This window comes from Vigna unguiculata, chromosome 11, assembly GCF_037176805.1.
Source record: "Vigna unguiculata cultivar grain cowpea cultivar isolate G323 ecotype 2 chromosome 11, ASM3717680v1, whole genome shotgun sequence".
Lineage (NCBI taxonomy): Eukaryota > Viridiplantae > Streptophyta > Magnoliopsida > Fabales > Fabaceae > Vigna > Vigna unguiculata.
Window position 1 is genome coordinate 33901954 of NC_140802.1, and position 59574 is coordinate 33961527.

Here is a 59574-nt window from a genome sequence, read left to right on the forward strand (position 1 = left end):
TAAACATTTCAAACTAACGTTTAACCTATTTACACCATTTGATATGTTCCAACTCAAATGCAATATTCCTAAAACGATGTTTGATGTTTCACACGTACAAAAAGAGTTAACGACATTGGGTTAAAATGACAAAATTCATTCATTTTTTAAATTTGAGGACAAAAATATATAAAAGTTTGAGATATGGGACAAATTATAATTTTCTGTTTAAGTTTAGAAACTAAAAACATATTTAACTCATAATAATATATTCCTATTTTTTCTGTCATGACAAATCATGTTGTATCAAAATATATAGGATTGCTCATCAAGGTAGAAGATGTGATTTGGTTTGATGGAGATGTCATGGTAATGATCTAGTGGCATGGTTGTGTTGTGGTGGTAGTCATATAAGCCACAATTACAATGGACACTTTTTTTTTTTTGCATTTGTATTTTGGCCTACGTTCATTTTGACCAACATTTGTAATATTTGCATTATTATTTCAATGACCTATGGATCCTCCCTTTAGAATTCCATGCAATTTCAATCTTACAATTTAATACATTCAAAACTCATCAAATTAATTTTTTACTTAAAATTTTGTAGAAACACTAAGTTTAACCAAACATGACAATTTGTTTTCTTTGAAATTTTTATAATTAAGAAAATAAATTATTTCAACTAAAAGTAAACACTACAACAAAAATCACTTTAGGCAACAACACAAAATTGTGAGTTAAACCACAAAAATTGTGGACTAAAGTTTATATAACAATTTTTTAGACATAATCTATGTGAGCGTAGCTGTAGGTAATATAGACCATGGTTTTCAGTATGACAACAATTTTAAAATCGTTGCTTAAAATCCTTATAAAAGGCAACAATTGTAATGTATGTGTTTTCCAAAACTTCACATTTTAACACTGTGAGCTCTTGGCGTTTTCAGTATAAAATCAAAGGGAGAAAAGAAATTCAAATTTTTGCATTTTTGGAACTAAGTTTTCCATTTTCAGTCAAGAAAGGAGGAATAAAATATTTCTAGTATAAAAACTTCAATTTTGAGTGTATTTTAGACCACATTTTTTTGGATTATTCACACTTTTTACAAGCAACATTTATATAATCCACGTCTAATAAATGTTGTATTTACTATGTTTAGACCACACTTTATACATGTGGTCTGTTTAGTGTTGTCTAAAGTCATTTTTATTGTAATGAAAATATATTTTTTATAGAGTTCGTTTGGATTAAACTAGCAATTTAAATGAATTAATTTAATTCTAAAAATAAAAGAAAAACAAATTCGTAACATCATTTTCAATTTAAATAAAGTAAATTAATTCTAAAAATCAAAGAAAATCGAATTTGTAACATCATTTTTTATTCATATGCAAAAAATTCCATGTATATTCTTTCAGAAAAAGAAAATTTTTGATTTTGAAATAAATGTAAATAAAAAGCTAATACATTGAATAAATAAATTCTTAAGAATTAAATTCGCGATGAAAATGACATGAGAATCAAATCGATTTGATGAATAAAGGAAATGATACTCTCTTTAATATGATTTCTTCAACGGAAACTCGCCATCAATAATAGTGTTACCTTTGCTTAGTTTAAGAACAATTGTAGTTTCACTCTTTAAGATAAACTAAATGATATTCTAAATTTTAATAAAATATGAAACTTTTTATATTTTATTTTTCCCAAAATGAATTTATGGTAAATTTATTTCTATAAATATAATATTTTATTGTTGTTTTCAAGAAGTATGAAAAAAAAAACTTATATTGCATTCTCTTGAAAGGGGAGAAAAAAAAATTATCTTGTGTAAAGGACTACTATTTATCATTTTAATTAATTGTAACTCTTGTTTAGAAAAAAAATGAAAAAAAAAAAAAAAAACATGTGGGTGGGTGGAGTTATAGAGAATTTTTATGCAATGGTGGTATATATTTAGAACCTTCTTAGCTGTGAAGAAGAAAAAAGAGTAAAAGGATGATTTTATGCTTCCCCATGTGAATTGTTTCCACTCACTATGCTTTCTTTGCTTTCCCCACAAACCATTCCCACATGTAGGGTATGTGCTTCTACCTTCCTTCATTCACCATCTTATCTTAAAACCAACTCATCTTTCTTTCTTTCCTAAAACAAATCATTCACACCCTCTTTTATATTACTTATAATTTATTCAAAAATTAATTTCTTTTTAATAATAAAAATGTGTTTCCCAACCTATTTTTTATGCTAAATTTTGAATTCTCTATTTTTTCTGTCGAGTCTTTAAAATACACTAATAAATACTGATTTTAATGTTTTAAAATATATTAATTACACGAAAAATAATATCATAAATTCAGAAGAAAATTTGAACTATTTTGTATGAGAAATTAGTCATCAACAAAAATTGGTGGATGATGAATATTGTGTTTCCAACTTTTGTCAAAAAATAAAAGAAGGAAGGTTTTGAATGATGATTAGGAAGGTGGAATTGGAATATAAAATTGCCACATTGTAGAAGAAGGAAGTGGTTGCCAATGGAGCATGTTGAGGAATGGATTTTGTAGTGATTATAGCATCCATGTGTGGGGTCTTGTCTTCTCCTCACACATTTAAAATAATATATTGTTTTGTTAGGATATAGTCATCATCATTGCAACTTGGCTCACTATTAGATCAAACTTTATCTATGTATAATTATTTAAACATTTTTTTTCATATTTTAATTCTTTGTTTCCTTTTTATCATTATACTCTCCCATGTTCGTGCAAAAATAATGCATGGATTTAATTGATTAACTATTTACATGTGATGTTGGTTTTTGTGTTCATATTTTTTAATATTTCGATTGTATTCGTTTATTATTTATTTTGATCAAATTGAATACCAAACATGACATATTTATTCAACACACGATCAGCAAATGATTTCAAAAGTAAACAATAACAAATAAAGGAAACAATTAACATGAGCAAAAATGAGATTAGATAAAGGAATACTACGGATTTTTATTTATTTATTTTTGAATAAAATTGAAACTAGAAAAGAAAAAGCAAGCAAGAAAACCAAAATAATGAATTAGGGTTGAATGGTTTTTCTAGTAAATCCATAATCAATTTATTATTGAAATAATTTTCCATGTTTTTTTCATCTCCAACATTTAATAAACATTTAAAGTTCGTTGGGAGAGTGACTTTTGAATTAGTAGTGTTAATATGTTAATTAATAGTAGTAATATGTCAATTTTAACATTTATAAGTGAAAATTTCCATAAATATTTGATTAGGATGATTATGCGTCTTTATTGTTATTTTAAAGCATTCAAAAGTAGCATATTCATAAAATGTTAAGATAAACAATAATAAGAAAATTTTGAATGTACCAATTTTAATATTAGACATGTTATTATAGATGATGACTTGGTAAAACTCACATCTTCAGTTCCAATTCAAATTTATTCTTTAAATTAAGCCCAAATATTCTATTCCTTCTTCCAAATATTCTTTACATTAGAACTAATAAGGTGGTGATTGCATTTCACAGACACTTGTTATTAGAGCACGATATATTTTGCCTCTGAAAAAAGAAGACTTTGATAGAATACTTTGTTTCTTAGATCTCCATGAATTAAACAAAAAGATACCAAGATAAATGCAAAAGTTGGTAATCGATCTTGGTGTATTTAAACATGTAGTCCAATTGGAGTCACTAAATCTTTGCAATACAAGAGTTTGGTTGGAAGTTTCAATACAAAAAGTTTAATGTATTATTCCTAGTTTGTCATAAAATTCTTTATTCAAACTCCTCTTCATTATTAGTTCTAATGATTTTAGCATTTTTGTTAAATTGAATTTGAGTGTATGTAATGAATATGCAAAAGAATTCGATTTTAATGCTTGGCTTTTACATAAATTCAAGTGTCTTATATAATAATCAATAGTAATACATAATGATGATAATGAAAAGAGGAAACACTAAAAAGGTCCATATAACAATCTAGTAGATATGTTATTATTCCAAGCTATGTTGTTTGACATGAGTGATGTTATCATTAAAATGCATGTTAAGAGTACTTCTTGATGGATGTTTGAGTCTTTATTGTCAAATGTTAAGGTTTTCAATATGACAAGTGGAAAAATTATTGATTCTTTTGTCATCACATGAATCATGATTAATGTTATTTGCTATAGTTTTCCTTATACTATCTTGACCAATCATTTTTAATGTATTAAGTTCTTGTATCTAGTTTATTTCATATGAGAAAAGAACTTGGAAATTTAAAAAATCTATGATTTTTTATACAAATATAAAATTAAGGGTATTGAAAATTGATACATCAAAGGAGAGGATCGAGGTTAGGAGATTGAAGGAAGTGATGATGTAAGTAAAACAGGAACGTATTGAGACACACAAGATTGAGGAGGAGGATCAAAATAAGGGTTGTAGAGAGCTCGCCAATTAGCGCATCATGAAAGATAGTGTCGAGATAAGTGTTCGATCAAGAAAGGGATAAAGCTAAATTGAGGGAGGAGGGGAGGAGTTACTTATAACAACTATTGTAAAGCATGAAAATAATGGCCACAATTGATGCAATATGGGCAGTTTTAAGACAATTATCACAATTAAAGTAATTTTCCTTTATTTTATTTTAGTTTAACTATTAGAAAAAAAGAGAAAAGTATAAATAGGACATTTGAATGTAAAATAAGTGTGACAATTTGTGGTTACAACTCAAAAACTCTAAGCACCACAAATAGGAGAAATGAAAAATCTAGTAATAAATGAGCAACTTGGATTACCGCTTTCGTAGATTTCTTGTACTAGTTTCTCTTTTATCCTTAGTAATTTAGTTTTATTGATATTTACATTCTAGCAAACCTTCTACTTCTTCTTCACCTTCATTTATTTCTTCTCCATTTTTTTTATCTTTTTGCTCTCTATCCACCATTCCATCTCTAAATACAAAAACACAAAAAATATGATTGTTAGAGAGAAATGCATGAATTCCTAATTAAAATAAACATTAAAAAAGAATTAATCCAAAACTTAAGCGGCTTACATATTAGTTTCATGTTAAATGGGGCATCATAAATATCAACACACTCTAATTTAGATTGAAAAATATTAGTTTGCTTGCCCAATTGATAAAAGAATCCATATCGAATTGATTTGATTCACTTCAAGTATTACATATGTATTGAATCAAAATCCTAAAAAAATAAAAATAAATTATTTGAAAATGTTATGGTTCATGCATAATTGTCATAATCATGTGTTATTTGACATATTAAAATAAACTAACATTTTATGCACCATAGCTCTTTATATTGCAAGACTAAGTAATTAAAATAAGTTTCTATACATTCTTTTGAGTGAAATATTGTAGTGAAACCAATATTGGAAAGGTTGCGTGATATTGGCACTGCAAAAATCTTGCCCTCTAATTGGCATGTTCTTCTTCCTCGGTTGTTTCCTTCAATCTCGGATGGTTTCTTAAAAGTTGCATACAAGCAGTTTTGCATTCTAGTATGGTCCTTTATTTAAGACAAATTTGTATATGCAATTGGTTGAACAATGGGTTTCCCCCATGGATCTATCTTCCTTTAAATAGAACACTTACTTTCCTCCGGAAAGGCACTTCACAATTTCATTCATTCATTCTTCTTTTCTCAAACTCTTTTTTTTTTATCATTCTATGATCCTAGATTTATTTTCTACTATATTAACAAGAGTAGTTCTAATTAATTCTAAAATCATTCGAGATTTACAAGAAGTTCTTATTGTATTCTAGAAAATTTGCATATACACCTCGGATAAATCCTACAGATTCTACAGCAAGTTCATATAATTTGTGTTATTGTTGGGTTTTATAATAAATATAAATCTACTAAATAAATTCCATCAAGTTTTCTTTTGGATGGTCTTCACTTAATACAAAATTATTTTGTTAAATGAAATTTCATTAGGGTTTTCATTGGTGGTGGATATTTTTGTTGAATAAAAATAATTAATGAACGAAAATCATTAAGAACTGATCTATTATTTTATATAACATATTGCTTAATAAAAAATGATTTTTTTAAGTTAATTATACATAGATTAAAACTTCTAAAATAGAATTGATCTCAACACAAATTAAAGTTGAGAGTCGACGTCTCCCCCGTAATACTTAAGCCCTTATACATAAAACATTAAATTCTAATATTGAATTGACTTTTTTAATCAAACTTTATTACGCATATGATAATTAAATGGAATAATTTAAAAAGAATGTGCTAGAAGGATTTGAGCGTATGCAAAAAATAGAAAAAGAAATATTCGTGGAAAATAAAATACTGAATGCTTGAAAAAAATGAAAATGTGACTTCAAAACTTTAATGACTAGAAATGTAGTCTTGAGGTAAGATAGGTAAGTTGGAAGGTAAATAAACACCTAATGTAAAAGTGATTAGAAGGGAAAATTGTAAAGAACAATTAATGGAAAGTGATTAATGCTATTTTCATACATGTTATGTGTGGTGTACATGGAAGAAGAGGAATGCTCATTGGTTTCAATAACCGATTATGATTACTTCTATAAAAAATCAAGCTGGTGATGGATAACACTAATAAAGATTTTATTGGTATGAATATTTTAATATCAATAATGTTGTTTTTTTTTTATCAAATAAGTGTATAAGATTTGCATCCACGTGTATATTATGAATTCTTCTTTTTTATAGTTTGATGTGAAATTTCTAACGTACTCCTTATTTATTATGAATGAATGTCTAATAACTATCATGATAGATCCAACATTCAATGACAAATCTTCAATAAATATTTTGGAAGTGTCAAAATAAATATGTAAAATTTTTGAAGTACCAAAACACAAAATGTATTAAAATTAAAATAAATTATTATATATATATATATATATATATATATATATATATATATATATATATAAAAGATTGGTTGGAAATTTTACATTGACCAATAATAAGCTGAATTCACAAATACGAACTTTATCTTTTAAGTTAATTTTGTAAAGTTGAATTTAAAGTTCACCTTTATGATTGTATTATAGTCATCCATACTGTGGATTGAATTGACAAAGGTTAAGGGTTACTTAATGATGATTCTATATTGGTGGTGCAAGCCTTTGCAAATCCTAGTATTTTGTCTTGGTGCTTAGGAGGAAGATCAAAATGTTTGTTCAGTTATGTCTAAAATTTAAATTTCCATGTTTACAACATCTTTAGAGAAGGAAATTGTTCCTGCAGAAGGACAAATAAGATAAGTTAGGCACGAGTGTCACCTTACCCTGTAGTCCGTTATCTCTTCAGTTGGCCTCTTCCCATTCGATACATGTCGGGCTTGAACCCAGGAGGGGTTACCTGCAGAAGAATCTCCGAAGCTCAAGTAAGTCCAAGCTCTCAAAGAGTTAAATCAGCAATTAATGAATGCGTACCTTTAAATGATGGGGTCCACGTGTATTTATAGAATATTAATGACGTTTGACCATTGCATGGGCTGGATTTTGACTTGGGCCCCAACTTGGGCCATGAGTGGACCTGGGCCCCAAAACAGGCCCTGGAGGCTTATTGAAGGCAGGGCATTGATGTTAGTTAACCTTCTAAACAAGTAGTCGGTTTCGACCGGCTGCCTGGCTAGATGGCTTTGTGCCGATGGTATCCGGGTACCAGATGCTAGGCGATTTTGATATGTATATTGTTTACTTGATTGAGTTCGGCTAGGTACGGTACAGGAATAAATGTCGAGATAGTTTTGCTAATTTAGGAGTGGAGTCTAACCAATATTTTAGATGGTTGAATGCTTTGGCTTCTTGTATTAATCAAGTTTTCTTTAGAAATCAGTTTGGACTTTAGGAGTATAGATTTTCTTAACAGGGTTTCGGTTCGATTTCCCATATATGTTGTTTATTATTATTTTTTTCTCATTTTAATATACACATATTCTAGAGAACATATGATTATTGAGATATGATATATATCAACACAACTGAAATATCATATTCTTATATTGATACTTTTCTAAGGGTTACCATAAAAGAATGGAAAAGAAGAAGTGTTGAGGATAGATGATGGAAAAGTAAATGAATGAAACATAAATAAAAGAAGAAAAACAATGACAAAAATGTTAGGATCTTAATAACAAGTGCTAACCACACATTTTTTTTTAACATACTTTTCTTAACAAATTATACGTATTAGTTGCAATTTATCAAAAGAAATGAAGAGGGATTTATTTTATAAGAAGTGAGACCACAAAATTTTTTCAATAATTTTTAATCAATAAAGTATTCACTAAATCTTTAGTTTGTTAATTAATGTTTAAAAAAAATAAGAAATAGAAATGTAATATATATTTGTCTTATTCAAACAATATAATATAAAAATTCAATATTTTAGACTTCTTAATTTTTTATTTTAATGTTTTATCTTTGATCCACCGGATTGAGAGGTTTACCAATTTAAGTAGCTTAAACAAATTGGTTTGTCCAGTTAACTTTATTTTTCATCATTACAACACTCCATTCATCTTATTAAAAAAAATTGAAGCTTAAACTTTATTAATTTTATGTTTAATTACTCTTTTTATTCTTGTTTTTGTCTAAAAATGTCAAATTAATTTTCTAATTTTTTTTAAGTTTTAATTTGGTCCCAAATTTTAAAAATTTACACAATTTAGTCTTTTTGTTACATTTCTTAAAGTAAATCAGTGATTTTTTTATTAAAATCGGTATTATAATTATGTTAATTACATAAATAAAATAAATCATCTTTATTAACAACTTCAATTTTGATGAAAAATATTTCAAGAAATTTAACGAAAAGAATCACATTGCATTAATTTTTCAAAAATTGAAATCAAATTGAAACAAAAAGAATTAGAAGACCAACTTAATATTTTTGAACAAAAACGAGGACCAAAAGAATAATTAAACCTTAATTTTATTATGATAGTTTGAGGTGAAATAATTAACAATATAAATAATCAACGTGACGTATAATCTTTTCTATGTGGCTATGTGAAACAAATAGTGCACGACAGTTTTTGAACCATAATACTGCTATTCAATCACTACATAGTATAATCTTCAAATCTAACAGCCAAAAATGTTCCCCAGAAATCAATAACCTCAACAACTTTCTCTATTCCTATTTGATTATGGTGCTGCCAACAATTTCACCAGTAATCCTTGTTTTGTACTGGATCCATGTTTCACCATTTTGCTTCATTCAATTTTCTGTCCTAGAAAGAACTGAATTTGCAAACTGCATTTTAACCCATGCTCTGCATCCACCAACTCACAATAACTTGGTAGTAGATAAACTACAAGTCATTTCATTGCACCTCAAGTAAAATTTTTCACAAAAAAAATGTCTGAGACAGGCATTGCTGCTTCAATCTTCCAACCAAGTAGATGAGAGGAGAACTTGGATTTGAGGAATCTGATGCAACCAGAACATTACATTGAGTCCTTTGTCAGATAGAACGAGTAAGAAATGGGGAAGGGACCTTTGGAGAGTGAAAGCAAGAACACATAAGACTTGAGAGGTCTGAGAATTATCAATAATTGCAGCTTTTCATCAATGGTTTGTATTCTTGATTTGCGATGAAATAAAGAAAAAAGAAAGGAGTCCAGATTTTCTACTGATTTTTTTTTCCTCTTCTGAGCATTAACAATACACTAATGTTGGCACTTTAAAAATCTTTTTAACATATTTTAAAACATCAAAATCAGTATGTGTTTTAAAGGAACAACACACAACAACCTAACAGAGAATCCAAATTCAGAAAGAAAAAATATCTGAAATTTGGCAGGATTTCAAGGAAATGAAAAAGTGAGGTGCTGTTGTTCTCATTGTTCTCCGCTATAGTTCTTATAAAATGACCATGGACTAATTGAAGGACATTGTTCCATGGAACTGCAGAAATGAAGATGAAATTTCTATGGCGCATTGTCGATCTAATCAAAGCCTTTCTAATTCAGTCTACACCAAGCAAAATTCACATCTTTTATTCACATTTCCATCTCAGCAATGCACCAACTCTCACACATCTCATAAAATACACATTGCCAATGATTGACAAACACCAAATATAATAGTAAAATCACATTAATGTAACAACTCATTTGGTAATCAGTAATAAAGGTCATCATATCTGCACAATGATGTATAGTGCAATAACAACATAGAACTACATTTAAACACTAGGATGTAAAACAGTATATGAGCAGAGCCAATATACTGAAGTAAACATTGAAATAACCAAATTGAATTAGTCATATATTCAAAGCAAATAGAAACCAAGCGTGTAGTGATATCAGTAGAAGGAAAAAAGGGTCCCCATTTTAACAAGTGAAATAGAAAAACATGTCAGCTATGCTTGCCTTATCACACAAAAATGATCTTTTAAGCCAAATCCACCATGTAAACAAAAACTAATATTCACGGCTTGAGTTATAGACCACACATAGAGAATCACTAATTATATGTTCCCACAAGTTTATTTTGTCAACATGTGAAAAGAATAAAAGGTGTTAAGCAACAACATATAGTTGTCATAGTCAAAGGGAAGCGTTATAATATAGAAAAGACTATTTATCTATACTCTTCAACTTAATCCTGCAGCCTCAGTGATACATCAAAGAAACTATCAATCAATTTAAACATATAACTAGAGAAAGTTTTAATGTCTTAAAGTTTTACAAGATGCAATGTATGGTTTCTTATATATCTTTCCTAAATGAAAACACAAACAAAAGGTGATATATTCCATGATGCTTTCTTCTTGTTCTCATTCTTTCTGCTTTTTTGTCAAATACTATGGAAAAGTTTTTTTATGAAATGAGCACTGGCACCAACTAGTTGAAAAGTACAAAATCATGATCAGGAAAACCTAAGAAAAAGAAAATGAAGAAAACATTTCAAAATATTACCTGTATAATGTCAGGTAAACAGCAAGGTCTCTTTTTAATTCAATGGGAAAGTCTCTTTCTAGATCTGGTGCGGCATCGAAGACTCCAGAGAAATACCAGAAAAATAAGCAGAACCATTTGTAGAATAAACACCAACTTCAAACCTAAACCAGGAAGGTTTCAATTTATTTTTACCTGAGTTTCTAAACACATGAAAATATTTTTGGAAAACAAGTTACCAGTAACGTTATGAACTGATTCCTCCGACTTCACTTCTTTTTTATTTGATTTGCAAAAGCTAATTTTCGACTCTGCATTTCCACCCATGACACATGTGTTTGGGCAACAAATGATTCCATCATGTTCATCACTTCCATCACAACAATCTGCAGCAATATTAAACGAACATTGGAACTCAAAGTTGAAGGCAGAAGCAGCCTTTTATATCTTGCATCAGGAAAAGTAACTTCATTGCTAATTTATGTTAAAGCAGATTGCTTATGTGAAATGTAAAACCAGATCAGTTGTGACACAATTTAAGATACTAATGAATTTCAATCTATAAATCATTTAATCTCAAATAGGCAATGAGCATAAAGAGACCAAGATAGGTAAGAGACAAAGCACCAAAAAACAATCAAAATTTTATTTATTTACAAAGGCCAGTGAAATCCATTTGCATTGGGAAATATGGAGATTTAGAAATGTGTTATGCAATTCATCATTTTCAGAACACAAAGCCTTTAAGCTTTAGGTAGTAAGTAACTACTAAGCTCTCTGGCCCATTCCTTTGCCTTGGCAAAATTCCAAAGACATGTACAAAGTGCTATAACAAACAGACCTTAACAGAACCTCACAAAGGCAAACAGGAAAAAGGAATACAAGATATAAAAACAGAGGATAAAATGCTTACCACAAAAATGATCATTAACATGAGAAGAAAATATGAACTGTGGTTTGCTACCAAGGTTTCTGCAGTAAAACTTTGCGGCAGGGCAAGCTGAAGTCCCTGTAGTCAAATGAACAACAACATTCTAACAAGTTATAAATGTAATGAAATTTCATCTCATGATATTGCAGAAGAGATGTACATGAAAAACTAAGAAAATTTATGACGTCAGAGAAGCAACCAAATTATCAACATATTTAATAAGATCAATACAAGCCAAAGATATTAAAAACTAGGGTTCAATATAAACAAATATTTTTCTCAATTTTCAATTTGGACAAAACTTAAAAACATTTCTTTAGATGTTTTTTGATGTTGTTCTCCCTTCAGAATTGGACTTTCACCTCTCCATAATCTATGTTGTCTTCTAACGAAGCCCTTTATTACGCAAATTACCGAAGAGAAACTCTAATTATAGTTCGAAAACAATACTAAAAAAACTTATGAAAATGCCTAAAAAGTTTTTATCCTTTCAAATTTTCCCTGAACCATAAAATCATCTAGAAGTAAGAAATCAAACAACCACAAAACTCATAATCTTGCATAAATACATACCAGGTTCATCAGTGCCATCAGGGCAGTCACAGAAATTGTCATTAAGACGGTCTCTGGTGAAGTATTTTGATCCATCCTTGCACTTGATCACCTCAGAGCTGTAATATTTCTCATCTGCACCCAAACACCAACTCACGATAATAAAAGAAAAAATACACAAATAAAAGAAAAATGGTTGGAGGATACTGCAACGTTTGACTTGGGTTGCACACCCACTTGAGAAAAGATTCAAGCTTTGGTGTTTTGAAGCAAAAGGGTTACACGGGTACCTACCTAATGGGTGTACGCCAAGGAGAGAAGGGTGTGAAAAACAAAATGGGGCGAAAGCGAAGAGAAGAAAACATGATAAAGGGAAACGTAAGAAGCAATGGGGATTCATGTCTCTGTGTGAATGAGTGAGTGAGTGAATGAACAAAATCGCGTTTGTGTTCTCTTTCTCGAGAGAAGCAAGTTTCATTCTCGATTTTCGAGGCTCAGATTTAGTTGACTTGACTTGACCTTAATTCTTGAGTGGAATTTATGTGCATGTTTGGTAAACTCACCCCCAATTTTTGTTTTTGAAGAAACAAAAACAAAAATATGTAAGACCCAATTAATTGATATTAAATATTTTTGTTAATTATAAGAGTATTATTAAATTTGTCAATATAATTGTTTTTCAATAATTTTTTTCCTAAATACTTTTACAGGACTTCTCCTAAAGATGTTATTTATTTATCATAATTAACATTTAATTACTTTTATGACATGAAAAGATGATACCATTGTGTAATAAACCTAATATTCGAAATATACTCATACGCAATAATTATTTCATCCTCCATTAGTGCAAAAGTATAATGGTGAATCTTTTTGTTAGTTTTTTTTATCAAGAATTATAACGTCACTTAAATCTCATATTAAATAGAACTAAAAAATTCAACAAAATATAATATATAATCAAGAAGACCTATAAAATTATTATTTTAAATTTTTGGATTAAAGTTAGTGTGAATTATTTAGATGGGTTTAATTTATATTTTTTAATTTTTTAATTTTTCTGATGAATTTTTTTCTTTACAGACTTATTGGTAATATCAAAATTGAGAATTTGTATTGATGATTAGATTAAACGACTCCACGGGTCCAATATAGTTTTTATATCGAAAGGTTTCTTCATAAATTCAAATAAATATGTCTTATTATAATAAATGATAGAATAAATAAAATTCACTAATTAAGTATTCGTGCTTAGAATTACTTTAAATTCAACTTAAATTCTAAACACATAAAGCTGAAAGATCAAATTTCCAACTCAATTTGCGTGTCCATTTGTTTCCATACATGTGGTCGTAGTATCTAGCATCAAAATCTTTACATTAATAAGAGGATTGTATTTAAGAATACAGAAAGCTTTTCAGCATCAAAGCATGACTCTTTTAATTAATGACTTATGAAATAAGTGTTTGAAATAAAAGAATTTTTAAATAAAATATACATAAATTTTAATAAGATTTTATGCTTTTTTTTTGTTTTATTTAGGTTTAATATATAACATTTCCCTTAGATACAAATGAGGAAGTATAACACATGACACCCCTTTATTAATTCACACAAAAAATTTAAAAAAGACATTTTCCAACATAACTAAAAGAATGAACCAACCTCACTACATGATAGTCGTAACATCTATTTTTCTTACACTTCATACAAGAACAATCACTTTTTACATTACACAACAAACATTATAGTATTACACTAGATATTACATAATTTAACAAAAAACTTAATAATTTCTGTATTTCAATCAATAATATAATAAATTGTCATACTATTTTTAATTTAATTTTAATAAAAAAATATATGATTGAGATATAAAGATGATTGATGATAAAGTAACTAAGTTTAGTAATTGATTTAGTATTATATATTTAGTCTAATATACTAATTTTCTGTTATAAATTTAAATTATGTGACTTGAGGCGATGAGAGTAAAATAATGTAAATGAATATTTTTAACCAAAAAAAAATAACTAATTAATATAATAAATTGTAATAATAGTTTTAATTTCATTTTGATTAAAACATATATGAAATGAGATATAAAGATGATCAATGATAAAATAACTAATTTTATAATTGACTTAATATTATACATTTAGTCTAAATTACTAATTTCCTGTTATAGATTTAAATTGTTTGACTTGAGGTGATGAGACTATAATGTAAATTAATATTTCCAATAAAAAATAATTAATTAACTAATATAATAAGTTGTAATAATAGTAGTAAGGTTAAATTACTCTTTTGGTCCCTCTATTTGTTAAGTATTATCAGTTTGGTCCTCAAGTTTTTCGTTGTCTCAATTTGTCTCAAGTTTTTACACGTGTCACTTCACAATTGTGTCACGTGTTATGTAACGTCCCATTTAATTTAATACGTAAAATTAAAGGGAACGTCACGTGATAATAGCATAACAGCGCAGTCCTGGGGTCCTTAATATCACCCCTACAAAACTAGGCACACCACGATGCCGATAAAGGTAGAATAGCTGTTTAACTAAAAGATTACAATCCAGTAACAATGAAACACAGGGGCCATAGCCCTAAAGAAAACATGAAGGAAAGGAGCGCGAGTTCGAGCCCAGATGGCTAAGCTGCTGGATCATCGTTCCCTTGCTGACCACGAGAGCCTCGCCCATCTGCTCCCATCAACCAAGTTGATGATCATCGCAAGAAAGAACAGCCACATACAATCACAACCATGCAACAAGACGGGTAAGCTAGAGCCAACAACATAAATCATGTAATCAAGCATATTTTCATCATCTCATCCACATAGCAACCAAACATGTTATGACTCTTCATTCAATACACTACGACTCGACTCGACTCATCCGGATACGTATAACTTGGTCGGATTCAGCGGATGCTTGCACTTGTGTGGTTACCCCTGCTCGAACCTGAGCTGCTCGATCCTGAGCCATGTATTACTAGTGTTGCAATAAATCAAAACTCTCCCACCACAAGGTTAGCCCTTAGTGAGTCTCAGGCCTCCTGCTACTCCCACCACAAGAGTCAGTCCGCTCTAAGTGAGACTAACTGACTCCTCGGAGCGTCAGGATGCAACCTTACCTTGAATCCTTACCTAGTTATACAGATGGGGCACCACCATGAACACCCACTAACAGGGGCCATGGAATTACGTCCCGACCACTGAAGCGCAACCCCGGAGGTCTCACCTAGAGACCCCAAGGAATTACACACTGACACGGACCAATATTCATAAATCAGCAATAAGAGAATATTAAATTATATTTTTCAATTCCATATCAACCCTTGAAGTCTAATCCTCATATCAATCACATCTCAAACCCATACCTCTGGTCATCACCACCCCAATGAGTCTGGGGCCTAGTCTCATATCAATATCATGTTCCTTTAGTTTCAAACCGCATACTCATTCATATGCTAAGTCTCATACCAACCCATTCATCCACAATTCATGAATCATGCCAAACATATACTTCATGCTCCATTACATACATGTTCATCATCATACAATCATATTCAACCAACATGGATCACTCGGGAAACATCAAACGTCCAAATTATAGCACAGCCTCGCCCAGCATCTCGCCCAGGCTGAGGGGTCTCGCTCAGGCGAGACATCTCGCTCAGGCGAGCCTCCCCTCGCCTAGGCGAGAGCACAAAAACAAGGGTGGGGGCATCACGGGATCTCGCTTAAGCGAGATTCCTCTCGCCTGGGCGAGTGGCCTGCTCGCTCAAAAGGTGAGCGAGTCGCCTGGGCGAGATTTCGTGCAGAGGTCTTCCTGTTTCATCTCGCCTAGGCGAGATTGACTCGCTTGGGCGAGATTAACAGGTCTCGCCACTGTTCTTCACTGTAACAGCCAAGAAAACGAACCAAACCACACATGCAAACCATTTTTACACATCAAGACAACAGATCTAACCATGCAATCAACAACCAACGCAGAAACAGCTCTAAAAAGACTCGAAACTAGAACCCTAGCTTCCCGTACCTGGAAAGGAGCTAACGGAACTTTGACGCGGAACCTTGGGGCACAGTAGCTCGAGTGATGGACCTAGAACTGGCAGAACAGCGGTGAACACGATTATTTTCGGATTTTAATCGGTGGAAACGAATGTAAAGCTCTAGGAGGTAAGCACGAGAGGTTTAAAGTTATTTACGTGAGAGTCGAACGGAGCCTTAGCGGAAAGGGATGACGGCTACAGCTCCAAGCAAGGACAAGGTGCCTCTGAAAAGTGTAGGGTACCCCTTAGGTTTAGGGCAGACCTAAGGGTATATGTGTTTGGGCTGGCCTTAGGCCCAACTACAAGGACGACCCACTGACATTAGGGCTGAATAAAGAAAATGGACCTTACATTCTCCCCAACAAAAAAAAAATTTCGACCTCGAAAATAAAGACTCACTAGGTAAACAGATGTGGATGTGATTTTTTCATGTCCTCCTCTAACTCCCAAGTCGAGTCACCTGTCCTCCGATCCCAAATGACTTTGACAAGACTAACGGTCTTTCCACGACGTTCCTCCACCTTGCTATCCTCAAGAGCGATGGGTGGTACCTCCACTGTGAGATCTTCCCTGATCTGTATATCTTCAGCTTCCAACACGTGAGCCGGATCGAACACGTACTTCCTCAGCTGTGATACATGGAACACTGGATGAAGGTTCGCCAACTGCGGGGGTAAAGCTATCTCATAAGCCACTGGTCCAATCCTCCTCGTGATCTGATACGGGCCAAGGAATTTGGGTGAAAGCTTCCTTGAGCGGAGAGCCCTTCCCACGCCCGTGGTTCGGGTCACCCTCAAGAACACATGATCTCCTGCTGCGAACTCCAAAGGCCTCCTCCTGCGATCCGCATAAGCCTTCTGCCTGCTTTGCGAAGCCAACATCCTATCCCTCACCATCCTCACCTTCTCGGTGGTCTGTGCTAACAACTCCGGTCCAACCAACACTGCCTCTCCATCCTGATACCAACAAAGTGGAGTCCTACACCTCCTGCCATAAAGAGCCTCGTATGGCGCCATGCCAATGCTCGCATGAAAGCTGTTGTTGTAGGTGAACTCTATCAAAGGCAATACTTCGTCCCAAGCACCCAGATGGTCCAATATGCAAGTTCTCAACAAATCTTCTAATGACTGGATCGTTCTCTCAGACTGACCGTCGGTCTGAGGGTGATAAGCTGAACTCATAGTCAACTTGGTTCCCAAAGCCTCCTGTAAGGTTTGCCAAAACCGGGATGTAAACCGTGGGTCTCTGTCGGAAACTATGCTCGAAGGTACTCCATGCAACCTCACAATCTCTTTGACGTACAGCTGGGCCAACTTGGCCATGGACATCCTCAAGTTCATTGCCAAAAAGTGTGCACTCTTGGTGAGCCGATCTACTATCACCCAGATGGTGTCATGTCCTCTAAAAGTCCGTGGAAGATGAGTCACGAAATCCATGGAGATGCTGTCCCATTTCCACACTGGTACCTCTAACGACTGTAGAACGCCACCGGGTCTCTGATGCTCCACCTTCGCCTTCTGACACGTCAGACAAGCGGATACAAACTGAGCCACATCCTTCTTCATTCCCTGCCACCAGAAAGTTTCCTTGAGATCCTGGTACATCTTAGTCATGCCAGGATGCAAGCTAAGACGACTCTTGTGTCCTTCCTCAAGGATCAACTTTCTCAACTCAGCATCATCCGGTATACATACTCTGCCTCGAAACCTCAGTATGCCATCATCACTCACAGCAAAGTCTCTAGCCTCATCTGATCCAAGCTGTTCTCTAACTCTGTTCAGACTAGCATCCAACGACTGCCTCTCTCTGATCGAGCCCAAGAAGTCACTAGATATAGTAAGGGTACTACACTTAATGGACTCGGACCCCAACTCCACCTGTATCCTCATATCTATGAACTTCTCTAGTAGCTCTGCCTCTTTTATCATGAGATGTGCTGTGTGTACCGTCTTCCTACTCAAAGCATCTGCCACTACATTTGCCTTCCCTGGATGATATAGAAGCTCGAAGTCATAGTCCTTTAGGAATTCCATCCACCTCCTCTGCCTCATGTTAAGCTCCTTCTGGTCAAACAAGTACTTTAAACTCTTGTGGTCGCTGAACACCCGAAACTGAGCACCATAAAGATAGTGCCTCCAGATCTTCAAAGCAAAAACTATAGCCGCCAATTCCAAGTCATGAGTGGGATAGTTACGCTCATGTATCTTAAGCTGCCTCGAAGCATACGCCACTGCCTTCTTTTCTTGCATCAAAACACAACCAAGTCCAAGGCGGGAGGCGTCACAGTAGACCTCAAACGGCTTTCCGACATCCGGAATCACAAGTATCGGTGCACTGGTCAGTCTCTCCTTCAGTTCCTGGAAACTCTCCTCACACTTATCCGTCCAGATGAAGGGTTGATCCTTCCGGGTAAGCAAAGTCAAAGGTGCCACGATCTTGGAGAATCCTTCTATGAACCTCCTGTAGTATCCTGCTAACCCCACAAAGCTCCTAATCTCTGTGGCTGACTTAGGATTTTCCCACTTTATCACTGCCTCTAGCTTTGTCGGATCCACTGCAATCCCCTGTGCTGATATCACATGCCCCAAAAACTGAACTTCGTCTAACCAGAACTCACACTTGGACAACTTGGCATACAACTGCTTCTCTCTCAAAACACCAAGCACCAACCTCAGGTGTTCTGCATGTTCATCCTGAGTCCTGGAATAGATAAGGATGTCGTCTATGAAGACCACGACAAACTTGTCTAGGAAAGGTCGGAAAATCCTGTTCATGTAGTCCATGAACACCGCTGGGGCGTTGGTCACGCCAAACGGCATAACCACATACTCGTAGTGGCCATACCTCGACCTGAAGGCTGTCTTCTGTACATCATCGGCCTTTACCAAAATCTGGTGGTACCCTGATCGCAGATCTATCTTCGAAAACACTGAAGACCCATGCAACTGATCCATCAAGTCGTCAATCCTCGGGAGTGGATACTTATTCTTGATCGTCATCTTGTTCAGTTGCCTGTAATCTACACACAGGCGTGAACTCCCGTCCTTCTTCTTCACCAACAACACTGGTGCTCCCCAAGGTGAAGTGCTGGGTCGGATGAACTGTTTCTCCATCAGGTCTTCTATCTGTTTCTTAAGCTCTACCAACTCTGCCGGAGCCATGCGATATGGGGCCATCGAGACCGGGCCTGTTCCTGGGACTAGATCGATAGAGAACTCCACCTCTCTACTGGGTGGCAACCCTGGTATCTCCTCCGGAAATACATCCACAAAGTCCTGGACGACTGGTATCACCGACGTCGTCTCTCCCCTCTCCACCTCCATATGTGTGAAGATCATGTAGCACTGTGCGTCGTCCTGTAGTTCCCTCTTAACACCCTAGGAAGACACTAACTCAGGTTCCTCTGAGTCGGGAAACAACAACTTCTTCTCCCGACAATCTATCAGAATGCGATTAGCAGAGAGCCAATCCATCCCTAAGATCACTTCCAAGTCTTGCAGAGGCAAGCAGATTAGATTCACCTTGTACCTGCGTCCCTCTACTTCCACTGAACACCGAGCACACAAAGACGACATCGTGACCAATCCCGACGCCGGAGAAGACACCGCGAGCTCGCACTGTAGCTCGCTTACCGGCAAACCCAGACGTTCCACACAAGCAAAAGACACAAAAGAGTGTGTCGCTCCAGAATCATATAGTACACAACAAGATGAACCAGCTATCATGTAACTACCCATAACCAAGTTACCTGAGCCTGATGCCTCAGCTCCTGACATGGTGTACGCTCTGCCCGTCGCCTGAGGCCTGTTGCCTCTGTCTCTACCCTGATGCTGATGGGGTGTCTGAATTGGAGGGCGCGTCGCTGCCCTAGCAAGGTTGGGACAATCTCTCCCAAAGTGGCCTTCCTTGCCACAATTGTTGCACCGACGATAACCCTCTCTACGTGGACACGCGTACCTCGGGTGGGGTCCTCCACATGAGTAACACCGAACTCGACCCTGTTGCGGAGGAAAACTCCTAGACTCCTGAGGCTGATGGTGTGGTTTATCATACGGTCTCCTCCTCTCCTCATGTCTGGGCCTGGACCCGGATGGTCCACCAATCCCCTGGGGCGGCTGTGACTGCGGTGGGCGTTGGCCTTCCACCTCGCGCTTCATCTTCTCCATTACCCTGGCCTTATCTACCAGAGCAGCAAAATCCTTGATGGACAAGAGTGCCACCATCAAGCGAATGTCTCCCCTGAGGCCGTTCTCAAACTTACGGCATCTCCACTCCTCGTCAAGCGGCAGTGTGTAGAAACGGCTGAGGTGTTTAAACCTCTCAGCATACTCTGTGACAGTCTTCCCTCCCTGAGTCAACTGGAGGAACTCCACCTCCTTAGCGTACCAGATGCTGTTAGGAAAGTACTCGGAGAGGAATTTCTCCCTGAAAGTCTCCCACGTCACTGGCTCATCCCTCTCCTCCAGGATGGATCTGGTACTGCTCCACCAATGCTCTGCCTCTCCAGTGAGCATATAGACCGAGAATGCCAATCTGTCCTCTGCAGGGCACATCTTGGCGTCGTAGATGCGCTCCAGGTCCTTCAGCCATTGGTCTGCGGCGTCAAGACTGGTCTTCCCATCAAACTTCGTCGGGTGGTGTTTCAGAAAGTCCTCCAAGCTCCACTCCCTGACCGTAGGTCGTGGCTCAGGACCAAACACAGGTGTCGTCGTCCTGCTCTCCTCCATCTGGCGGAGGGCCTCCATATGCTGCCGATGAGCATCCTCAGCAGCTACCCTTGCAGCCTCCATCTGCTGCATCACCGCCTGCTGCAGCTCAAGCGACGCCGCCTGTCGCTGCATAGATGCCTCGTGCTGCTGCATCATCGCAGCACTCTGCTGCGTCATAGCTGCTACCATCGCCTCTATAGCTCTGGCGATATCTGATGTGTCCCCCTGGGATGACTGAGAAGCTCGGCGAGGAGGTGCCATAATCCACTGGCACATAGAAAATCACTTGGTTAGACTCGATAAAGGCAAGAATTTAACTAAGAACACTCAGAAGACACACAGAGAAGCTAAGCGGACATCCAAGTCCACAGACCTAAGGAATAACCGCTCTGATACCATAAATGTAACGTCCCATTTAATTTAATACGTAAAATTAAAGGAAACGTCACGTGATAATAGCATAACAGCGCAATCCTGGGGTCCTTAATATCACCCCTACAAAACTAGGCACACCACGATGCCGATAAAGGTAGAATAGCTGTTTAACTAAAAGATTACAATCCAGTAACAATGAAACACAGGGGCCATAGCCCTAAAGAAAACATGAAGGAAAGGAGCGCGAGTTCGAGCCCAAATGGCTAAGCTACTAGATCATCGTTCCCTTGCTGACCACGAGAGTCTCGCCCATCTGCTCCCATCAACCAAGTTGATGATCATCGCAAGAAAGAACAGCCACATACAATCACAACCATGCAACAAGACGGGTAAGCTAGAGCCAACAACATAAATCATGTAATCAAGCATATTTTCATCATCTCATCCACATAGCAACCAAACATGTTATGACTCTTCATTCAATACACTACGACTCGACTCGACTCATCCGGATACGTATAACTTGGTCGGATTCAGCGGATGCTTGCACTTGTGTGGGTACCCCTGCTCGAACCTGAGCTGCTCGATCCTGAGCCATGTATTACCAGTGTTGCAATAAATCAAAACTCTCCCACCACAAGGTTAGCCCTTAGTGAGTCTCAGGCCTCCTGCTACTCCCACCACAAGAGTCAGTCCGCTCTAAGTGAGACTGACTGACTCCTCGGAGCGTCAGGATGCAACCTTACCTAGTTATACAGATGGGGCACCACCATGAACACCCACTAACAGGGGCCATGGAATTACGTCCCGACCACTGAAGCGCAACCCCGGAGGTCTCACCTAGAGACCCCAAGGAATTACACACTGACACGGACCAATATTCATAAATCAGCAATAAGAGAATATTAAATTATATTTTTCAATTCCATATCAACCCTTGAAGTCTAATCCTCATATCAATCACATCTCAAACCCATACCTCTGGTCATCACCACCCCAATGAGTCTGAGGCCTAGTCTCATATCAATATCATGTTCCTTTAGTTTCAAACCGCATACTCATTCATATGCTAAGTCTCATACCAACCCATTCATCCACAATTCATGAATCATGCCAAACATATACTTCATGCTCCATTACATACATGTTCATCATCATACAATCATATTCAACCAACATGGATCACTCGGGAAACATCAAACGTCCAAATTATAGCACAGCCTCGCCCAGCATCTCGCCCAGGCTGAGGGGTCTCGCTCAGGCGAGACATCTCGCTCAGGCGAGCCTCCCCTCGCCTAGGCGAGAGCACAAAAACAAGGGTGGGGGCATCACGGGATCTCGCTTAAGCGAGATTCCTCTCGCCTGGGCGAGTGGCCTGCTCGCTCAAAAGGTGAGCGAGTCGCCTGGGCGAGATTTCGTGCAGAGGTCTCCCTGTTTCATCTCGCCTAGGCGAGATTGACTCGCTTGGGCGAGATTAACAGGTCTCGCCACTGTTCTTCACTGTAACAGCCAAGAAAACGAACCAAACCACACATGCAAACCATTTTTACACATCAAGACAACAGATCTAACCATGCAATCAACAACCAACGCAGAAACAGCTCTAAAAAGACTCGAAACTAGAACCCTAGCTTCCCGTACCTGGAAAGGAGCTAACGGAACTTTGACGCGGAACCTTGGGGCACAGTAGCTCGAGTGGTGGACCTAGAACTGGCAGAACAGCGGTGAACACGATTATTTTCGGATTTTAATCGGTGGAAACGAATGTAAAGCTCTAGGAGGTAAGCACGAGAGGTTTAAAGTTATTTACGTGAGAGTCGAACGGAGCCTTAGCGGAAAGGGATGACGGCTGCAGCTCCAAGCAAGGACAAGGTGCCTCTGAAAAGTGTAGGGTACCCCTTAGGTTTAGGGCAGACCTAAGGGTATATGTGTTTGGGCTGGCCTTAGGCCCAACTACAAGGACGGCCCACTGACATTAGGGCTGAATAAAGAAAATGGACCTTACATGTTAAAATGACTCAATTTGGTCCTTATATTTATTTTTAGTTTCAATTTAGTCTCAATTTTTGTTAAAATGAAGCAATATTGTCCCTCCTTAAATTGATACTTAATTTAATTTTTTTACAAATCTTATGATGATATTCTTAATAAAATTGACATTTTTATTAAATATTTGTAGAAATATTTTTAAACAAGCTTTTTTTAGTTTTATTATTAAACAAAGTTAAACCGCAAACTTAATTTCAAAAATTAACAATTTTATCATCATATATAAAGACATCAAGTGTATCATATTATACAAACTTAGTGAATATTAAAAATCAAATAACTTGCCACACATAAGTTTAGGAACTAAATTTCAAGTTCAAAACAAAATCAAAGTCTAATGTTTTGTATAAAATTTAAAGTTAATTTAAAATATTTATAGAAATATTTAATAAAAACGTTAATTTTAGTAAGAATATCACCATAAGATTTATAAAAAAGTAAATTGAGTGTCAATTTAAGGAGGGACAATATTACTTCATTTTTACAAAAATTGTGACTAAATTGAAACTAAAAACAAATATAGGGACCAAATTGAGTCATTTTGACATGTGGCACAACTGTGAAGTGACACGTGTAAAAAAAAAACAGAAATTGACACGTGGCATTGACTTTAACACCGTCTGGTCAAATTAACAATAATGACTAAATTGAATCATTTTTAAGAAAATAATGACCAAATTGAGACAACAAAAAATTTGAGGACCAAACTGATATTACTTGACAAATATAGTTTTAATTTAATTTTAATAAAAAAAATGAATTGAGATATAAAGATAATTAATGATAAACTAACTAATTTTATTAAGGTATAAATACTTATTTAGTCCCCTAATTTTTTGGTTTAATTCAATTTGATCCCTTTATTACTGGTTGGTTCAATTTAGTCAAAAGGGTTCAATTTGATCCACTCTGTTAAGTTGGAGTTAATACTATGTCCATACTTGTCAAGCCGTGAAATGTTTTAATCTTTTTTCTAAAAAATTATAATTTTTCACGTGTCAAGTTATTGTCGTGTCACGTGGCAATTTACCGTCATAACATATAGTAGTGGTAATAGCTGTTTTTAATTTAATTTTTTATTTAAATTTTTTGTTCAATTTAGTACCATATTTTTTAAAGCGATTTAATTTTGTCCTCTCAAATTTGAGACCAAATTAGTAAATAAACTTAATTATAATTTATATATACATGTTAAAATAAATTTTTTGAATTTATACATCAAATCATTACACCTAAATACTCAAATTATTTTATTTTTTACATTTTTACTTTTGTAGTTTTTTACACTTGAAATTTTTTAACTTGTAAAAAATAAAATAATTTGAATATTTAGGTGTAGTGATTTGATGTATAAATTCAAAAAAATTATTTTAACATGTATATATAAGTTATAATTAAACTTATTTACTAATTTGGTCTCAAATTGGAAAGGAAAAAATTGGATTGTTTTAAAGAATATGGATACTAAATTAAACCCAAAATTTAAATAGAAGACGAAATTAAAAACAAGTATCATTGTCACATATCACGATGATAAACTTCAAAAGATTTTATGTGATGACAAATGATATATAAATTTTGAAGTGTCATGCTCGAATGTTAAAGTTCATGTTTAATATGAGTTTACTGGGATAATTTATCTTAATTAATTTGTATTGTTTAAATATTAAGATATTAATTAATTAATTAATATATGACAATTATTATGTTAATATATGTGTGTTTTTGTTGTGAATTTCATCACACTATTTTGCTATTATATATGTTAAAGATAATTTCTTTACAAGGGCGTTAAACAAATGACTTGGAACATAAGAATTGATTCACATCTAAAGTTCACCATTTGTTTCTTGTATCAATAAAGCAATCTCTATATAAATAGATGGTGAAACCAAATTTTGAAGTCAACGTAAAAGTTTGCTAATAATCCACTTAATATTTTTAAATAAGATAACAAATAAGATTGTAGATTAGTAAACCTTCAAATATTACACTTATATTACACTAAAAGAAAATGTTCATTTATAGATAAATATTTACTCATGGTGTGAAAACTTTGATGACCATATGAACCCAAACTAAACTATTTATTATTGAAGCATTTGATCATTATTTTTCGAAATTTTTATTTATAATACAATAATAACGGAAACTATTTTACATTATTTAAAAGTCATCATATACAGTAAAATTGATAATGGTTTGTGTTAATTACTCTATAGAGAATTGATTCCTCATGTGTAACACACAAAAATAAATATCGCATCTCTCAATTTTGAAATATGAATTTCAAATGTATTATGTGAATGGATCTTCCGGAAAAAAATATACATAATCATGTCTTCCGTATCCTGGAGTTCATTGTTTGAATTGATGATCGCCTAAAACATTAGAACAAACAAAAAAACACAGTTAATTGTTTTCATGATTAAGAAGTGAATTATTAAAGACAAAAAGTTTCCAAAATATATAGGATGCGATCGGTAAAGTAATAGTTTAATTTCTTTTTTCTTTGCAAATTGTAATATGACAATTTATAAGTAAAAATATATAAAACCTTATGCTTAGAAAAAAATCTCAATTTTTTTTTAAAATCCATTCAAAACCATATATATCGTTTTGAATAGATTTTTTTCTTCTCAAAAACTGATTTTTTAGAGCAGATTTTGTTTTTCAATTTATTAGTTTCTTAAGTATAAAAGATTTTATTTTGGTTTTTAAAATATTTAATTAATATTTGAAAGTTGAACATTATTCACCTCAAATTTTGGACAACTTAACTTAAATGTCAAATAATTTAAATTAAAATTTAACATATTGTTAGAGTCTTTACCTTTTATATATATATATATATATATATATATATATATATATATATATATATATATATATATATATATATATGAAGAAAAATGTTAGAAAGTCTTAATTAACTATTTTGGACAAAAGTCAAGCGAAAGCATTTTGAACTAAATTTCAAAATACTTTTATGTTGATAGACAGATTGTTTGACTAGTTATACACATTTGCTAAATTATTATAAATGGTAAACGTTAGTTATTATTTGAAAACGTAACAATAATAATACTTGTTAAATATTTAAAAAATAGTATCATGATTGTCATTTATATATAAAACTTTTCTTCATTATATATTTTTTTTCACGGCGAAAATAAAATGTATAACGATATATCAATTATATATAAAAATATTCTTCTTCATATTTCTTTTGCAATTTAATAGAAATTGAATATATATTCAAACTTAACAGTATTGTCATTCTTGTTGAATTTTCTACCATTATTTATCAATAACACAAATATTTGCCATAATTTAACTTGTAATCTTTAAGAGCTTTTCACTACCAAAAATTAATATATATTCATATATAAAGAAGTTACTTTAATTTAATTAAAAAATTATAAAAAAAAGTTAGTTTCAAACAAAATATTTTAATTAAAAATACATAATATCGTATAAAAATTAATATTATTACTTGGCCTTGACTTAAATATTATTAGTTCAAATTAGAGGCAGTGGCTGTTTCTAGCTAAATTTCAAAATTCCATTACATTTAATTAAAACAAAAAAAAATTATAAACTTGATTTCTAATGTTAAAAGACACTCTCCATACATTTGAGAATTAATCTTATTTTTGGACATTATTATCATTGTCATGTTACTATCCTCACAAACAATAATATTATCAAGACACAAATTGTCACTATTATTATTATCATTATTTTTGTAAATGTATCCTTAAACTAACTTATAGGTAGCAAACTTTCTAAATAAGTATATATTTTGAAATTAAAATTAAAGATAAACTAAAATATGATTCTTTTTTAATTTTATTTGAAATTTAAAACTAAAAATACAAGGAAGGATACATTCGGTTTAACATAAACACTTTAAAAGACTAAAATATAACCTTTTAAAATTTAAGCGTCAAAACTGAAATAAAAAATACAAACAAGAAAATAAATCAATTCTAACCAAAAACACATCACATAATTTTGCGTTCAAGCATATATTAGTTGAATCACTCTCCTTTTTTTTCTCTCTTAAAAATGCATGCAATTTTTATACATTTTACACTATTTCAACTTATCTTAAGTAGGTAAAAGAAAATATAATTTAGTTAGACTGACTCTATGGTAAAAAACAAATCATGATACAAGTGAACCAACAAATAGTTATTACATTTTCTCATGTTATTACTTTAATTTTATGAGATAAAATTAATTCTTGTATGTTATCTAAACACAGAAAAATAGTTCCTATCCAAGAATTTTCAATGTTTTGAAGGAGATTCTGCCATGCATAGGTTCCATGAGCTACTAAATAATAACAAATTCATTATTAAATAAATTTAATCAGGTAATTCTTTTAAAACTACTTAAATTTTGACACCAACAATTTTTTACACACATTTTACATCCATTATTTTATCCTTCAATTTCTTTCTTTCTTTATAAATACAAAAACTATTTTTTTTAATTAATTGAGAAGAAGAAGGTAGTTCACAGTTAAAAAGGTTTAAAATGAGCAGTTTGAAAGGTGAAAACTATTAGGTAAATTTTCTATTAAAGTAAATGAAAAATATATAAGTAAAGAAAAATAAATTCACATAGTTACCTTTCAAGAGCAAGAGTTTATTCTAAATTATTTTATTTAGAAATTTATGCTCAGAATTAAGAATAAAAAATAGGTAAAAATAAATAAAAAGTCAAACTAAACAATACCTGTAATGTAGTATGGTTGAGAGTGATGCTGAAAGGGTATGACAACTTCAGGCCTGAGATTCTGAAACTCTTGCAAATAATTTGAACAATAAGTGTTGTAAATATCAGAATCAACAATAGCATTCTTTTTCCCATGCAGATAATCTTCTTCTGCTTTCTCTTCTCCTTTGCAAGCAATGAAATCTTGCACAGACTTGAATCCTAGAGAGGGAAACTGCAACATCTGGTGTTGGCTTCTGAATCTCTTGAGTTCATCCAACACTTTCTTGTACTCATTGTAAACCTTTGTGTACTCTCCATAAGGGCCATGAATAGGGTCTCTTTGTCTGCAAGATGCTTCCCATGTCAATGAATCCACCACTCTTCTTCTATCCTCCTCTCTTGCATTCTTTACCAACTTCGTTATGTTGCTCACACCAAAAACCTTGTGCACTGCGTGAAACTCACGGCTTCTGTTTGATGGAAAGTAAGGTGCCAATATGCAGTTTTCACTGCATTTCTTCCTTTGATGCTTGCATGCCGCACATGCAGGATGCATTCCGCTGCTATTTCTTTGCATCTGTCAAACATGTTTCAAAATTTCATCATTATATAAGGAATCATACACAGATAAGAGTAGAAGAAAATGTTTGATACTGTCATCTGATAAATTTTATGCTATGTTCTGAGTTGTTTATTGTTATGCTATGTTCTAATGATATAAAAGAATCAAAACAAAAGAAGAATGAGAGGAAGAGTATATATGATAATGGTGGCATGCATGACATGCAGTAAAGTTTTTGTATCTGTTCTTGTTTAGAAGAAAAACAGTGAGACAAAACAGAAAATGTAGTAAAATTTAAGATACAAACCTGGACCAAAAATGTTTAATGTCTTGAATTAAGGGAATGAAACATCAATATGGGTAGAAATAAGATATATATAAATATTAGGAAGAAAAACTGTTTGGTTTAGGAAGAGCACGAAAAGATGGTTCAGGTTCACGTCTCTTGGAGGGAAAATTATTTATATAGGAAGAAGTCTAAGTAAACTCTAGATGAAGGGATAAAGGCAAGTGTTTAGGAGATATTCACGCATTAATTATCTTATTAAAGAGATTAAAAAAAAACTATAATTCTAATTATTTGTATTATTATTATTGGTTTGTCACCTTCCCCTCTTGCTGTTTTTTAATGTAGAACAAAAACCAGTAAGCTATTTCTTAGTTTAAAACTTTTACAAAAATTTGTTTTTTTTTTATTATTTAATTTGAGTATGGTTTTTAAGGGTTTAATTAGAATGTTGTGATGGTGTATAAAAAGTGGTGATCATTGAATCATACATGATTATAGTCTGTGTTGTTGACTGATTAAGCTTGTAGAGTTGCTCATGCAACTTTTGCTATGAGTCATTAAATAATCATTCGGCATCTTCATGTTCTTGACGTGAGGCAAATTGGTAAGTTTAACATTTTTTTATTGTGTTTTATTTCTATATATATTATGATTTCTTAAAACACATTTGAACTAAAAAAGTTATTTATAGAATATTTATCTCTTTCATATCTTGAAAAAATAATTTAATGAACTTTAAGCCTAACTCAACCCCACAAAACCGGCTTGTAAGGTGAGGTTTTCCCCTCACTTATATACTATGAAATGGCCTTATATCTAGTCGATGGGGACTTCCAACACACCCCTCACGTCGAGGTATATTCATCTCGTGTGTGGGATAAGAAATTAGTGGGTGGTCCATTAGCGGTGTGATATCGGGTGGAACCATGTCAAAGAAAGTTCGCTAGGATAGGCTCTAACTTGGATTTGTGTAGAACTTCCTTGCTTGATTTTTGTTTTCAAAAATTATATTTAACAATTTACAAAATAACAAAATAAATCATATTTATATTTTATTTACTTGAATTAATTTTTAATAATAGAATTTGAATGATGTCTTCTTAGTTTTGTTTTGAGGGACATAATTAACTTTAGCATTTTACATTTATAGTCTTAAAATATTTAGTTAAATGATTTTAGTTTAGTTTTATGAAAAACTAATTAAATTTGATAGAGGAGTAGTTATTAAATGTAATGTGTTTAGTTATTTAAGTTTTTCAAAATCATAGGTAAAATCGCTCTCTGTTTACCCAAATCCATTCATAAACTTTAATATAAATTATATTTTTATCAAATTTTAAGAAGGTCAAATTAAAAAAAAATCTCTAATATGAGTTCATTGAAGGATAAGAAAATAAAAATATATCATTTTAAGAAAAATATTAAATAATAAATAAAATAAATAACATGATTCTATGTTAAACAAATAATGATTAATTTACATTTTATTTTATTTTATTTAGATTTATTTTTGAATTTGAAATTTATTTATTTTTTCTCTTTTTATTTGAAACACATTTTATTTCTTATTAATGTATGAATACAAATATGAAATAATTCTAAAATAAAATTTTCTTGTTTTAGGAAAAAAAACCTGTATGTCAATTAATTAAAAAAAAAATATTTGTTGACACATCTTTTATACTACTTTTTTTATCCCTTAACATGATAGCATTTTAAAAGAAAAACTTGCCAGGTTAAGTGGTAAAAGAAATGTTATAAAAAAATGTGTCAACGAATATTTTCCTAATCTAAAATTAGCTTTATAGCGATTTTGAAGGTTTCTTGGCATAGGTTTGACTCTCATAAGTTGAACTTCTTCTCATGTATCTATATTCTGAAATAATCTTCCTTCAAATCTCACACCACACGCAATACTAAGACTAACTATAATCACTTACTCCATCTTTAACGACATTCGCTTGCCATATTTGTTTTTTTTATTTTCTTTCATGATTTCAGATTTTAGTAATTGATGATATAAATAGTCAACCAATTTATTTATAATTTGTAACCATATGTATTGAATTTAGAATCTTATCTTATTTTTTCTATAAATCAAGAAAGAAGATTCACTATTAGAACTCATCATACACTAAAAAAAAATATATTTATTTATGTAATTTATAATAAAATTCGTATGTAATTAGATATTATCTACGGATTACATAAAAAACAAATATGTATTTAAACTAAGTTTTGGTAAACTTATTTACGAAAAGAAAATTTGTATGTAATTTTACATGCAAAATTTTTCGTAGATATTAAAATCTGTATGTAAATTACATACCAATTATTTCGTATGTATTTCTCGATGAGTTATATACGAAATATTTCGTATGTAATTTACACACAGAAAAATATGTAGATAATTGACCAAAATATATATGTGTATATTTCATACAGAATAATTCGTATGTAAATTATATATGAAAAAAATCTGTATGTAATCTTAAAAACTACATGTTTTTATTTCCAAATTTTTTTTATTTCCTGTTAATTGCAATGAAATTTCACTAACACCAACAAGTAATATTTTACTTAATCCAAATCCAAGTTAATTACAAACAACATAAAATTCAAATAAAAAATATTAACATTATCTAAATTCAAGTTATAAACAAAATATCCAAATCCAGAGATAAAATCTCCATCATCTTCAAGTGACTCTTTTTTTCTATTCATCGGACTTTTCTACACCTTTTTTCTTTTCTTTTAATCTTATTTTTTATGTTTCTTTCTTGTTCATCTAATTTATACCTTGAATCGTTTCATTCTTACTAATTAAATTTGTGAAGTTAAATTTGGGTTCAATGAAATACATCCTACAACAAAATTTAAAAAACTTATTTCTAAGTGGACTCTTTTAAGAAAAACCTATCCATTTGCATGTAAAAGTTACAGTGATTTTGTACCTATAACACCTTCTTTCGAAATAGTTTAGTACAGGAAATTAATTGCAACAAGTAAGGAAGCTTGTGGAATATTCAACATGTGAAAAAAATCATATCACTAAGAGTGAGCAAAATTTGAGATCCAATTTATAATAACCTAAATCTATATTAGTTTTAGTCCATTTAAATAGATTTGGATTTATCGTATTTGTGATTCTAAATCCAATCTACTTGAATAAATTTGAATCTACTTAATTAGATTTGAGATTTAGATTCAATCATCTTTTAGATTTTGAAAATTTAAAATCAAAGTGTGTCTAAGTCGATTAAGGTAACTGAGGATCGATTCGAATCAAGTTAATCTAGGTTTAAGGTTGAGCAGAGTCGAATTGGAGCGAATGTTGAGCCAAGTTGACTTAAGGTGAAGGTTAAGCCAAATTGGTCTAGGTAAAATCGAGTTTGTTCCAACTGAATCTGAAATTGAGTTTGCCTCAAGTTGAAGCTCATGTCGAGTTTGTCTAAGCTGAAAAATCAAGTAGAGTTAGCTTGGTTTGAAGGGTCAAGTTGTATTGGCTTGGGTCGAAGGTTGACACGTGCTTGTCTAGATCAAAGATCGAGACAAGTCAGTTTAGACTAAAGATCAAAATGAGTTGGTTAAGGTTGTAGGTTGAGATGAGTTATCCTAGGCCATTACTCAGACTAAGTCGTCACAGGTCAAAGTTAAAACTAATTTCGTTCAGATCAATGATCAAGTTGTATCAGCTCAAATCAAATATAAAGTTGAGTCAATCCAAATTGAAGATTTATATTCACAAAATTAATGTAAACAAAATTACAAAAAATGAAGTTGAAGATGTATGTTCTTTCGAAAAAAATTACTAATTTTATTTTCATAAAGGAAGGTATATATATATATATATATATATATATATATATATATTTGTATATTTGTATAAATATATATATATATATATATATATATATATATATATATATATATATATATACATATATATATATATATACATATACACATATACACATATACACATATACACACATATACATACATACATACATATATATATATGTATATATGTATGTATGTATGTATGTATGTATATGTGTGTATATGTGTATATGTGTATATGTGTATATGTATATATGTATATATATGTATATGTATATATGTGTATATATATATATATATATATATATATATATATATATATATATATATATATATATATATATATATATTTATACAAATATACAAATATATAAATTTATATAATTATATCTATTATTGAATAAATACATATAATATTTTTTTTTTCATTTTGGTCGACTTGGCTTGACCTTTGACACTCGACTTTCAGATTTAACTGAAGGTCACGTTAAGTAAATTTCGGATCATAGTCGAGCCAAGTCAAGATGATTCGACCTAAGTTGAAGGTTTATATGAGTCGACTTTGGGGACTTGTGGACTTTTTTCATCCTGACCAATGAGAAATTTTACAACTTTTGAAATTTCAATTTTCTTTTATTTTTGTGTGGATTTCAAATTCTATTATTTTAGTTATTTTAAATACCTCCTTAAAATTTCTTAATTTCAATTTTCCTTTAATTTCTCCATCCAAAAATTTCATTTTACTTCATAAATTTTCAAATTCTTCAAATAAATGAATTACTCTTAAATTGTCTCATCCAAATACAACATAATTATAGACTTTTATATTTATATTTTTCTAGAAAACATGAGAATTTACTCATATTTCGATAGTATTGTTACATCTCAAATAAAATAAGGTTAATATATAGTCAGATATAGAGACTAAGTTGGTGTGAGAAGGAAGAGTAAAATTGTTACTTTTGTAAACATAAGATTGGATAATCCATCATTATCCCTTGTTACATTACAATAAATATTCGCTTATGTCCGCATTTTGATCTTAAAAAATTGATGCAGACTTATTGAATTTTAGGAGTCATATTACAATATGAAATATTACAGGTCATATAATTATATTATGGATGTTGGAAATTTTTAAAGATTGTGAAAATATGAGAGATATAATAATATGATAGATATAAAAGATGTTACTAGAGGAACTTGTTATTTTATTTTATTCATATACTCTCTCTATATATAACAAAATGCAACAGAATGTAAAATATAAGTAATTGGTCTTGATGAAGTTGAATTTATCTTCAACTGAATAGAAAGTGTTATAAACCTTGATGTCAATGTGAGTGAGTTGAAAGATTGCCCTTATTTATCATTAGTTAAATAAATCAATCTAAGGGTGCATTCTTTACCTTTCGTCACATCTTACTTACAAAATAGTCAATCGACAATTATACGTGAATGAATCAAAAACTATTTGTTAAATGACTTTATGTATTTTCTTTTGAAAATAAAATTACAAAATTGTTGATTCGAGAGTTTTGTTTTTTCAAATACAAATTTAGATGAGATACAAATTAAGATGAATGCGGACTTAATCGAATTTCTACTATACAATCAATTGGATACTTTCGAAATCACATATGAAACAAATACTTTAAATGAATGCCCGTAATTATTGTCATCCTATTCGCTGTTTTAAACATATTTTTAAAATAATTCAGAAGCCAATTCACTTTGAATTTAAAGATCCAGTATATTGGCTCCAAATTTAGATACTAAAAGTATGATCAAGTAAAATAAAAATTACCAGTCATTACTTAATTAAATTATAGCCAGCACATATTACAATAATTAATTGATTATATATTTATAATAATATTTAACAGGTACATCCTTAGGTATACATAATGTTTTTTTCAAAATTAAATATAAATATTTCCTTCATGTATAAACATATATTCTTGAATTTTCTGTGATCCTCTATTTGACCTTATCCTTCAATATCTCCCCTTATTTTAAAAATTATAAGCATATTCTTACAAAATATTTTCATTTCTACAACTTTTGAATTATCTATAATTATACGATGAGAAAATTTCCTCTTAATCCATAATTACTTATTTTTAATTTATCTTTTATAATATAATTATTTTTTTTAAAGTTTAACTGTCATTTTTATATATTCTTTATAAAACTGTTGTAATAGTTTTTTTTTTCATTCATTAACAGATATTTTCTTTTTCTTTTCTCAATTCATTTTATTCTGTTTTTCTAAGGCCCATTTTTATTTTGTCCTAATTTTAAAAGGGTTGTCCAAATCAATTGGGCCTAAGGCTGGCCCATAAGGAGTCAAAGACCCTAATCTGCCCTAACCTCACTCATTCGTCTCCTTTTCAGAAAAATAGTTCCCTTATTCCCTCCTAGAGCAGTTGTGAACTCTCTACTAGGGTTTAACCTCCAAATCTTGGTCAAGGTTACTCAAGCTCGATCTCATTTTTCCACTCCATCTTCTAAGTTTGTTCCTTGAGCTGTGGTGCTCCGCTGTTGGTGTCGAGGCCTTGCACTAGCTCATTCCAGGTAAGGGAAGCTAGGGTTCTTTGCTTTTTGTCATATGTTGGTTGTTTCACTTATGTTTTATGATTTTTGTGCCTGGAAAATGCTTGTCTTGAAATAAGAATGAACTGGTTATTGTTGGGAATGGGTGTGTGTCTCTGTCACGTGAAGCAGGAGATGGCGAACTGATGTTCTCGCCCAGGCGAGCTCATCTCGTCCAAGCGAGCTCATCTCGCCCAGGCGAGAGTTGCAGAAACTCGCCCAGGAGTATTGCGCGAGTACTCGCTCAGGCGAGTGAACTGATTTTTGAGCGAAAAACCATCTCGCTCAGGCGAGATGGCCTCCCAGGGCCACTGTCGCAATCTCGCCTAAGCGAGAGTCTGTAGCTTGAGCGAGGGTACTCCGCTCGCCTAAGCGAGGACGTCTGGCTTGAGCGAGACCCGCTGCAAGTCACCCTATTTTCCTTCGCTTGGTATGGATGGAGTATGAGGAGTTGGTATGGGTTTGACCTGGAATATAAAAGAGGTTGATTATAAAGGTTGACATGGGATATATATGCATGATGAATACATTACTTACTTGTTTGATTATGATTGGTCCATGGTCAGTGCGTAGTTCCTTGAAATCTCTAGGTGGGGTTTCAAGGTCGTGCTTCAGTGATAGGGACGTAATTCCATGGCCCCTGTTAGTGGGTGTCCATGGTGGTGCCTCATCTATATAACTTGGTAAGGATTCAAGATAAGGATTGCATCCTGACACTCTAAGGAGTCAGTTAGTCTCACTTAGAGCGGACTGACTCTTGTGGTGAGAGTAGTAGGAGGCCTGAAACTCATTAAGGGCTAACCTTGTGTGTGAGGGAATTGTTTCATTGTAACACTTGTAACACATAGCTTGGGGGTGAGCAGCTCGAAGGTGAGCAGAGGTATCCACCACAAGTGCAAGCATCCGCTGAATCCGACCAGGTTATATGTATCCGGATGAGTCGAGTCGAATCTTAGTGTATTGTTTGAGAAGTCATAATATGCTTGATTGATATGTGTATATTGGATTGTGAAAATGTACGTGATTGTATTGATGAAATCTTTTGGCTCTAACTTACCCTTTCTTATTTGAATGCCTAGTATGTTATCCTTCAACTCTTGCGATGATCATCAATTTATTGATGGGAGCAAAGGCGAGAGGTACTCGTGGTCAACAGAGGAGAGAGGATTCCGCTACATAGGCCACCTGGGCTGGACTTGATGTTTTATTTTGTTGGACTTTTCTTAGGGCTACGGCCCATGTACCAGTTTGACTTATGGTCTCTATATATTCCTTTTTAATTTTATAATTGGTTTTCCTGTGGCACCGTGGTGTGCCTTATGTTGTAAGAAGTTGGGTTTAAAACTTCAGGACTGCGCTATTATGTTATCTCGTGCGACGTTTCCGTTAATTATGTTTGTTAATTTAATGGGACGTTACATTTTTAATAAATATAAATTTATTTTTTGTATATTATGATATTACAATATCATCACTTGCTAATATAGTACCGACATGGTAATGTTATATTTATGCTAGTAATATCTAATAATAAAATTTTTTAATTTTAATAAATGCAAAGAGAAAAAAACAATTCTAGTTTGGCCAAAGTATCTCTCCCTACCATTTTATAAAAGAAATTTAACGGGTGTATATTTATTATTCAATTTTATCCTTCAATAAATAATTATTCTTTTAAATTTAATTTTTTTTGAAATTGATTTTTTTTTCAAATTAAAATAATTTTATATAATAAAATATTATCTCTAAAACAAATAAAAATTATCTACAATAAAATTATAAAAAATTTATATATTTATTTTTATAATTATAATTTTATTATTTTTTGTTACTATAGAAAAAGCACATATTTTCACTAAGATTACTAGATAACTCTTAAATAATGATAAATTTTGATGATAAAAAATATGTTTAAAAATTAATATAGAGATCAATTCATAATATAAATTATTTTAATTATAAATTTAGAAACTAATTATAATTTTTTGAAACTATTTTAGCTATTAATATCTTTTATAAATTGGTATCTAAATTTGTTACTATAATGATTAATTATTTTTTGTAAATGGATCATTATTCGAGGATTTTCGTAGAGTAATATAAATTATAGCAATATCAACATATAATAATGTCTATATATTACCAACGCATATACAAAGTTATCATTCGCCAATCGTCTTTGAAACGAAGAGCAAAGTTAATAGGCCTTCAATTCAATGACATTAACCACCCAACAAAAACTTATTTTCTCAGTGTCTAAATTTTAATTAATTTTTTGAAAATTTATCGACTTAATTTGAACAATTAATAATTAACAGAGGATTGAAAGTGGTGAGTTTTTTAAGGGTTCTTGGTAAAGATTCTAAAGTGAGTTAAGGTGGAGACTTTAGAGGTGGCAATTCACACACAGTGACAGCAATATTTGCAGCATGAGGTTTTGTTGATGTTGGGCTTGCGTAATTAACGGTAGTGGTGACCCTTTTGATTATCATTTATGGCAGCAAAGTTCACTAAATATTCATTATTCACCTTCATCTCACTTCTGCTACACTTAACTTAACTCTACCACACTTCCATCACCAAACGCACCAATCATCTAATGCTTTTGGCCTTCCCCTTAAAGAAAAAGAAACCCAAAGCCAATAATGGTAAAGATAAAAAGGACACACTAAAGTTGGTGCCAAGACCCTTCTCTTATTAAATGCTATGCTACTTCCCCCTCCCTTACTATTCAAATTTCAAACTCAAACAAACAAACAAACAAGAGCTTGCAGGGATGAGGAAGTGGTAGATCAAGCATTGCTCAAACATGAGCACAGCCAGGTTCATTAAGTGTGTCACAGTTGGTGATGGTGCTGTTGGAAAGACCTGCATGCTCATCTCTTACACCAGCAACACATTCCCCACTGTATGACTCATAATTTTTAACTTCCAACTTTTTTTTGTGTTTTAGCTTTCACAACTATCACATTAACTTGTTCCTCTTGTTGCAAAAATAAACAAGGATTATGTTCCTACAGTTTTCGACAATTTTAGTGCAAATGTTGTGGTTGATGGCAGCACAGTTAACCTGGGATTGTGGGACACTGCTGGTAAGTATTACATGTGATGTTTCATAAAATTTGTGGTTGCTATGATATATGGCACCTTCAGCCATTTACCAAGATGATTATGAGTGAAAACTATTAGACTTTCTTTGAAAGATCTTGTATCGATTAAAAATAAAACGAGTTTCCAATATATAAGTATATAATACGTGTAAATCTTATTTTATAAGTTGATTTTATAAGATTCAGCTAAGTTTAAAGTTCACTTGTAGATACTCTTTGCAACTAAAATGTTTATTTGGGAAATCATACTCCTCAGTTATTCTTCATGTAGAATATGAATAAGTGGTACTGTCTTGGTGTGTTTTTGGTTCATGGATTCATGACAGGAAGATCGCTGTAAACTCCATTTTACAAACTGGTTTTATAGAATTGAGTTAGACTTAAAATTTACTTCTTAAGATTTTCTGCAACTAAATTGTTTATTTGGGAAATCATACTAAATAATACTTTGCTGGTGTGTTTTTGGTTCATGAATTCAGGACAGGAAGATTACAACAGGCTTAGGCCATTGAGTTACAGAGGAGCAGATGTGTTCCTGCTGGCCTTTTCCCTCATCAGCAAAGCCAGCTATGAGAATATATCTAAAAAGGTTCTTCTAATCACCGATCTCTTTTACAAGGCACAAAGAGTGTGTTGTTTGGTAGAAATTTCAGCCCACAGAAACTGACATTAGGCCAATTTTATACAGTGGATTCCTGAACTGAGACACTATGCTCCAACTGTGCCAATAGTACTTGTGGGAACCAAACTTGGTATCCTCTTAAACTTTTCTTAAATGACTTTGCCTCACATAAGCAAGTACTTTAACTGCATTGTCATTTCACATTGCTTGATCACAGATTTGAGGGAAGACAAACAGTATTTGATTGATCACCCTGGTGCCACAGCTATAACTACTGCCCAGGCAAATCATTTCAAACTCACATATTTTCTTGTTGGAACCATTGATGATATATAGAAGTTTTTGGTTCCATTTTGGAATACACCTAAATACCATAAAATATTGTGCAGGGAGAAGAACTGAAGAAGGCAATTGGTGCTGCTGTGTACATAGAATGCAGCTCCAAGACTCAGCAGGTTTAATTTCTTTTTGTTAAGTTGCATGTAGCCAAACTTACATTGACTTCTATTGTTTTGCCTGCTAAAGAAATTATCATAGAAAAATGTGTGCAAATTACCTCAAGATTACCTTTTGAGAATAACAATTACATATTTAAAGTTAGAAGCATGAATTTGTAAGAGCATTAGACTTTACATGTTTGTGTATAACAACATGAAGTCATGGCCTAATTTATGATTTTGCTGCAACATTTCAGAATGTAAAGTCTGTGTTCGATGCTGCAATAAAGGTTGTTTTGCAGCCACCAAAGTCCAAGAAAAGGGGAAAGAAGAAGAACACGCCTTGTGTTTTCCTCTGAGTCAAGTTGTTGAATTGCAGTTGCAGTGATAGTGTTCAAGTTAAATTCTCACCCTGTAACATTCAGATCCTTCTTCCATTTTCCCCTTTTGTTTGATTTGATAAATAGCACTGCAAACTCTATACTATATTGTTCTACAGTATGTGTACCTGTAAAAGTATATTCAACTCAAGACTATGATACGAAAATTATAATTAGTCAGCATTTTGATGCTAAACTTTTAGTTCCAAACCTCCCTATTAAGTTGTGTTAGGAAGTTCTAATAATACTATTATGAATCATAGAGCATAATTCCACCTACATTTCAATGATAAGCTCTTAATGCCATAAATGATAACCAAATCTAGTGGCCAGTGATTGGAACTTATGAGTGATTAAATACAGCAGCAAAACCACTGAACAAAACAACTCATGCTGGAATTTTAATTCGGATTCAATAATGCCATAGAATTGTTCTGTTATCATTGCTTTGATTTCTCTATGAAATGTAAAAGTGAATATAAAATGATACAAAGGGTTTGTGTAATTATTTAATACGAAATGATGATGGGTTGGGTTTGAACAGAACAGGTTTATCCCACTTGAATAAAGGAAAGACGCTTTCCTCCTGTACCTCCGTAGTTTTCTTCCTACATTCCGTAATTTCTTTCCCATTTTATCTTTTTTTTTAATTCAGAAGTCATTTTTAACTTTTAGACCGTAAAATGCAGAAGTAAAAATTACTTTTGAATTGTACGATCAGAAAGTCATTTTTGTCTTAAAAAAATATCTTTTTTTCAAATTACATAATTCAGTAGCAAAAAATATCTTTCGCATTGTGTAATTTGGAAGTCAAATGATCGTCAAACTGTACAATCCGAAAACTATTTTTTTGAAAAGAAAATTTTTTGAATTGTATAATCTAAAAGTTAGTTTATGAATTGCACAAATTAAAATAAGAAAATGACTTAGATCATTGTAAAAATAATAATTTAGTATAAAGTATTTTATCCAACATAAAATTACTTGTACCCACAATTCATTTTAAACCAAAAATCAATTCTACAATATGTGCCTCACAAATACCAGAAGGAGGAGAAATGTGAAGAGTTTTAAGAAAACATATTAATTTATTTTAAATAGGCTTAAATAAAAGAGCAAATAACGTAGCGCCTGTAGCTCAGTGGATAGAGCGTCTGTTTCCTAAGCAGAAAGTCGTAGGTTCGACCCCTACCTGGCGCGTTTTGGTTATTTTAATGATTCATAACTTTTAATATCTTGTAATTTTGATTTTTTATATAATTTTACAAAAAAATCCATAGTTTTAATAATCCATTCTATTTTCAGTTCACTATATATGTAGCTCTATTATATTACACTAGTTTTAGACTACTATATGGATAAAGTGCATTAACAAACTCATTGATGGATTCGTCTAATCAGTATATCAACATACTTGTCTAATATGTATTAATAAACTCATCTAATTTGTGTGTGAAAAGACTTGTCTAATATATATTGCTAGAATTGTCCAATAAATATATAAATGACTCGTATAATATAAACTTGTCTAATATTTTTTGCTATACTCATCTAATTAATGTATTCACATACTTGTCTAATAATTTTTGTTATACTCATCTAATCAACGTATGAAATGACTTCTCTAATGTTTTTTGTTATGCTCGTCTAGTTATTGTATGAACAATCTCATATATATTTTTTGCTATATTCTTCTAATCAGTGTATGAAAATATTTGTCTGATGTATATTTTTAGACTCGTCTAATAAATACATCGACAGACTCGCCTAATATGTATTGTTAGACTTGTTTAATCAACATACGAACACACTCATATAATGAGTATTACTAGAGCCTCTAATTAGTGTATATGCAGACTCATGTAATGTGTATTCAAGACTCATATAATCAGTGAGTGGACAAACTCATCTAATGTGTATTACTAAACTGTCTAACTTGTGTATATACAAACTTGTCTATTGTATAATACTAGATTTGTCTAATCAATGTATATACATACTCATATAGTGTTTGTTGTTAAAGTCATTTAATTAGTGTATGGACATAGTCGTCCAATCAATGTATGTGCAAACTCATTTAATTGTATTGAAAGACTTGTTTAACTAGTGAATGGACAAACTTGTCTAATGTGTATTAATATACTCATATAATTTATGTATGCATAGACACATTTGTGCATATTGACAAACTTGTCTTATCCGTGTATGAACAAACTCATCTAGTGTTTGTTGCAAGTCTTGTTTAATTAGTGTATGGATAGAATCATCTAATGGGTATTCCTAAACCTGTGTAATCAATATGAGGAATGATTCATATAATATTTTTTTTATATACTTGTTTAAGGATTGTATGAACATACTCATCTAATATATATTGTTAAACTTGTATAATCACTGCATCAACAAACTCATTTAATATTTTTTGTTACACTAATCTAATCAGTATATGCTTAGATTCGTCTAATCAATGTATGGAATACCTCATCTAATTTTTTTTTTGTTATACTCGTCCAATTAATGTATGGACAAACTTCTTTTGTGTGTATTATTAGCTTTGTCTAATGGTTTTTGTTATACTCATTTAATCAATGAATGTACAAATTCATCTAATGTATATATTATTAGACTCATATAATGTTTTTTTTTTCTATATTTGTCTAATGTGTTGATAGACTCGTCTAATCAATATACATATAAAATGTATTTCTAAATTCAAGTAATCAAATATAAATACATTAATATTATATTCTAATAATCCATTATATTTTCAATTCACTTATATATTAGCTCTATTATATATATATATATATATATATGACGTAATGAAATGGAGAAAAAAAAGTATGATATTTTTCTTTTTTTGACAAAATTAGGATAAGAGTTATATGGTCGTGGCACAAAGAATAATTTAAGACAGAATAACGTTGCGCCTGTAGCTCAGTGGATAGAGCGTCTGTTTCATAAGCAGAAAGTCGTAGGTTCGACCCTACCTGGCGCGTTTCGGTTATTTAATCATTCATAATTTTAATATTTGGTAATTTTGATTTTTTATGTAATATTGTAAAAAAAAATCCATAGTTTTAATAATCATTCTATTTTCAATTATATATATATATATATATATATATATATAATGAAAACGAGATAAACTGTATGATATTTATTTTTTTGACAAAATTTAATAGGATAACAGTTATACAGACTTGGTACAAAACATAATTCAATAGACTGTGCATCTATATATTTTTAAAACTAAAAACAAAATAAAGTTATGATGATAAAAGGATTAGCATTGCGTAAAAAGTAGGATCCAAATTATGAATAATTAAAAAGAAAAGAACAAAAACTACAAAATTAAATAAAAGAGAACCAAAACTACGATAATTATAATTAATACAGAATGGATAATTTATAACAATATATATAATATATATAAAGAGAAGAGAATACAATTTTTTGGCATTCACCATTCTATTTTTAATTTTATACCTGATATTTAATTTTTTATATTTATTTTAATATGTACATTTTTTTACTTTTACTTTTACTTTTATATTTAAAAATCTAATCTCATTTTTAATTTTTAAACTTTCTCCATTTGAATCTTTCAAACTCATTCTTCATATTCTCATATCATTATAACGAGTTGTAGAGGAGTTACACTGAAAAATCAATAAGACCATCATAATTCATGTCTTTTTCATTGTTGCTCATCGTTGACATTTCCTTGAGGAATCTAAATTATTTAGCAGGTGCACACGTTTGATTGTAGCATAATAAGGTTGTATCTATAGGAATCCAAATTCATAAAACAATAATTTACTATCCATTCAAGTTTGTAATGAAACAATGATAAATGTATGACAATTATACAAACAATTTGACAAATTAACAAAGATAAAAGATGTTGATTAAGATGTTGGGATTGAACTTAATTTCTTTCACTCAACTATACTATTCTTGATTCTCTATAAATTATGTTTTTTACTTTTGTGTTCCTCGAAGTACTCTTCAATATAATTCTAAATCCATTCTTGAAGTTTTAAAACCTAAAGTTATCAGACCCTGGGTGATCCCTCACCCCTGGTTGAATGACTCCTTACATTAATGAGCAAAACTCTTTAAATCAACTAAAGTCGTAGATCCATTCTTGGCATCTACCAAGCATTAGAAATTTTTATTGGATATAAACTTAAACCAACGACGTCTATTCCCCAACAATCAAAGATTTCTACTGCTAGCATGTATTGTAGATTTCTACTTATAGCATGTATTGTAGGGGCAACTCATGCTTTCTTGTAGTTCCTCCGATCCTCTAGCATTTGTCACAACTTTTGTAATGTTCAAGTGCATCTTTGAAAATGGTTGGCCAACAAAGTCCATATTGAAGCTCCTTAGTTGTTGTTCTTTCCCTCCTAATTATAATGTCCTTTATATGGTGAGTTATGACAATGTCATATCAAATCTTTGATTTCGTCACCAAATAAGCATCTCCTTACAAATCCATCTGCACCTATCTTGAAAAGATAAGGATCATTGCAAACATATTGCTTGGAATCTTTGAATAACTTATTTCTTTTGTGCCAATTATACTCTTTTGGAATCACACAACTACTTTAAAATTTGCTAGATAAGCTCACCAATGCCTCTCTCTTATAGACAATAACTTCTCATCAAGGAAGCTTTCCATAATGTCCCCTTCCTTTTTTATGATTTCGGAATTGGCGAGCTTAGATAGGTGATCAACTACTAGTATCCATCTGATGAGTTGATGGTGATTTATTGTTAATCCTTTTACAACAAGTGTATTGTTGTCTTGTAGTAGAAAGTCGTCTCTAGAGGGACTTGCAAATGTTTATCAATTATTAGATCACAATCATTACTCATTTAGAATTCAATTTTTAATTAGAGATTTCGAGAATTAAATCTAGAGGACAAGGTTGAGTGCTTTTGTCTTCCCTTTCTCTTCAGATTATAATTTACCTTTCTTTGTCTAAAAATTCTTCAAAATTATTGCCCTGGAAGCACTCTTTTTAGGTAGATTTAGATGCATCCCTACTATCTAGAACCTAGGAAATCTAAAACCAAGGTGATCTCTCAACTCTTAGCAGATTAAAACCCTACATTATTGCTCGAGCCTTTCCTTGCCCAACATCCCCTCTAGATACTTGGTTTTAGCACCAGTACAGGTATGGCAAGCTCTTTGGACCACAATTCAAACTAGTTTCCGAACTTAGTTTGAACCAGTTAAAATTATCATAATTAATCTAAACAACTTGCAACCAATAATCTTAAACAGTAAGTGGACAAAATTATGGTTCTAGGTATGTAAGTTTGAAGTAGGTGTGGTGGGACACTAAGCATGGAGTTAGGGAATCAATTGTGAATATGGGCGATTATAATTAGATGAATTGGATTAAGTTATAATCTGTTTTGGGTGCTACATCAGTAAAGTGTCGCTATTGGTATAGCGCTTAGCAGCATGAGGGAGGCTGCCAAGCGATAGGACTACAAGGGAAGTCCCTAGATCGCGTGGCGCCTGGTAGTGAGGAGTGAACTGACAGGTGATAGTCTTTGAGACAATAGGCCTGCATGCAGCTTGGCGCCAAGCGGCGAAAGGTTTCTGCCAAGCGGTTTGTGTAGGATTGTCGTCTGGCGGTGCTTAGACAGTGTTAGGCGATAGTGTAGAGGGCAATGTGTTCTTTTAAATTGTGTTTTGGATGTTCGTGATGTGGGACTTAGACCAGGAGATGCTTGATTGTGTCATGAGCAAGTAGGTTCATGGCTGGTGGTGGACACGTGATAATATGAGCGGGAAGGTTCATATTATGATGCTCTCATGTGAGGATACGAGCAGAGAGGTTCGTATGTTTCGTGCTCACACTTGACGGCTACTATGAGTGGGGAAGTTCATAATTGTTAGATCACGTGTGTTGGATTACAGGCGGGGAGGTCCATAGAGTTGAACAACGGGCGGGGAGGTCCATAGAGTTGAACTACGAGCGGGGAGGTTCGTAGAGACAGGACCACGAGCAAGCAGGTTCGTGGAAGCATATTATATCCTGGGTATATGGTCAATTATTTTTGTCACTTGTAGGTTGGAAAAGCTTGGGGCATAAAGGTTCTTGGCCAAGAATTAACTAAAATAAAGTATTTTGGGTGATTCTTTATTTTATCAAATTATGTGTTATTTGTTTATGAGCTCACATTTTTTGTTTGTGTTTGGCGATGATTGTGTGACTTGTCACACGGGCGCAGATGATATTCCAGGTAATGCTGGTGATGCCTAGAGACGAAGAGAGGGCTAGCATGGGTTTTAGATTATGTTTATTGATGAGTCATTATTTTCTTCCATTCCACTAGCCTTTGTGTACCCATTAGACAGTTGTTCAGTGCTTAATTGTTCATCTTTAGAGTATTTTTCATCTGTTGGGCTTTATTGGGCCACTGTTCCGAATTTGGACTAATTTCACATTATTTGGCCTAATTTTTGGTTTTCATTATTTGGTTAAATTACCCTTTTGGGCCCTCTATTTGTCATGAAATTTTATTTTGGTCCTCACGTTTTTTGTTGTCTCAATTTGGTCCTCACCGTTAATTTTGACCAGACGGTGTTAAAGTTAACGTCACGTGTCAATTTCTGGTTTTTAATTTTTAATTTTTAATTTTTAATTTTAATTTTATAATTTTATTTTCTTAAAAAAAATTATTTTTGACACGTGTCACTTCACAGTCGTGCCATGTGTCAAAGTGACTCAATTTGGTCCCTATATTTGTTTTTAGTTTCAATTTAGTCTCAATTTTTGTAACAATGAAGCAATATTGTCCTTCCTCAAATTGACACTAAATTTAGTTTTTAATAAATTTTATGGTGATATTCTTACTAAAATTAACGTTTTTATTAAATATTTCTATAAATATTTTAAATTAACTTTAAATTCTCCACAAAACATTAGACTTTGATTTTGTTTTGAACTTGAAATTTAGTTCCTAAATTTATGTGTGACAAATTATTTGATTTTTAATCTTCACCAAGTTTGTATAATATGATACACTTGATGCCTTTATATATGATGACAAAATTGTTAATTTTTGAAATTAAGTTTGGGGTTTAACTATGTTTAATAATAAAACTAAAAAAAATTATTTAAAAATATTTCTATAAATATTTAATAAAAATGTCAATTTGATTAAGAATATCATCATAAGTTGTATACAAAGATTAAATTGAGTCTAAATCTAAGGAGGGACAATATTGCTTCATTTTTACAAAAATGGACTAAATTGAAACTAAAAACAAATATAGGGACCAAATCGAGTCACTTTGACACGTGGCACAACGGTGAAATGACACGTGTCAAAAATAAAAAAAAAATTCAAAAAATTCAAAAAAAAATTCAAAAAAAAATTCAAAAAAAATTCAAAAAAAAATTCAAAAAATTCAAAAAAACCAAAAATTGACACGTGGAATTAATTTTAACACCGTCTGGTCAAAGTTAACGGTGAGGACCAAATTGAGTCATTTTTAAGAAAATGAGGACCAAATATAGATAACGAAAAACGTGAAGACCAAAATGAAATTTAATGACAAATAAAGGGACCAAAAGGGTAATTTAAGATAATTATTTTTAGGCATTTGGGTGAAGCAATTTTGGAGCTTGGACATCAATATTCAGTTGAAGAGAGTTGCCACATCATTTCCATGTCATTTTCACGTCAGCAGAGTGAATGGGTCAACATTAGAGGACCAGGAGTGGCATTTTTGTAATTTTGAGTATCAGAGTGGCAATTTTGTAAATATGAGTGGCAGACTTGAGGTGACCACAAGAATAGGGTTTCTTTTCCATGCACCAGCCGCACACTTCATCACCTACCTTTCTCCAACCTCCATTTTCGCTCTCCAAGCTTCCATGGAAGTGCCCTTTGCGGTTTTCACATTTTTGGGTAGTTTTTATCGTTTTTATGCACATTTGACTGCACCCATTGAGATTTTACGTTTTGAATTCGTTTTCTATCTTGGGCAGCTCATTTTGTGGGTTTTATAAACTTGGAACACCACCCATTAATGAGGTTTTCGTGTTTATATATCACAACACCGTTTTACATTCCATTGAAGCTTTGAAATCTCTCTTTTTGCTCTTAATTTGCATTTTCAGAATTCATAGTTTAGGGATTTTGAGTTTGATGTTCTGTTTCAGATTCGAATTGGTTGATTGTTCCATTTTCCATGTCTAGCTAAGTTTTTCGTATTGGTTCCTTGAAGAAACTGAATTGACACCATGAGGTTAATGTTTTGCAGTGCACTCTAATTCCTATTTTCTCTTCATCCTATTCAATTTCGTAGCTTTGAATGAAATAGAATTTGTGATGCTTAATCACGGGTCCATGTTTTCCACAATTTCAGAACCCTTGGCATGCTCAGTGAGTTCAGATTTTGGCCACAGTTGCTTAATATGTGTGTGTGTGTGTGAAATTGAAAGAAGGATGTGTGTTATGCTTAATGGCATAATGAAGTTGTGTTAATTTTCGCATAGTTGATTAATTTGGATTTCATGAGAGTAAATTGGATAAGATAATTGATTTAGTAACCTGTGATTGGTGGATTTTCAGTGGAATCAAGGAATCAATACATTTTGAATTTTGTGTTTAATTAAGTTTCACTGTTTCTATTAGAATTTAGCAATTTTGTGTGAATCTGCAACCCCCCTTGTTATTGTTGTGTTATCTGGAAATTGAAGTTTTGAATGAAAATATTGGTCGTTGGGAGACGACTTGGTTCACTTTCATATACTGCATTTTAAGTGTTTTAATTTGGTAGGGATACGGCCTCTATCATTTATCTACGATTTTAATTTTTAGTCAGTTATTTTGAGAACTTGTAAAACGATTATGGTTTTTATGGATTTTGTTATTTTGAATTTTAAGCGTTGTATAAATTTTAAAATTTCCCATGCTTGGGAATAATAAATTATGACGTTTGAATTTCAATTATGATTTATTTATTTTATTTAAGTAATTTCCAGTAGGGACGTTACAAAAATTCCCTTACATCAAGTCCAAGAAAACTTTACTTCACCCTTTTTAGGTTATATCACACATAAAATCAATTACATTCATCATACCTCCTCATACATGTATATGCATATCGATTAATTCCTCATAACATTCAAAATAAGAAATAAAAGCAGTTTTATTACTAACTAGCACAAAAAGTCCCACCCAAAGAAGTTCTCATAGAGATGCCCCTAAAGGAATTTCTCCTAGTGCCAGACAGATGATGCTCAACACCAGTTTCGACGCCTAGAAAGCCTAGTGTTCGCCCAACGAAGGCACCTCTAGAGCTCCTAGGATTTAATTTGAATTATTGGTGCCCAATGACCCTAGGTGGTGCCCGTCGACACTAAGTTAGTGAGCTCTCTGACTTTGGTGTCGCCCAACGAGGATTGTGCTCGCCTAGCAAGAGTCAAACCAGAGATCCTCATTGCCTAAGTGGTGTTCAGTGGTATATTAATACTCCAAACCCCCCTCTTTGAGCTTTAATTGAGTAATTTGACAACTCTTGAGTTAATCCCCACTTAATAAATGTTCTAATACATAAATTTTTGGTTCTTAACTCAAGTAGGGCCAAACTTCTCAATTAAAGGATCTCACAGAGGCATTTCAAATCCACAGACAAACTAGAAACTCGTGCTTTAAACATACCACAATGCACACAAAAAGAACACACATATCTATAACATATTAAGCAAGGTACATATCAATTTAGATGACAACTCAACACAATCAACTTGACATATTGACATAAAATTAAACGATCACATATACATATATTCCACTAAACTATTCAAGTGTAATTAGGTTCACTCATCTTAAAAACAGTTCTATTGACCCCTAAACACCAAAGCACATTCAACTCCAAAGGATGTTATGTGTTCCTGTATGGAACCAAGCGATCTCAAGAACCTTCGACCTTCCTTCCTATTCTCTTTCCGACTCTTTTTGTGACTGCTTCTGGTGTGGACTCCAGAGGTGGGGTACATGCAGGCACTCTAACGCTCAAGTCAAATAGTAATTCGATGTGGGGCATATGTAAAATAGTGATAAAAGCATACCTCCACCTTTAGCTAATAGACCCTATTTTATATTATTTGTTTTCTAATCATGTCATTATTACTCGCAGACCGTTCTTATTCTTTACATCAATGTTAATATGCTCTATTAGCATCGTACCATAACTGCCAATGATTGTTACATTCCTTTCTACCTGAGATTATACGCCTTTGTCTACACACATGTACACCAACTCCTCTACCCTAGGCTAGGATGCCCACCTTTCCATCATTGGGTCAAGATGTACAGGGCCAAAATGGGCTGAGATATACCTGGCCATTGTGCCATGCCAACTTGCCCATCTCTTCCTACACCTGCTAGGTTGGAAACGTTTCCTCACACCTCCTTGAGTCGAGATATGGACGACCTGCTCCAAAGCTAGCTGAGACGAGATAGTGTCGGCCTCCTCTTACGTTGCAGATATACCGACCGACTTACCTATACATTATGTATATACATAGAAACATTGTAACATCTCTACGGGAAATTACTTAATTAAAATAAATCCATATATATATATATATATAAGAATAATTAAGTTCAAACATTGCACTTTATTACTCCCAAAACGTGGGAAAAATTAACACAATAATAATAGCGCCATAAATTTAAAGAAAACTAATAGTACTTCTATTACAATTTCCAAAATCTGCCAAAACAATGAAAACCCTAAGAATTCTCTAACTCAAAATCCCCAGGATAACCCTCTCTCCGTCTCAGGTGTTAGCAACATCACCTGTATCATCCATTGCTCCCGTGTAAAGAAATACACGATCATCGCCAAGCACAAACAGAAAGGGTGAGTTCAACAAAATATAAGAAACATATCAGTTAAATAATATAAATACACCCCAATTATATTCTCATAGTTAAATCCTAATCACATCCTTAATACCCCTAAGGCTTTTAAACCTCCAATTTACAACAAAGTTAGCCATGGACTCAAGATTCATGATGCTCACACGAATCTGCCCGCTCGTGGTCCTGCCTCTACGAACCTCCCCGCTTGTAGTCCTACTCTACGAACCTGCCCGCCCGTAGTCCAACACATGTGATCCACCAGCTACGTACCTCCCCGCACTCAACATCTATCAACTGTGAGCACGAAACATACGAACCTACCTCGCTCGTATCTCCATAGGAGAGTAATTGAGTATGAACCTCCCCGCTCATACTATCACATGTCAACCATCATCCATGAACCTATTCGCTCATGGCATAACATCTCCTTATCCATGTTCGCATCAATGCGTACAAGCAATACCCACAAACTGCACTAAACTCGCTTGGGCTAGAAGCCTTAGCTTAAGCGACCAGGCCTGTCTCGCTCAAGCTAAGATTCCTCGGCTAAGCGAGCGTGCTACCATGGTTCAAGTGCGAAGACTCGCTTAGGCGAGCTCGTCTCGCCTAGGCGAGACCTCCCTTCGCTCAACACAACATCACTTGCCTAGGCAGTGAGACATCAGATCACACACTCCTCAGTTGCGATTTCTCGCTTAGGCGAGTACCTCTCGCTTGAGCGAGGTACTCTGTCGCTCAAACGATGGGCTCCTCGCCTGAGCGAGCCCCTCGAGCATAACCTCACCACTACGCGATTTCTCGCCTAGTCGAGTTGCTCTCGCCTGAGCGAGATGTGTAGACACAACCCAAAATTTCGTTTCTGCTATTCTCGCCTAGGCGAGCCTAGTTAGCTTGAGCGAGAAAAGTAAATATTCTCCCTGTAATGCGCGCATAAACCTATCCCCAAAAGCCCCAAAACCAATTCAACCAAGCCAAGCGATACATCACAAGATTTAACATTTTGTGCGTGATTTGAACATCAAATTGGTCACTCCAATTGCGAAATCAGACCTTAAACACCAATAGTACAACAAATTCCCATAATTCCCATACAATGCATAACAAATTGACCAAAACAACATAGCAACAATTTCACCTCTGATTCATACCATAAGGAGCACGAAAATTCATGATCAAACACAATTATACATGCATTTCAGAGTACACGAAAATTCACAATCATAAAAGCGCGCAAAAGAACTCCACTAACCTATGAATCCTTGCTTCAAAAGGTTGTCTAACCTTGGCTTTGTGATATCTAAGAACCCTCCTTTTGCTCTCTCAACCACTACAACTTTGCTCTCAATCCCAATTTACTTTCCCACTCAAAATTCGTGCTCCCTTCTCACTCTAGGTTCAGAATTCTAAAACCCTTCTAATTGCCTAATTCTCCTCTTTTATATGGCTCCTAATTGTGGTAAAAAAAATAAAACAAAAATGGTATTTTTAATGTTTATTATTACCTTCCATAGGCCATTATGGGTTGTTTCTCCCAACTCCCTTGGCTGCCCATTGTCTCTAGGGCTTTCCCACCCTTTCAGATTCAGACCACAAGTATTTTAGCAAAAATAAAGAGATTAATGTGTTCTCATTAAGAGTTGAACCCACAACCCATCAATTACCAAGTCAAATGCACAACCAATTCAACCAATTCACATTTATGATAATTCCTAAAATTTTAGGATTATATTATCACGTCTAACATTCAAATATATTAACAAAATAATGCATAAATTAAAATAACACACAATTGGCATACATAGGACTCAAACCCAAGTCCTCTCACACAATTAAGTACTCTCAACCATTTGAGCTAGTACTTTTCCACATCACAACAATTAACATTAAATGCCATATAAGCTTCCACTACCCGCATTTATTAAACAATTATTTATTTATTTATTCAATTTTCCCGAGTCTTACAAACATCACAAGAATAATTAGGCCATACAATTGTGATCACTGATGGCATAGACTCTAATTAATGACTCAAATGACACATGCAACCAAGAGAGAATTGCATGCAAGAACAAGATAGATTAGATTGAAAAAAAATAAGGCAAAATCAAACGAAAAAACTGATTGAGTGGAAGAAAAGAGATCGCCGAAATGATCATTCCAATGAACTCAAATCTTCAAACAAATGAACAGGGGGTAAAAAAGTGTACAAGGAAAGCAGAAAACTCTAGAAAAGTGATTTCTAAAAATATAATGTGCTTTAAAATAATGATAGTCATTTATAAATTTGTTTATTTATACTTAGACATTTTAGTATTAAAATAATCAATTCTCAAGACACAACCAATTTTAAAATATTATTTCTAAGTTCTATAAAATTTAAAATTAAATTACTTCCACAAACTCCGTTCATTCGAATAATTAAAATTGTCATGATAATTCGAGAAATGCACTCTCTATTGCAGAGATGGGATAAAGTTTCATTGTAAATGTAACGTCCCATTTAATAAATATGCTTAATTAAATGAAACATCACATACATATAAAGGGCAATGTCATGGAGTATAAGTGTCACTCCTTACAGTTATCCAAAATATACTAGAAAAGGAACCAGGGCACACCACGATGCCATGAACAGAAGAACAAGAATAAAATGTTTGACAGTTATTCAAAATACATGTTCAAAGAGCAAAGTAGTACATAGGCCACAGTGCCTTAAAAGAGTGTTTGGAGCAAGGGGATCCAACCCAAGATTTTGCTACGTTGCGGAGTTTCTACCACCTTGATGACCACTAGGGGTTTCCACATCTGCTCACATCAATAAATTGATGATCATCGCAAAAGGAGAAAACCACACACAAAACACACAAGCAAACAAAAAGGATAAGCTACATTAAAAAGGTTTTATCATACAATTGAACATGCAATTTAGAAGTCAAGAATACATGAATCAACCAAGCATGTGATAACAAACAAGCAAGATTCTAAGACTCAATTATTCGGATACATATAATCAGTCAGATTCACTGGATGCTTGCATTTATGGTTGCCTCTACTACTCTATAGAGCCATTGCCAATGGGTTTCACCTTACCACGCACAAGGTTAGCTTTCAAGCATCTAAGGTCATTATCCTGCCAAAGACTAGGGCCTCCTGCTATTCTCACCACTTGAGTCAGTACACTCTATGTGAGACTCACTGACTCTTTAGAGCTTCAGGATGCAATCCTTAGTTGAATCCTTACTTAATTATATATTGAGGCACCACCAAGAAACCTTACTAAAACGTTCGTGGAATTACGTCCATTACCTGAGGCACCATCATGAGCTCTCACCAAGAGGGTCATGGAATTACGTCCATTACATGAGGCACCACCATGAACTCTCACCAAGAGGTTCATGGAATTACGTCCATTACATGACGTCACCACCATGAACTTTCACCAAGAGGATCATGGAATTACATTCATTCCATACCATAGTCATGTCTCACCAACCAAATCATAGACTTATCATACATACCAATCTCATGCAAATATTCCACCAACCATCCAATCATGTTTCATACGCATATTCATACCCAACTCATCAATTCCAGCCCATAAACCATTTAATACATGCATATTCACACAATTCATGTTTCATATAGAGTAATTCAATCAATCACATGACCATCACCAAAAACAAAGAAGAAAACAGCACTTGAGCATGTCCCTGTCCAGTTCTCGCTCAAGCGAGCTCCTTTCTCCTAGGCAAGAGCTCGAACAGTGGGTGAGAATACCAAATTTTCTCCACTATTCATGCATGTCAACACATAGATTCATCAAGAGTAAGGCACAATATATTTTCATACCATTGTAAACACCATACAATCACCAAAAGTACAAAATAGAGCTGAAAAACAAGCAAGATACATTAAAAGCACGAAACCCTAGCTTTCCTTACCTGGAAAATGCTAGCAAAAGACACAAACACCCAAACAGCTGAGCATTATAGCTCTAGGAGCAGATTCATGAGCTGGAAAATACTGGCACAGATAGAAAATGAGGTTATCAAGATGAACCTTTGTTGGAACGACGAAGAATAAGACTAGAGAGGAGAGGATATGGGTTGAAGACCAACTTACGTGGAGTAGAAATAGGTTTGAGCTAGCTTGAAGAGGGATGAAGCCAAACCCTAGCAGAGCTCTGTTGGAGGAGAAATGAGAGAGTGAGTGAACTGTTTGGCAAAGTGGAGAATGAAAGAGAACAAATGACTTTAAGGGGGGGTCTTGGATACCTTATGGACCTGCCTTAGGTATAACATATTAGGACAGACCCTTAAACAATGGGACGAAGAATAAGTGGACCTTACAGTAAACCATCCCTCTTATATATTTACATATTTACGAAGCTTTTCCCATATAGATATGACCGTAATATATTTGTTAGTTGAAAAAAATATTTTATAAAAATATCACTGACATGAACGTGGTTCTAAAATATTGTTTTCTATGCTATTACTACTTATAGATTATCCTTTTTTATCTAAAAAAAATAATGAGTTTCTATTTTAAATATAATTCTATATTTAATTAACGTGACAAATTATAATTTTGTACCACAAATGCTACAATGAGCTAACGATAATGAAGAAGGACCGAATAATACATACGTCTATAACCTTGAACGTGGTAAAAGTTATTTTATGTTACATTGATGTACCCACTAATTTGTAATTCAAAGATTCAACACACTTGACAATTATAGTCTATTACAACTAATTTATAATCTTTTTTTTAATCCTCCTTTCTTTCTTTTTTCTAATTTTATAATTTTAACAAATTTTAAGGGTATTCTAAACACTTCATAATATAGGCAACATAAAGGGGGAAAATTTTAAGTGTATTCCAAACATTTTATTAATTAATTTTATTGCCACGAAAATTAAAACTTTGAGTATGTTCCTTTTTTCTATCTTTATGATTTTCTTTTCTGAGGGATGATGAGTTTGAGTCCTTTTGTTATTTTTAAATAAAGGAAAAATAATAGTAAGTTGTAATCTATAATATCAGGTGCGCTTGTAGCTCAGTGGATAGAGCGTCTGTTTCCTAAGCAGAAGGTCGTAGGTTCGACCCCTACCTGGTGCGCTTTTTGGATTTTTTACATTTGTATATTCTTAACTACCACTCAAGAAAGCTATTGTTAAAACAGAAGGGTGTATTTTCATAATAAAATTTTACTAGCAAATATTTCCAACGATTTTTTATTTTATTTAAATAAAAATTTTGCTAAATCAAAGAAGTTTTTTTTGTTTGTTCTTTTTATCTTTCATTAATTTAGCCTTCTTAAAAGTTTGTTGAGAAGTTTTTTTTAACTTTTTTCATTAATGTAGTCTTCTTCAAAGTTTGTTGAGGTAACTCTGATTTAATAAAAAAGTTTTTCATAGTCAACTATTAATTTTAATGGAGTTTTACACTTTAATTCATACAAGTCTTGAAAATAAATTGTGTCAATATTAACATGAAAATTATTGTTGTAAACATACTCCTTTGAAGTAAAAATGTCATCCTAACTTCCAAAATGGTCGAAAAAGTATGATTTTGACAAATCTAATAGTACTAAATTGTTCTCTTGAATTGTGTATTAATATATGATGATAAGTTAAAGTGAGCCTCAAATTACTACCCTAAGCTTCTTGTAAGATCTGTCAAAATCTTGAGATTAATACAAAATTTCTCTAGCAAAGAGACTATTAATAAGTATATTGTGGACTCTTAGAATATATGTTATTTGTAACTAGACTAACTTCATTGATGTCCCCAATATAACTACAAGTGAGCATTCCCTATTAACTAAATGACCAATAACCCCTATAACATCTTATTATCTTACTGATCATGTTAATTAGGTAACGAAAAAACAAAAAAAGGGATATCGTCAGTGGCGGATCTTGACCAAGAGTTTTGGAGGGGTTAGAATAATATAATTTTTTGATCATTTGATTGGACCATTAGTATATAACACTTTAAAAAATTACTCTTCTATAAAACAATTGGATCGTTAGATTGGATTCTTAGTATAATGCTTTAAATACTTTAAAAGATGTGAAGAAGTATAATTTAACTTATTTTCATCTTCACGTGAAGTTTCTCTTTTACTACTTCTACAAAATAAATCCATTATTCTAATCTTCATCAATATGTTTTTTTAAAATATATTAAAAAATAACTTATCATAATCTAATAATAAAATATTGAGGGACATAAGTATTAGAAGAAAAATATATTATAGTCAAGTTACAATTAAAAATCGGTTATAAAAAAACACAATACATTATTTTTTTTCTTCTATAATCATAAAATATAAGTATACAAAAGGCTCATGAGATAAAAAATAATTTTAATAACTATTAAACTAATATTTCATCATCAAGTAAGACAGGAGAGAGTTACATTTTTTTTCTTCAAGAAATGAAGGAAACAGATGAGAAATGAGAGCAAACATAATGAGTATGTGTTTAACTTTATTTTTCTTCAAAAGAAAAAATATATATGATAGTGAGAGATAAGTATAATTTTGTAAAAAATTAAAAAAGCAATGACAAAGAAAATAAAAAAATATTTTAATAAATATTTGGTTTAATTACTATTTTGGTTATTGTTTTAAAAAATGTAAGTTCATCTTCCCCTTTTTTTTTTAGTTTCAATTTAGTCGCAATTTTTTAGTTGCAATTTAATATTTTTAGACAAAAAAAAAGATACTAGAAGACTAATTAAACCTAAATATTTTTTTTATTTTTTATTATATTGGATTTTATGTTTTATTATTTATTAACATTAAATATTATATTTTATAAAAGAAATAAAGAGACACAATTTAATTATCTTCAATTTCTAAAATATACTATTTATAATTTTCAAAATTTTTAAAATTTTTAAAAATTCAAAAAATGGACATATAATTTAAAAAAAAATAAAAAATATTTGGGAGGGCTTAGGTCTCTCCCTGCTCCTATGATGCTTCGCCTTTAGATATCATTGTGATATTCAATTTGGAGAATGATATTAATGCCACATTCAAAAAAGATGAGAATGTGAGTGATAAGTAATGGCATTATTCACCAAGATTATTTTGATAAGATCAAAATTTGAGTTCTTGTAACTTTAAACTTCATAAAGTTTTTCCAAAGAGAAAACTTAATTTTCTTTCAAAATTCATATATCCTTTCATTGCATTACAATTGCATATTTTTACATGTTAAATTATGCATGACTCTAAACAACCACAGCCTATTAAATTCCATATTAATTTCCACTTATTAGTTTTTAATGTCCATTAATAATTAACTCTCACTAATGTTGTCTTTGATTTCCATTATATGAATGGTTTACCTTCTCTTATGATTTTCAACCTTCCCCTGCGACAATGCAACAACCTAATTAAATGACATAACTAAAATTGTAAAGAAAACCCAAAATTATAAATGATTTCAAGCTTTTTCTGGAAAAATACGTACCCATATTTGTCCACCTCGGCGAACATTTCTTGACATTGCCCGCCGTCCCGCTTCTATTTGTCTAGATGTTATCCAAGCTGGCTCAAGTTCCTGAAGAGTATATCTTTCGAAGCAAATATTATTACCTCGATAGGATATTCCCTTCATTCTTCCTCTATGTTGTTTACAAAATCTGGTTCTTTGGGGGTTATAATTGATGGTTGTTTTTCAATTCCAACCTAATTAAATGACATAACTAAAATTGTAAAGAAAACCCAAAATTATAAATGATTTCAAGCTTCTTAATAGTTAGAGTAAACATGTGCTTAAGTCTGCATATATTGATCTAGAAAGTTTGATGCAAATCTAATTGAGATGTGGACTTACAGAATTTTAAGAGTCATAATTACAATATGGAATATCATATAATTACACTATAAATATTATTGATGTTGGGAATATTTAGGGGTAGTGAAAATATGAGATATATGAGATAGGACTTACGAAATTTTAAGAGTCATATAATTACAATATGAAATATCATATAATTACACTATGAATATTTGATGTTGGGAATTTTTAGGGGTAGTGAAAATATGAGATATATGATAAATATAAGAGATATGCTATATGGGGAACTTGTTATTTTTTTTAAGTTGTTTTTCTTGTTCCTGTTTCATTTGGCTAAGTTTGATTAGTATTTTGTGGAATATGAGACAAGATTGAGGAAAACGTTAATTTTTTGTGTATTTCCAAGTTACGGGTTCAAATATTCATGAAAGTGTGATATTTGACGTTATTTTTCGTATTTTGGAAGCGTCGGGTGGTCGCTGGGCGAATGTTTTGGTCGCTGGGTGACTATGTCTTTTTTTGATATGCGCAGTTTTAGTAAAATTGACTTTTTTGACTCGTTAACCGTTGGAGACCAGTTTTTTATCGCAAGGTCCCTATAGTTTGGTTGTTGACAACATTGACCTTCGTTGCTTGTTTGGTGCATAACTTTCTCCATAGTTATTCAATTAAGTTGGTTCTTATTGCATT

The 59574-nt window shown here is 32.5% G+C and overlaps 4 protein-coding genes and 2 non-coding genes across 8 annotated transcripts; 3 read left to right on the plus strand and 3 right to left on the minus strand.

Moving 5' to 3' along the window:
• Nucleotides 1–8924: 8924 nt before the first annotated feature.
• On the minus strand, nt 8925–12952 carry LOC114168334 (kinase C substrate, heavy chain-like protein). Of its 3 annotated transcripts, none has more exons than XM_028053112.2 (6): nt 12691–12952; nt 12418–12531; nt 11827–11922; nt 11153–11299; nt 10935–11077; nt 8925–9441 (listed from the first exon to the last, which is right to left on the minus strand). In XM_028053112.2, the coding sequence occupies exons 1-5, from the start codon at nt 12872–12874 to the stop codon at nt 10974–10976; spliced, it is 645 nt and encodes a 214-aa protein (XP_027908913.2). In that variant the 5' UTR covers nt 12875–12952; the 3' UTR covers nt 8925–9441; nt 10935–10973. The 3 variants fall into 3 exon arrangements, with proteins under 3 accessions (XP_027908913.2, XP_027908912.2, XP_027908911.2); XM_028053111.2 differs by having other exon boundaries at nt 8925–9549; XM_028053110.2 differs by having other exon boundaries at nt 8925–9594.
• Nucleotides 12953–14854: 1902 nt separating this feature from the next.
• LOC146881820 (uncharacterized) lies at nt 14855–21196 on the minus strand. Its single transcript, XM_085669354.1, has 9 exons — nt 19973–21196; nt 19595–19828; nt 18585–19015; nt 18146–18257; nt 17918–18019; nt 17522–17656; nt 17243–17407; nt 16912–17116; nt 14855–14955 (listed from the first exon to the last, which is right to left on the minus strand). Exons 1-9 carry the CDS (start codon nt 21194–21196, stop codon nt 14855–14857), a joined length of 2709 nt encoding a protein of 902 aa, XP_085525480.1.
• Nucleotides 21197–28319: 7123 nt separating this feature from the next.
• Nucleotides 28320–28889, minus strand: LOC114170315 (LOB domain-containing protein 27-like). The gene has a single exon (XM_028055798.2). The coding sequence runs from the start codon at nt 28887–28889 to the stop codon at nt 28320–28322; it is 570 nt and encodes a 189-aa protein (XP_027911599.2).
• A 9383-nt stretch (nt 28890–38272) lies between these two features.
• LOC114169936 (rac-like GTP-binding protein RAC2) lies at nt 38273–40346 on the plus strand. Its single transcript, XM_028055339.2, has 7 exons — nt 38273–38509; nt 38606–38693; nt 39191–39300; nt 39400–39463; nt 39551–39615; nt 39723–39788; nt 40028–40346. The coding sequence occupies exons 1-7, from the start codon at nt 38411–38413 to the stop codon at nt 40127–40129; spliced, it is 594 nt and encodes a 197-aa protein (XP_027911140.2). The 5' UTR covers nt 38273–38410; the 3' UTR covers nt 40130–40346.
• A 931-nt stretch (nt 40347–41277) lies between these two features.
• TRNAR-CCU (transfer RNA arginine (anticodon CCU)) lies at nt 41278–41350 on the plus strand. The gene has a single exon. It is a non-coding gene; the product is annotated as a tRNA-Arg (tRNA).
• A 14762-nt stretch (nt 41351–56112) lies between these two features.
• On the plus strand, nt 56113–56185 carry TRNAR-CCU (transfer RNA arginine (anticodon CCU)). The gene has a single exon. It is a non-coding gene; the product is annotated as a tRNA-Arg (tRNA).
• Nucleotides 56186–59574: the final 3389 nt, after the last annotated feature.

What these genes read in the sequence shown, in the direction of transcription:
- LOC114168334 (XM_028053112.2), bottom strand. Translation starts at nt 12,874, where the DNA reads ATGAAACTTGCTTCTCTCGAGAAAGAGAACACAAACGCGATTTTGTTC. An exon ending in TGATGGCACTGATGAACCTG is followed by an intron (nt 11,923 to 12,417) that starts GTATGTATTTAT and finishes ATTTGACTACAG; the next exon opens with GGACTTCAGCTTGCCCTGCC. An exon ending in TGTTAATGATCATTTTTGTG is followed by an intron (nt 11,300 to 11,826) that starts GTAAGCATTTTA and finishes ATATTGCTGCAG; the next exon opens with ATTGTTGTGATGGAAGTGAT.
- LOC146881820 (XM_085669354.1), bottom strand. Translation starts at nt 21,196, where the DNA reads ATGGAGGCCCTCCGCCAGATGGAGGAGAGCAGGACGACGACACCTGTG. An exon ending in GCATGGCTCCGGCAGAGTTG is followed by an intron (nt 19,016 to 19,594) that starts GTAGAGCTTAAG and finishes ATATCAGCACAG; the next exon opens with GGGATTGCAGTGGATCCGAC. An exon ending in GAGATCATGTGTTCTTGAGG is followed by an intron (nt 17,117 to 17,242) that starts GTGACCCGAACC and finishes TTACCCCCGCAG; the next exon opens with TTGGCGAACCTTCATCCAGT.
- LOC114170315 (XM_028055798.2), bottom strand. Translation starts at nt 28,889, where the DNA reads ATGCAAAGAAATAGCAGCGGAATGCATCCTGCATGTGCGGCATGCAAG.
- LOC114169936 (XM_028055339.2), top strand. Translation starts at nt 38,411, where the DNA reads ATGAGCACAGCCAGGTTCATTAAGTGTGTCACAGTTGGTGATGGTGCT. An exon ending in GGGATTGTGGGACACTGCTG is followed by an intron (nt 38,694 to 39,190) that starts GTAAGTATTACA and finishes TCATGAATTCAG; the next exon opens with GACAGGAAGATTACAACAGG. An exon ending in CAGCTATAACTACTGCCCAG is followed by an intron (nt 39,616 to 39,722) that starts GCAAATCATTTC and finishes AATATTGTGCAG; the next exon opens with GGAGAAGAACTGAAGAAGGC.